The sequence below is a fragment of the Myotis yumanensis genome, unplaced genomic scaffold (assembly GCF_028538775.1).
Source record: "Myotis yumanensis isolate MYYU_CA2020_CCGP unplaced genomic scaffold, mMyoYum1.0.hap1 SCAF_15, whole genome shotgun sequence".
In the NCBI taxonomy this organism is placed as follows: domain Eukaryota; kingdom Metazoa; phylum Chordata; class Mammalia; order Chiroptera; family Vespertilionidae; genus Myotis; species Myotis yumanensis.
In genome coordinates, this window is record NW_027223766.1 from 25201333 (window position 1) to 25273421 (window position 72089).

At 40.3% G+C, this 72089-nt stretch overlaps 1 protein-coding gene and 1 pseudogene across 1 annotated transcript; both read left to right on the forward strand.

Moving 5' to 3' along the window:
- The first annotated feature begins 15416 nt into the window (after positions 1 to 15416).
- On the forward strand, positions 15417 to 16056 carry LOC138993492 (ferritin, heavy subunit-like; annotated as a pseudogene).
- A 5048-nt stretch (positions 16057 to 21104) lies between these two features.
- Positions 21105 to 49168, forward strand: BPNT2 (3'(2'), 5'-bisphosphate nucleotidase 2). Its single transcript, XM_070392774.1, has 5 exons — positions 21105 to 21720; positions 33081 to 33243; positions 34964 to 35059; positions 41556 to 41717; positions 43242 to 49168. The coding sequence occupies exons 1-5, from the start codon at positions 21334 to 21336 to the stop codon at positions 43511 to 43513; spliced, it is 1080 nt and encodes a 359-aa protein (XP_070248875.1). The 5' UTR covers positions 21105 to 21333; the 3' UTR covers positions 43514 to 49168.
- The last annotated feature ends 22921 nt before the right edge of the window (positions 49169 to 72089 follow it).

Genomic DNA, 72089 nt, shown 5'->3' on the forward strand with positions numbered 1-72089 from the left:
TGTACCTACCACCTGCATTGATGTTAGAATTAAATTCTATATTAGGCACTTAGCACAGGGCTGATTATACAGGAAGTCTTTAATTAAAAGCTATCATTATTGTAAGGTTGCCCATGTCTTTCTGACTTGAAATTATTAGAAAAGATGAATCAAGGGGGTGGGCAACTACTCCTTTTGTTTTTCCCTGTAAAGCTTCATCGACTTCCATGCCTGCTTTGTATTGATATTTGAAAAGTGACAAACCCCATAGACTAGTAGATACCCAAGTATTAAGTGCAAACTTTCAGTTTCCTCTTTCAGTTTAACTGGTCTTCACTATTATTTGCAACTTCTACAATGTGTAGCGACTTCCATGAGCCAGTAGGACTGTAGAGCTATCTAAATATATTGCATTTGTTTAGTCTGATAATAAGTTGGAACTAAGACGCCTATCTTTTAGGTTTAGTGATACCTTCTATATCTCACAGTCCAGTCTGGAAAGATATTTTCTCTACTTTTCATAGAGGAATTTGATATAGACTCAAGCTGACCAATGAATAACCAAAAAAATGGCCTATATTTTTCTAACCCTCACATGTGCCATGCCCGTCAGCAGATCCCTACACTTCCCCCATTGGCCTTGGGACCAAATGGCAATGGAGAGTCATTCACAAGCAAGACAGGCTGACTCTCACCTCCAAAGCTGCATATGTTAGAAAAAAATCTGTAAAATTAGTTTTGATTTGTATTAGAAAATGTTTCCCTTTCAGTATAAAGTCTCATGCCTGTATAGCTAGGTCATGAATAAGCTTTTCCTTCCTTGATACTTCAAATCTAACTCATTCACACACAGCATGGTTTCAGTGAGAAAATGTAAGTCACACTGAATTATCTGTTCGACTATTTTAGCAAGCGTTTCTCTTGTGGTTACTGAGTCCTTGAAATGTAGTTAATGCAACTGGGGAAATGGATTTTGAATTTTATTTCATTTTAGTTCATTTAAATTTTTATTTAAAAACAAAAGCTGTGTAAAATAGTCTCCTCATACACACAATTTTACCTGTTTTGGTAAAACTATCTTTTACAACCATTGTAACTTGTGAAACATCATCATCTTAGTGTAGAGTGCATATTGGGCATATTTGTCATTTCTAGTCATTGTCAAAGGATTATTTCACTTTGAATGATTTTTTTCAAACTGAAATCATTTCATAACATTGATGTAACATTGTAATGTGTGTATTTGAACCTTGTATATGTGGAGCATAAGTTACAATATACCTATGTAAATGAAAATTTGTAATTAAATAGACATATTTACTATTTTAATTATAACATAATTAAACTATTTTTCTAATTTATCACTTAACCCACCTGAGTTCTTTGGGATGCAAAGGACTGTGCCTTTTTCTGTTCTGTATTTCTAGTGCCTAGTAGTACACACAGCACAGAATAGGTGATCATTCAGTGTATGTTGATTGAATAACTGAGGGCCCATCATGCACATTTTCCCTCTTATGCCTTCCTCTGGCTTGACATGCCATATTGCAGTACCACTCGAATGTCTGGATGTGTTTTTATGCAATATATGGCATATCCAGTGGTGTTGTTTTTTAAAGGCTTTAATAAGACAATGCTTGAAAGGAATTCTTCCTACTTTCTCAGTATGGGTCTCATAACAGAAAATTCAAATATTCAGAATACTACCTATAAAAAGATTAGAAAAGGGGTTGGGTTAAATTTCAGGAGTTATGCATTCTATATCTTTTCTCAAATCAGAGGCTCAAAACAACATACACTTTATTTGTCATGATTAGAGGCAGTTTGAGAGGTCAGACAGATGCAGGGTTCAAATCCTGTCTCCTCTTCCCGATAGTGTAATCGCAGGTGAACTACTTAGTCTCTCCAAGCCTCAGTTTGCTCAACGGTAAAATGGAAAGGGTGTTATCCTGAAGTCACTGTGGGGATAAGGAAGCATTCAAAACAGCATAATGCGGGTAAGGTAAAGCCTCAATGTACCTTAGCAATTTTATGATGAATGTTATGGATAATGAGCAAACTGTATCAACTAGAATATTTGATGGTGAGCATTAAAAATAGATTCTGATTAAGACCAAAAGATGGGGGGAGGAGTGGAATAACTAAACAAAAGTGAAAAATGAAACTATAAAAAAAAAATTAGAAAGCAGGGCAGTTCTGGAAACCTTCATTTCATGAATTAAAAGCAATCTCTTCAAGGTGCCATTCTTAGAATAATTCAGCTCTTAATAATGTTTTCCCACCCTGTGCTTTAGATTAGATATAGAAATTTTAAATTCCTAAAAGAGAGAGTCTGACTGACCTGGCATAGGTTTTTGGCCAGCCTGTTGGCATGAGGGATGGAGGTGTCTGGACTGCGGCACCTTGATTGACAGTTCCTCCAAGGACATTTTCAAAGGGGTGTGGCTTATTCTTCAAAATAAAATTGGAGTGCTGTTATCAAAAGAAGTAATGCTTTGCAAATAAAAACAGCAGATGTCCTCTAGTTTTATTATGCCATAAATTACACAGGCAACCAAAGGACCTGGACGCATGCCTATTAGCATAACCAATGGACACAGACACTGGGGCGGTGGGGGCTTGCCCAGGGTGGGAATGGCTGAGGTGGGGGGGGGGGGGGAGGGGGAGAGTCAATTGGGGAAAAAGAAGATTTATGTAAAACTTTAGACAAAAAAAAAAAAATTACACAGACTGCAGTATTGCATAAGGTATAGATAAGTTTCTGTTATCTAATTCTGAGACGGAAGTAAGATGGGTAAGAAAGCTGCCTGCCCAGGATGTGGCTCTGAGATAAGGATTCCTGGAATGGTTGAGCTGGGAGGAATGGTTTAACTTGAATTATGGTGGAAGGGGAACCAAGATCCTAGATGGGAAGATCTGGGCATTGATTTCTAAAGAATGTGAATGAAAAATAAAGAGATTGTGTGGACAGTAACCTCACAAGGGTGATCTGATCATAAATTCCTAACTGGGCAGGTCATGACCGGTAGTCACGCCCCAGGCATGTAACTTCTTTAGGAGAAGACGCATCTTTGCCTTAAATAAAGCCCGTCCATTGTTTCCATGCATCTAGATTAACACACCTTTGAAATGCCTCTTTTCAGACATCTCCTTCTAAAGCAGCGGTTCTCAACCTGTGGGTCTCGATCCCTTTAGGGGTCAAACGACCCTTTCACAGGGGTCGCCTAAGACCATCGGAAAACACATATACAATTACATATTGTTTTTGTGATTAATCACTATGCTTTAATTATGTTCAATTTTAACAATGAAATTGGGGGTCACCACAACATGAGGAACTGTATTAAAGGGTCGTGGCATTAGGAAGGTTGAGAACCACTGTTCTAAAGCATGACGCCCCCCTCAAGAGAGCACATAATCTTAACTCTTCTGTAATCCAGCAAGCACACTGGTGTTTCCTAAGAATTTCTAAAACACGCAATACCGGACTATTTAGTCAGGGGCACTGACCTCTTTTCCCTTTGATTGTCAAATAAAATAAAATAAAAATGACAACAGCCAACACAGCAATAGCTGTCTGATGTGGATGAATCAAAATTATACCTATTTTTTTTTTCAGAACATCAAAAAATACATTTTTTTGTATGCCACAGAATTTTAATAGTTTATGTGTGCCATGAGATGAAAGAGGTTGAAAATCGCTGCTGTAATCTAATCTTCACCTTGTTTTCCTCCCTCCTTCATGTAATCTTCCTTATGTTCCCTCCTTTATTCCAAATGCATAAAAGAAACTCCAAACTTATTCTTCTAAGCATTTTTTTTTCAGTCTTTTGAGATCTGGCTTCCAGGCATATTCTCTGTTTGACTCAAATAAATCTTTATAAAAATTCTCTACAGGTTTGGACATTCTTATATTGACAAGAACAATATCAAATACTAGTAAGACAATGAGGGAAAATTAGAGACTTTGAAAATAGAGAACAAGATAAATTGCTTTTGAAAGAGAGCATCCAGTTCAGAATTAAATCCATTACTAGGAATAAGGGGATATATTTCTTGTTTTTCTGGTTCCCAGAGCATTTCTAATGGCCAGAGATAGATGCTTTAAGGCATCACAAAAGGAGGTCCTGCAGGGCTAGACAGATATTAACTTCTCTGACTCCAAACAGAACTGTGCAAACACTTCACCAGGTAAAGCTGCTGTCCTTGTCTTTTCCAGATTCTTCACATCTTTCATAGTAAATTTCTCCATTAGCCTCAAACTAGTGTTTTCCAAATGCCACTCTGTAGACCAGTGCTGATCTGTGACAACATTTCACTGATTGACAGTAAAAAAAAAAAAAAGAGAGAGAGAAAGAGAGAGAGGGAGAGAGAGAGAGAGAGAGAAAGAAAAATTAAGATTTCTGCTGTAAGGTTTTTATAAAACTTGATTTATTCAATTTAAAGGGCTTTCTTTTATTCTAAAATTATGTTCTTATGTATTCTGGTGTTAAAATATTTTTTATTTTATAAAATAATGATGAAAATAGACGGCACAATAAATACTAACAGCTCTATATTGTATTGCTTCTCTCTTCCTCTTTTTTTTTCCCCTTCAATAATGTTGATCTACAAAATACAAAATCTGGCAACTATATTTCTAAATGCTTCTGGGTGTCTGACCATTGGCTTCCCCCATGGTCATGCATGGGGAAATGTTGCTTCCGACAGTACCATCGGTGGTGAAGGGTGTGAGCAGACCTAAATTCAAATCCTGGTTCTATATCCAGACAGGATTAGATCCATGGTATCTGGGCAAATAAGTATCAGTTTTTCACCATTAAGTATGACGTTAGCATCAGAATGAGCAGCAAGGGACCTGCAACCTAGAAAAACAGAAAAGGCAGAAATAACCGGAATGAAACAAGGGACTATGAGCCCAGAGAGATAGTTGAGGAAGCATACACAGGGCTCTAACAAGAAGGAGACCTTGACCACAAACCACGTGTAGCTCAAAAGTCTGCACAGGTTTCTCATAAAGACAATAACCAAATCCCAAACACAACAAGCCTGGGGCTGGCTGGAAGAGATAAATATAAACACTTGGCTGGGACAAAAGACAAGTTACAGTGGGCCAGGCACTTGTTCATTCATTTTTTCATTTAACAAGTAAAATGTAGAGCTGTTATGTGCCAGAAAATAGATTTTATGTGCTGAGGATACAACAGCACACAAAATAGATAGTTGCCCTGCCCATGAGGAATTTACGTTTTATTGAGAGTCAGATAATAAGCAAATGACAAATAACGCAACACATAATTTTAAGTAGAGATAAGTGCTAAAAAGAAAACTGAATAAGAACCAGGGAATGAAGATAATGGGGAGGAAACAAGCCACTTTTAATACGCTTATCATATTTGAGGGATAGCCTCTCTGGAGTAATTTGAGGTGCAGCCTGATTAAAGGGAAGATGCTGTGTGGAGGTCCCACAGAAGAGTGCTGCTGAGAGAACAGCACGTGCAGAGGTCCTGTGGTGGAACTGAGTGTGACGCACTCTAGAAATAGTAAGAAAGTGTGTGCTGAAAACAGACGGAGCAAGTGCTGAGTTTGGAGAGAGGTAGTGGGCAGGCCTTGGTTAGCAGTGGGGATTTTCTCACTGAGTTGTTTTCCTCCTTCATTCTTTCTTAAAATTAAAGCCCACCATTTCTTTTTCTTTAACAATTTTTTAAAATTTATTGGGGTGATATTAATTGTGACATTCACAAAACCATACAGGTTTCAAGTGTACAACTCAACAAAACATTGTCTGCACGCTGCATCATGCATCCATTGCCCAAAGCAAAGTCCATTTCTGTTCCCATTTTGTCCACCTCCACCTACCCCCATCCCCTTTCCCTCTGGCTATCATCACTCTGTTGTCTGTGTCTACACTAGAGGCCCAATGCATGAAATTCAAGCAAGGGGCTCGGCCCTCACAGCTTCGGTATCTGTGTCGGCCCTCACAGCCCTGGCTTTGTCTGGAAGGTTGCCCGGAAGGACATTCAGTCTAATTAGCATATGATGCTTTTATTATTATAGATATATGGTTTTTCACTTAATCCCTTCACCTTCTTTCATCCAGCTGTCAGTCTGTTCCATATGTCCATTCCTGTTTCTATTTTGTCTGCCAGTTTATTTTGTTCATTAGATTCCACATATAAGTGAAATCATGTGGTATTTGTCTTCCTCTGACTGGCACCATTTCTTAGTCACCACAGAATTTCACTCTCAGCCTAAGGACTCTTCATTGTTGTCACATGCAGCATAGCTACACCAGCAAATGATCAAAATCAGCATCAGTCACCCAGTGGGACTCTGAGCAACAAGTCCATTTAGCTCCCTCTGCACCCCACAGGGGTCCCCAAATGGTAGTGCTGATGCCCAGCATGACATAGCTAATGCTATGTTCAGGATGCAATTACAAAACCCCAAACCAGTCTAGCTAAACAAGTGGGCCAGAGGGGAGCATTCCAGAAACACACAATTCCCGTGGCCCATTTTATATTCTCAAGCGCATTCCTGTGAATTTAAAAAGGAAAAAAAAAAAAAAAGTGGGATTAGAAGTCCCAGAATCTTTCTGTTTAAACTTATGGGGAAAAAATTGATTTATATGCTCTCCTGGATATAAGATATATCTAGAAAAGTAAAGCAAAAACAAAATAACTTCTAGGCCAGGATAGGAACTCAGAATTTACATATCAAATGAAGAAAGTTGGGCCACAGTTATTTAACAAATAGCGTTAGATTTGAGTATGCAATTATGTTCTGCCTTCATTTTGGAATGTTTAGCTGAGGAGACCTGTGGATCTGACAAAATTTAGCCACCCGTTTTTGTATGTGTGGGTGTCAGAGCTCCTACTGGGCATAAGAGTATTTCAAGTTCTGGTACTTTTCTTTTGCTTTCTTATCCGAATAATAACAATTTACCAAGTGGTAGTAAATGCTAAAGTGATAGGTTGTTGTTTAGAAAATATAGGGTAGACATATAGATAAGTGAGAAGACAGGACTTGTGGAATCAGATTAACTTGAATCCATCACTTTCTAGTTTTGTGGTCTTCATTGTATTATTGTGTCTTTCAAATCCTTACTTTCCTCATCTGTAAAACTCGGACAAAAATACCCACCTTATGTTGTGAAGATTAGGGAGATAACAGGAAAAGCACTTGGAGCCTAACATGCAGCAAGGATTTCATCAATGGAGGTTGTTTTGTAACAATTATAGATTCACAGGAAGTCACCCAGTTTTCCTTAATGGCTTTATCTTGGGTAGTTTGATAGAATATTAACATCACTACAATGTATGGATATAGTCCTGTGTCATTTTATCATATCATATTATCATATCATCATATCATATCATCACCACCACAATCAAAATACAGAACAAGTACATCACTACAAAGATCTCCCTTATGCAATCCAGAAGTCGAACCCACCCTTTTTGCTCCCACATCTTTACTCTTTGACAACTACTACTAATCTGTTTTTTATCTCTATAATTTTGTCATGTTTTATATATAAATGAAATATTACAGTATTTCACCTTCTGCGATTGGCTTTTTTCACTCAACACAATGCCTTTAAAATCTATCCGAGTCATTGTATGTATCAATAGTTTGTTTCTTTTCATTCCTGAGCAGTGTTCTATGGTATGGATGGAACAGTTTGTTTAACCATTCATCACTTGAGGGTCATTTCGGTTGTTTCCACTTTGTGGCTGTGACAAATAAAGCTGTAGTTATAAACAATCCTGTGCAGGTTTTTGTCCGGATATAAATTTTTATTCCTCTGAAACAAATACTCAGAAGTGTGATTTCTGGTTTTGTGAACTATTTTAACAATTTCTCCTTATTGTTATAACTAGGAGCCACAGATTTGCAACTGTTACAATATGCAAGTGGTTGTCAAAAAACTCCATTAAAAAAACAAGTAGTGGAAGTTGAGTAAAATCCTTGAGTAGAACTTCAAAGTTATTTTAGTCAGGATAAGGAAGGCTGCTCTAACATACAGCCTCAAAATTTCTGTAGCTCAAAACAATAACAGTTTATTTCTTGCTCACTCGATATCCAGTGTGGGTCAGGCAGTGCTTCTAAGGGGCTCTTTTTCTATTCTGGGACTCCTTCTATGGTAGAGTTCCAGCATCTCTGCTTTCTTTGCTTTTAGCTGGACATATAGGAGAGGGGAGGAGTGGATATAAAAGATAACTCTAAATGTTTGAGGAGTCAGACCTACATATGGCTTATCTTGGTTTTGGCTGCATCCCATTGGCCAAAACCAGTCACATAGTCTCTACCTAACTGTGGAGGAGGTTAAGACATGTGGTCTTCCAAGAAGAGGTGATGCAGCATCTATCGGCTGGGCTTTGGATCGGTAGTGAACATGTCTGAACAGATGGAAAGAGAGAACACTCTGGGTTTGCTATCAAAGCATTGAAGGTTGAAGCACAAAACCTTGCTTGAGGACAACTCAGAAGTAATCCCCAAATCACTTCCTATGAAGATAATGCAGAGTTAAAGAAAAGGTAACAACTCTGTAATGTGCATCCCTATTTGGTAACTAGTGCCCGGTGCATGGATTCATGCACTGGTGGGGTCCCTCTGCCTGGCCTGTGCCCTCTCGCAATCCAGGACCCCTCGGGGGATGTTGGACTGCTGGTTTCGACCCATCCCTGCAGGCCAACATCCCTTAGGGATGTAGTAGTGCACAAAGCTGCAGGCAGCCGGGTGCTCCCGCTCATCCTGGCCCCACTGCATCTCCCTCTGCTGCTGGGTAGCACGCTGCCATGGAGGCGGAAGAGGCTCGTGCTGCAGCTGTGCTCACCAGCCACGAGCCCGGTGTCTGGTGCCCATCAGTCAGCTGAGCGGCACTCCCACTGTGGGAGCACACTGACCACGAGGGGCAGCTCCTGCATTGAGTGTTTTCCCCCTGGTGGTCAGTGCGCGTCATAGCGACCGGTCAAATGGTCATTTGGTTGTTTGGTCACTTAGGCTTTTATATATATAGAATAGATTATATTGTTAAAACAGTTCATCATGCTGCATATATTAAACTCTCCTGACCGGAAGTTAATAATCTGTGGGAAGTACAGAAGTCGTGAGGGGATGCAGAAAGAAGAGGTGAGAATGTGTCAAGATCAGTCTCACAGACCTCACCTGCCGGCTCTCAATGGCTACGCTCATTGTATATGCTATGGCCGGATTTCCATTAGGTTAAGCCAGGATCAACAAACCACAGTCTGCAGGTCACAGCCAGCCCTCTGCCTATTTTTGTATGGCCTGTGTGTACGTTTTATATATTTAAATGTTTGAAAAAATCAAAGGAAAGAATTATATTTTGTGACACTGGAAATTATGTGAAAATCAATTTCATCGTCCATAGATAAAGTTGTGTCTGAACACAATCATACTCCTTTGCTCATACATTGTCTTTGATTGCTTTCACACCACCATGACAGAGCTGAATAGTCACAACAAAGACTGTATGTAGGCCTACAAAGCCTAACATGTTTATTATCTGGTCCTAGTTTGCTAGTCTCAAGCATAAAACCATCTGGGCCTCATAGTTTTTCAACGGTTTTGAAAATATCAAGTTTATAGAAAGCTGTGCCCCTTTTAAAGCCAACATTGTTTAATGTCTTTTTCACATTGGAAAAGTAGCCTTGTTATTTTTTTTTAAATCCACTTTAAACAGAACTTCATCATTTATTTGTCACAAGAGCGGTTTTCTGAGAACTAACAGTCTTATTGCTGAGCCTGAAGGGATAATGGTCTTATCCCTGAAATCCATCAGCATTGAGTCTTCAGTCCAGAAAAAGAACTGCCACACGTCCAACTTTGAAGAGTCCTAAAATATTACATAACTGTAGCGTCGTTATATCATGTGACTGAACCCTTAACATGAAACGATTTTCCCCAGGCATAAAATGTTCAGGTTTTGACCTGCAGTTAGAAATCTCTAGCTTTTAAAACTCGCTTGCTTTCCCATTGAGCTCAAAAGAGTGTCAGCAAAAAACCAAAGTTTTCCCCCAAAAGAAAAAAGGAGTTCCCATTCCATTAGTGCTGTGAAATTCTTCATTTTAAAAAATAACCTACAGAGTCTCAGCTTTAACATCACAATTTGCAGAAATGAACAAAAAGCAGCTGGGTTATTTTGATATCCTAGGAAAAGCACGTGAATCTTTTCCTCTAGCACCTTAGAAACATCACCACATTTCCTGCCTCCTTAGCAACTTGCTGGATTTGTTTTTCTCTCCACATCTGATTTTGCATTTACATGTGTAGTTAATAAGAGCACTGGCTTGGAACTCAGACTGCCGACATCCAAATGCCTCTCTGGTACTTACACTGTGTGACTTTGGGTAACAACATGATGTTCTATAACTCGGTTTCCTTATCTGAAAAAATGGGGTCATATAATGCCAACTTCATAGGCTTGTTCTAAGAATTAAATGGGGTATGACTCGGAAAGTGCTTAACATACTGTCTGGCATGCAGAAAAATTTTTAATAATATTGTCTAGAATTAAGAATTGCTATTGTCTCGCTGGAGAATGGATAGACCAAAAAGAGTCTTTTGTTTTGATGCTGTAGCAAACACCATGCCACATGGCTGTAAATGTGGAAGTGGTGTCAGAGACAAATGGCAGTCTTTGTCAACAAATCCATCTGTCAGTGGGTTAAGCACATTCAAACAGAAAGAGCCTCTCTGTTTATCAAGGCACCAGGCAAAATATATTAATTACATGGACAGCAACATCACAGGTATTAACTTAAGTCAACATAAATAGTCGTTTTGCATTAAGCTCTCTTAAACTGCCAGGAAATCTTAGAATTTACCCAGTTCAACCACCTGCCTGATGAAGCCATTCTGCCCACACTCCTTCCCATGGTGAGGGAAACACTGTTCCTTGAAGCAATTCATTTCCTTTTGAGGCTCTTCCTTATATTCTTCTTTCAATATTTACTACCCAGTTTTGGGGACCTTCATCACCCTGGCCACATATCCTATTGTGTTTTAAGTACAACAAAACTCCTTTAAAAAACAAACAAACAAAAAAAAACAGCTCACCTTCCCTGGAATCTTCTCTCTGGTAAATACACAACCACATACATTCTTGAGGCTGTGTAGCTAGAGAGAGTATTCTAAATATGTCCGCAGACCCGCTCCTTATGTTTAAGAGTAAAATTCAAAGAAAAATGATTTGATCTCTTCACTGGGTTCTGTTTTGCAGTCCTAATCACATAATAACAATATTGAAAGGCAGCATGAGAAAGTGGAACTCTAGCCTGCAGAGCCTAGAGGATTTAAAATTGAATGTCTTGTTTATTTAGCTTTTCACACCTCTCAATGGAGTTGGAACAATATAGAACTGAGCGATTAAATAAATGTGCTTTCCTTTCCAACATCAGGTCAAGAATGGTGAAGGGTCTCGGGTTTTACTCTCCTTGCATGCTACCAAGTGAGCCTGCCACAGTGTCATGGCTGCTGCCAGGAGACACGAGACTCCTGGGTCCGAGACAAAGGAGCTTATTACCCTTATGCTTAATAAGCATAGCAAGTAGCCTGAGGTACATGTTCCTGTTGTTTCCATCTGCCCCCATGTCCACAGGGACAAGGTGGGATGGCACACGTGGGTGCTGAGGACTCAGTGGTTTGCATCACAGTTGAGAAACCCTGAGCTTAAATATCCCTCGATTTTTATAAAGGACTGCATACAAACTTACCCATTTTTTACCCTGTAGGGTGACATCTTCACTATACTGAGCAGCAAACAAACCTGCCCTCTGCTGCAGTGGAGTCACTATCTCTATTTTTCAGGCTGTTCTCTATCAACCTCCTTGAAAAGGGAATCTAAAACGAAAGCTGTTAGTGCCTCTGCTCTTCAGATGTATAAAGTAGAAGAGACCCATGGAGAATGGTCTCCTAGTAGACTGCAGGATTTCATTAGGGGGAATATGTAAGTTCTCTAGAACATTAAACTAATCAGTAAGTATTTATTGAATGAACAGTGTGTGTTCAGCATTTCTGTAGGTATATTGTGGGGGATGAGAAGTGCATGGTCTCCAGGTTCAAGAAGTTTAGAAGTTATCAGTGACTACTTGACCCAAAGCAATATGGAGCAATACAAGATAAGCTAAAGTTAAATTAGGAATACTTTATTCATTCACATACATAAATATTAAATTCTTAGTATAAACACTAAAATTTACTTAGCATGGACTGTATGACAGGCACTAATCAAGCCCTTTACACCTATATATTTTTAAAATATATTTTATTGATTTTTTACAGAGAGGAAGGGAGAGGGATAGAGAGTTAGAAACATCGATGAGAGAGAAACATCGATCGGCTGCCTCCTGTACACTCCCTACTGGGGATGTGCCCGCAACCAAGGTACATGCCCTTGACGGGAATCGAACCTGGGACCCTTGAGTCCGCAGGCCAACACTCTATCCACTGAGCCAAACCGGTTAGGGCTACACCTATATTTTTACTAACCACAAAACTTTATTGACGTGATTATATATATATATTCTTCTGAGAAATGTTTTGAGCCATCCACTTGATAGTTGCAAACACTTCAGAATCTGTTTCATTGGTATATATTGGCTTGTTTCGCAAGGAAAAATCATGAATCAAATCTAAAGTGATTCAATTAAATTGAGAGAGAGAGAGAGAGAGAATGTGTCACACCACAGAACAGACACTTGGCAGGAGCTGAAAGCCCAGGCCAGTGCTCTTGCTGCCTTCCTAAGGAGGGTTATGTTGCCCGTATCTAAGCATGAGGTGAGAATTATTCAGAACAGGAAATGATGTTCACCTAGCAGGTGTTTGTAGCTTTGTCATTGGGTATAAGGATGTTAAGATGATACTTGAGGGACTCTAATAGACGGGGCAATGGAAAACAACACCAGACTATTCTTCAAGTAGCTATGGCTTTTACCATGTGTATGGAATTCAAATGAAAGTAACCCTGCTACCCTGGCTGAAATGACTCGACCAGAGCCAAAGACACCCACATAATGTATGTGAGAACGACAGCATGACACAACTAACTTGGGGTGAAGCACTGCCAATACAAGTGACCCAACCAGAGCTCCTCGTGGTGGTGTGAACATGAGGCACGGAAGAAAAAGTGGGTCACGGGAGCTGCTTTGTACTCTACATGACTATGAGTCATTCTCAAAGTGCATTACGATCTGCTGGACATTACAATTGCAGAAACACTGAGGCACAGAATGACTCTAAGATGTGGAGTATGTTTCTGGGGTTTCTCACTCCTGCAGCTATTCTTAAATAAACCCTTTTCACCTAGAGAAATCTGTGTGTGTTTTCTCTTTTCTAACTATGAAAACCTCAAGGACAGGCAGGAGGCTCTCGGACTGAATGATGCTCATGGATAGACAGATGAGTATGAGACTTCGCTCTGCTAAGAGAATCGTGCCTCTGAAAGACCTTGTTGCATAATACAGAATCAGTAAGTTGATACTGCAAAACATATATTTTCTATTTGCTTTGCAACTAAGATGAAGAAATAAATTGGAAAAGTTGACTTTATGACTTAATTGATGATATGGGAATTGACGATATGGGGTCTGAGATTTCACCCTACTTGTAGCTAACACGGATGCTGGCAGAAGACACCAGACTCCCTGGCTCAGAGACAAAGCAGTTGTGGCATTCAGGAAGTCGGCATTTGCACTTGATTCTCAAGCCCCACTTCACACAGGCTGACACTAAAAATGTTGAGATTCCTACACACACAATGGGTTGCATTACAGAAGAGAAACCTTGAGCAAAGGGACCTCGAATCTTTTATAACTGGCAGTAAGCCTGACTGACATACAGGAAACTAATGTGTCCCTTGCTCTGGAGAGAGATACCATCTTTGTCGCTCAAGGATGTTTGTATAGCAAACATCCTTGAAAAGGGAGTCAGTGCCTCTATTGGAAAGACAAGCAGAAAAGGACTCACAGAGAACTCTCTCTCAAATGACCCATTAATAGAATAATGAAATCAATCTAGAGGGTTTAAAACATAAAAGAATATTCCGTGTAATAAGGGTAAGCATTGTGTAGTGAAACTTTTCTTATAGCTACATATAAAATCTTTAAAAAAATTTTTATTGGCAAACATTTGAGACACATTGGCTAAGATATTACTAAATATATTGAGTTCTTACATTCTGGGTGACATGACTTGCCTTACATAATACCCAAATCTGTGCAATAGCAATGTATGTTATGTTGGGGTTCTTCCATAGCATATAGTTAACCCTTGAACAATGTGGGAGTTATGGGTGCAGACCCTCCAAGCAGCCAAAAATCCACTTTGACTCTCCAAAAACTTTACTAATAGCCTACTGTTGACTGGAAGACTTACTGATAACATAAAACAATCTATTAACACTTATTTTGTATGTTATATGTATATAATAGAGTACTCTTATAATAGAGTAAGTTAGAGAAAAGAAAATGTTATTAAGAATATCATAAGGTCTGGCTGCCAGTTTTTTAAAAAAATTGTCACAACCCTCCCCCCCCAGTTTCCAATATATGTGCTGAAAAAAATGTATGTATAAATGGACCTGCACAGTTCAAACCTGTGTTGTTCAAGGGTCAACTATAAATTATGAACATAATTCCATAGACTATCATCTACTCATGATTGATAAACCCATTCAAATGCTATTCTTGGTAGATGAGAAAATTTTAGATACTGCACTGTATTTTTTAACTAAATGGAGTTTTAAGAATATGATTTTTACCTTAGGTTTCAGGTAGACAGTGTGCAAAATATGTAATATGAATTCACATGACTGAGAGAATAAAATGTGGAAAATTTTACATTACTAAGTGAATTGATGCTTTGTCAAGCATTGTATTTAATGAAAAGCACACACAAAAATGAACAAATATTTGACATCTTCACAGCTCCAAAGCAAATATTTATTTCTGATGACTTACATGTTTGTGAAACAAATGTTCTGAACAGACAAAATGAATGTTTGGTCTTTAATGTACCTTTAAATTCAATATTTTAAAAAATCCTTTACACAATAGACAAAATTTTATTAAAACTAGTTTGAAAAGTCCAGTTTAATAAATATTTACCGAGCTTGTACATGAAAAGGATCTGAGTTATGTCAGAGGATCGAAAGACATGTAAAATACCTACCTGACTGCATATTGTTCATGTAGTTTAGAGTGATTATAATTTCAAAGGGTAAAAGAATATACGTAGTTTTCTATTGCATGTGCCTACAACATTGCCTCTATTTAGTAAGTATCGCTATTATTGTTTCATAGATCAGGGCCACAGTAGAAGGTTCTAATGCTAACATAATCATTTTATATTAATTGAAAAAGTTACCTACTTAGTTGAGTATTTCTAAATCCTGGTGGAAAACAATTTTAAGAATGGATGTTTATGCCTGGTTTCCTCTAAAGCTGAGATCCCAGGTCTAGAACCTCCTCTCTGAAGAGTGTGGGGTTGCTATTATTCACGTAACATCTTATGAGCTGCCCATCAGTGATGCTTATTTATCTATGCCTGTTAATTACAATGAAGACATGGGAGCACCTCTTTCTGCTGCATTCTTCTAAGACCAAGCTCAGGTGAAGAGGCAACATACAAAGCAATTCCCAAGATATCTAAGAAAACCTGGGGTAAAATCTGCCTTCCAGTGACTAAGCAGCCTGAAATAGATAAGTGGGGAGCTGGCCTACTGCTCTGGAGTCTGCTCTGGAGTTGGAGAACAAGTTAACTGAGCTCCTGTTAGACCTGACCACCGTGGCTTCTGCCAATGATGAAACTGCTCTTTTTCGCTTCATGGGAAAGTACTTGGATAAACACTGGAGGAACGCAGGCTATCTGGAACACCAGCTTAGATATCATAAAGGATTAGAAAAGCTGGCCCAACACCAGCTTAGATATCATAAAGGATTAGAAAAGCTGGCCCAGCAGGAAGACCCATTTAAAAGGCCTCGTGAAGGCAACAAAGCAAGTCTTTCCATTGTAGTAGATCCCAAAATCAGCTCTTTAATCTTCTCCATTTGACAGAAAACTGCTTTCCTTCATTATTGTGTGTATAAATAAATCTGGTTGTGCATTATAAAAAATAAGAACGGATGTAGATCATGCATTAGAAATAGGCCATCCACAATCTTAATATATGAAAGCCACTGTCCCAGAATTGCTTATGCTGTCAAAAGATACAACTTTAATGACAGAACCAAGCACAGTATCACTGGTTTATATATAAAAAAAAGAATTATCATTTTTATAGGATTGAACATTTAAGGAAAGTCTACAAATAACACTCTTCTTGGAAGCTTAGTATTTAAACATGAAAAAAATGTCATCAGTTTATTGTTTTGTCTTGCTTTCTCAGAACGGTAGCAAACGCATTTTTACCTAGGGTCCAACTATCCTGAACCTCTAATTAATTATATTGTCCCCCTAAAAAGCACTTTAAAAAAAAGAAAAATACAAGGAAACTAACTGGTAGATTTCTCTTTCTCTCACCACACACACACACACACACACACACACACACACACCGTTTCTCCAAGGTAAATTTTGAGGTCAGGAGTCATTTAGACAAACCAAAATATCCTCATCATTTATGATGTTAATAATGTTTCACTAATAAGTATTATTTACTTCACATATAATGGAGAGCTTGAGGACAGATGGTATTTATAGAAAGGTCTCAAAATCCAGGCATTTAGGAGAGGTCCTTTGTTGGATATAATCAGGACTGGAGTGGGTCAGTTAATTGAGAAAGCACAACTAATGTGGGAAATTATAAAAAACAACAACTAGACATCTTAAACACTTAAAAGTTGTCCATACATTATCACTTGCTTATCTTTTAATATAAGATATAGACTTTTCTTTGTGTATATTCACTACTTGCAGTTCTTTTTCCCCCCTCATAAACACTATTGTCTATTTCCAGAACATTTCATCAGCTGGCAAAGAAGCTCTGGGCCCATTAGCAATCACTCCCCATTCCCTCCATCCACCAGCCTCTTGCAGGCACTAATCTACTTTCTGTATCTGTGGATTTACCTATTCTGGATGTTTAATATAAATGGAACTAGAGGCCCGGTGCATGAAATTTGTGCACTGGTGGGGGGTGAGGGTCCCTCAGCCTGGCCTGTGCCCTCTCGCAGTCTTGGAGCCCTCGGGGGATGTCTGACTGACAGTTTAGGTGGGGGGCCTAAGCTGTCAGTCAGACATCCTTAGCGCACTGCAGAGGTGGGCGAGGCTCCCGCCACATCCTCTGCCCTCACCAGCTGTGAGCCCAGCTCAGGGCTTCTGGCTGAGCGGCACTCTCCCTGTGGGAGCACACTGACCACCAGGGGGCAGCTCCTGCATTGAGTGTCTGCCCCCTGGTGGTCAGTGCGCATCATAGGGAGCCTTTGTTCCGCTGTTCGGTCGATTTGTGTATTAGCCTTTTATTATATAGGATTATATAACCTGTGACTTAAAAAATGTTTATTCCCATTCACCACCACCCTTGACAAACATCAGCTTGTTCTCTATATCAGCGGATCTGTATCTGTTTTATTCATTTATTTTGTTTTTCTAGCTTCTACTTATACTAGTAAGTGAGAACATATGGTATTTGTCCTTCTCTGTCTCACTTATTTAACTTAGCATAATGACCTCAAGGTCCATACATGTTGTCACAAATAGCAAGATTTCAATCTTTTTTATGGCTGAGTAATATCCTGTTGTGTGTATACCACATCTTATCTTTTATCCGTGCACTTATTTCAACCTTATGAGTAATGCATCATCTAGGATGATCACCTTAGGTGCTTATAAATTAAGCAATCTACTTTCAGCATCTGTTTAAACTTTTGATTCTTTTCTTCACAATCAACTACAGTTTTTGCTCCAAATCTAATTTAATGGCAATTTTTGTTTTTAAGCAACTCACCTATATCAAGTCATCCAAAGCTTTCAGCTTTATATTTATATTAACATTTGCTTGTTTTACATAATATTTAATTTATATGTATTTATAATAATAGCCACGATGTCAAAATGGGATTGAAAAACTAACTCAAGAAGTATATAAAGTTCTACTAGTGGGAGTGAAAGGGGGCAGGTGCCCCAAGAGCACTTAACCTTACTAGGTGTGACCACACAGGTGGTGGGGAGCAGTATTTAGCAAGCCGGTTAATTGGAAGGTGATTAAAGAAGTTCCTACTATAGCCCTGGTCAGTGTTTCTCAGTTGTTGGAGCATCGACCCTTGCACCAAAGGGTAGCAGGTTTGATTACTGGCCAAGGGCACATACCTGGGTTGTTGGTTTGATCCCTGGCCTCAGTCCAGGCGGTTCAGGAGACAACACATAGTCAGTCTCTCTCTCTCTCTCTCTCTCTCTCTCTCTCCTCACCTTCCTCACTTCCACTGTCTCTAAAAAAAATCAATGGGAAAAAACATCCTCAGGTGAGATTAACAACAAGTTTCTACTGTATGTCAATTTTTGTTGCTATTAGTATTTACACAGAAGAAATATTAGGTAGTCCACATCTTCCTCAACAACCAGAGAAAAGGTTATTTTTGGAAGACCAGTTTGCCTCAATGCACAAACCACAAATTAGCGAATTATTCTACATTTACTTTCATATAATTTTCATTCCTATAAACACATTTTTAAAGGTTCTAACAACTTGTTACTGGAAATGCAAGTTTCCTTCAAATTCTTATGAAGGTTTTAAGACAGCATTACTGTCCCCCATGTAATTAATTAATATTTTCCTTTTTGGCATGAAGTTGCTAACGATTACATGTTATCTTTCATCAGTTGTCACCTCTTGAAACTCTGACCTTTAAACTCGCTCTCATTCTTTTCACATGCCTTGACATCTTCTCCCTCAATTCTTAAATCCCGTTCTCATAGCAAAAACGCTCCAGTGCTCTTAGTATCTCTCTAGTTGTCTCACTGATGCTTCGCACAGTGTCACGGTGACCACGACTTGATACTCCTTTCCAATATCCTTGGAAAACAATGTTCAGTTTATTTTTACAAACCTCAACCAGGTTTCCAATGATGCTTTGAATATTTTCATAACTACTTACCCAACTCATACGTTTTGTCGAGCTCATAGTGCAGTTTCAGGGCGTTCTGTTGAATTGACACCTTACATATTTTATGCCTTAATCTTTATATTTATCCTTGGATTTGGTGACCTTCACTTTCAGATTTCTACTGAGAGGAGCTTTGTCTAATTTTGGAGATGCTCCCAAAAGCTAACAAGGACAGTGCCAGTTCCTTTGTCTGGTGCTGCCAACACTCCAGGAACTGTTCTTTCATCGATTTGTATTTGTACTTGATTTTGTGCTGTGATTATTTTTAAGCTTGTTACAGATTGCTGGCAGGGAAACCAAGCGATCAATAGTCTTTGTTTATTGTATCTGTATATCCGTATGCAAATTATACAGATGCCCTGAACTCCAAGTGGTAAAGGTCAGGCTGTCTCTAATGACTTGCCTAGCAATGGATGTTCGGAATCCAAACTTGCAGTTTCTAAGTTCCTTAATATTAAAGCCCACTTAAAACCAATGACTTTTGGCTTTGAACAGTAAAATAGGCTGCATTTTCAGTTCATTTTATGTAAATATTCTAACATTTAAGAATGATACTGCACATCTTAATATTCACTTTTGAGATGGATGGTAAACTTATAAATACAATTATAACACTAATTAAAATGTAAATATCCACTATTCTTGCTAAGATCAGCAGCATAGTAGAAGGCAGTTATTTCTATTAAATGCTTCTATAAGTACATTTGGAGGGCTTATGTTGACTCAAAGATTGTATATTCTATCTTGACTGACCATCCTGGGACGAACTTTATATCAAGCGGACTTGCTCAGGCAATTTCTCTGCCCCCTCAACCTCTGGGAGGAAAGTATAAATACATGTCCTTGAAAGTGAGAGAAGGATGAAGTATTTTTTCATTATGAAAGCCCGGGAACAAAGTATGTTTTTCAGCTACATATAGCAGCCATTTTCAACCAGTGTGCTGCAGGAGGCACACTGGCGTGTCACAAGAATTTCTAAAAGATTTCTAAACTATTTAGTCAGGGGCACTAACCTCTTTTCCCTTAGATTGTCAAACAAACAAACAAACAAACAAACAAAAATGACAACAGCTAACACAACGCTGTCCGGTGTGAATGAATCTAAATTTTATCTTTTTTTTTTTCAGATCTGCAAAAAAATGTATATTTTGGTGTGCTGCAGAATTTTAGTGATTAGTTTATGTGTGCCATGAGATGAAAAAGGTTGAAAATCACTGGCACAGAGGATGGTTTATACTATCAGGTAGAGGTAAGGCATGATGTCTATATAGACCGATATAAACGCATAAGCATTTATTTTTTTATTTTTATTTATTTTTATTTTTTTTATTTTTATTTTTTTTTATTTTTTATTTTTCGCTAAAAGTATTACAAAGGGTATTACATAAGTGTCCTTTTTTCCCCCCCGCCCTTAACAAGCCCCTGCCCTCCCTTACCCCCCAGTGTCTTATGTCCATTAGTTATGGTTATATGGATGCATACAAGTCCTTCGGTTGATCTCTTACTCCCCTCCCTCCAGTCCCCCAACCCTCCCTGGTCTTCCCACTGCATAAGCATTTAGATGACAAGAGATGCTAACAGATAAAGAGTCAAGTAAAATGCCCCCTGTCACCGCTCACCTATTGCTATGCCTGCAAGAGTGCAGGGAGCAGATTAAAAAACACAAGCGCCGATGAAAAAACCCTGCAGATCTCTCTTAAAATGACTTATTTTCCTGTGTTCCTTTAGTTCAGCCATACACTGGCGTTCAAGGGGAGATTAAATGTTCACAGGGCAGTCAGTAGCCTTCCTTGCCTGGAAGGTAGCTTCCCATACCCAGGAGCGATTTGCAAACCCAAATCCTGCGCCCTCCCAAAGAAAGGAGGCAGCCAGTGCAACACCCCCCGGAGCAGAAGCACGTAGCCAGCCGGCCCGCCCCGCCCCTTACTCTCGCCCCGCCCCTTGGCGTAACCCGGATACACACCCACGCTACCCTTTCACCTCCCGGCAGTTGGCGAACGTGGATGTGAGACCCGGCTGCACCGTCCTGGCGAGTGGGGCGCGCGGGACGGCGAAGGGGCGCTCCGCGGCGCGGCTCAGCCTCTCCCGGGAAGGAGCGATGGGGCGCGCGGGCGCCGGGGAGCGGGCGCCGGTGTAGAGCGCGCGGTGCCCGGCCCGGGAGGGAGCGCGGCGGCTGCGCGGGGAGGCCGGTGAAGGCCGCCGCCCGGAGCGCCCGGCCTCCGGCGCCATGGCCCCCATGGGCATCCGCCTGTCCCCCCTGGGGGTGGCCGTGTTCTGCTTGCTGGGGCTCGGCGTGCTCTACCACCTCTACTCGGGCTTCCTGGCCGGCCGCTTCAGCCTCTTCGGCCTGGGCGGCGAGCCCGCGGGCGGCCCGGCGGGGCCCGTGGCCGCGGCCGACGGCGGCACCGTGGACCTGCGCGAGATGCTGGCCGTGTCGGTGCTGGCCGCCGTCCGCGGGGGCGACGAGGTGCGGCGCGTTCGCGAAAGCAACGTCCTGCACGAGAAGTCCAAGGGGAAGACGCGCGAGGGGGCCGACGACAAGATGACCAGCGGGGACGTGCTGTCCAACCGCAAGATGTTCTACCTGCTCAAGACCGCCTTCCCCAACGTGCAGGTGGGTGGGTGCCGCGAGCGCCGGGCGCGGGGGGCGCGGCGGGCCGGGAGCGTGGGAGCCCGGGAGCCCGGGAGCCCGGGAACGGGCCCCAGCACGTAGGCTCCTCCTCCCCCAGCCCCAGGTCGGGGGGCTCTCGCTCCCGTTGCACAGATGGGGATGGAGATGGAGACCCTGGACTGGAGATGCTTCAAGGTCACACAGTTCCTGGAAGAGCCGGGGGGATGGCAGGCCGTCTAAGGCCCAGGCCGTCTGGCCCCTTCCCGAGTGCGTGTGCGTGGTCGGCATTGTGCCTGGGATCCGGAGCTTTCACATCAAAGGGCTGAGCTTCCCTTCACGGCCTGCCTCGGGCTCCTCTGTGGAATGAAAGGGCTTGCACTAGAACCCCCACGGGCCTCCAGCCACCCCTGATTTCCTTGCTGGAAAGACGGTGACTCGATTAACACACGTTTTCTGGCCGACCTACCAGGCATCAACGGAAGGTCAGCAACCGTGGAGGAGGTGCCATGGCGCGCGGCCCTGGTGGGATGGCTACTTGGTCGTAGTGTCATCAGGATCCTCTGAATGGCACATATTCTGAGGGCCCTTGAAGGAACTTCTTGGCAGTATATTTCTCAGCAACTTCATTTCAACTGTCTATTCCCTTATTTACGCCAGAAAATAAGAATTGAAGAGCATTTGCTTTTTTGGGGGGTAGATTCCTAGTAAGGAATCTTTCTGGGAAGGCATTGCTGTATTAGGGAAATTCAGACATTTTTGGCTACTGGGAAGAAAAATTGTTTCCGGTGGAATGTAGTTAATTAGATCAACAATGAAATCTAACCCGGCGCTTCTTTGGGAGAGTTAGGAAAGTGCTGTCACTGTAGAATTACATAGCATGTGTGACCCTCGTTCTAGTCTGTCTTATTATTTCTGCGCTTTTCTTTCTTCCTCTTTCTGTCTTTTTTTCCTTTTCTTATTTATTTATTTATTTATTTTTTTGCAGCAAGTAACATTGGCTTTCATCATGAGCTGCTCAATACCAGATGTAATTCACACAGGAATTCTCAAACACAACGCACAACATTTTCAACTTTTCTTTGGCCCTGCCCTGCTTTATCACAGTTTATACTTGCCTGTGTTTGCATCTCTCTGGTTCCCTAGAGTTGGTAGAAGAAAGAGGAGTTTCAGAGAAGTTGACATAGTTGTAACAGTAGCAATAGTAACAATTTATTGAGTATATTCTAGGTGCCCAGATACTGGCTACACAGGACTTCATTTGATCCTCACAGCGACTTCAGAAGTAAATTTTATTTATGCCCACTTTACAGATGGGAAATCTGAAGCTCATGGCACTTTACTGCATAGTTTATATCATCAATCTAACTTCATTTTAGCTAGAGCTTTAGGAGGCTACTTAGAACAACTTACAGTGTGGTTTCTAGGGAAACAAAACTGTACAAGCTTAAAAGCAATAATAGTGAAATATGGTAAGCAGAGTTGAATTTTTTTAAGGTAAAGATAAAAATATTCTTAAATATTGAAAACATAAATCTGTTTGTGCATGTGTGTTCACATGCCAACTCCACCCCACTCCACTTCTGCCAAAGCTTTTGTCTTGGGTAACTTCCACAGGATTCTGAGTTTGCTTTCTCACTTATTAGCAAACACTAAGGGAACAGCTGCCAAGGATAGAGAGCTGCCTTTTATTAAACACTGAAGCTAAACTTTCGGAATTGTAGATGTTGAAGTCTCCTTGTCTTCTTGGGATTGTTTGAATGTTTGCATGTAGTCTTTGGTGTTCATTTTGGGTGGTGATTGGTGGAATAGAGGAGGTTATGTTCATTTCCAGTGGTTCTCAACCTTCTGGCCCTTTAAATACAGTTCCTCATGTTGTGACCCAACCATAAAATTATTTTCGTTGCTACTTCATAACTGTAATGTTGCTACTGTTATGAATCGTAATGTAAATATCTGATATGACCCTTGTGAAAGGGTCGTTTGACAGCCAAAGGGGTCTCGACCCACAGGTTGAGAACCGCTGATTATACAATGCCAAAATAGGATAGTGTCATGTTGAGCTATCTCCTTTTGTCACTATGTTGTTAGACTAGAGGCCAAATGTTGTAGCCAACTAAATAGGGACTCAGCCATAGATTCTTTTCTTTCTTCACTTCCTTCTCCCAACACGCAGAAGTACAGTCTTAAATGTCTGGTTGTTTTTGAAGCCTCACCTGCAATATTTTGGTAAGGAACTTAAATCAAATCCCGCTCAGTTTATTATGGAAAATCAATATCAAGAAGCCACAGATACTCTTTTCTTTTATACTGGTGCCTGTGCAAATGGAAAGAGGTCTCTTTTTTTCTCCCACGACTTTCCTAGAGTAAGATGCTTGAGCTTTCCAATATATTTTAAACATCTATGCTTTGTTCTCATACCTTTTCTAAAATCACTTTATTGATTTCGGAAAGGGAGAGAGAGAGATAGAAACATCAATGATGAGAGAAAATCACTGATTGGCTGCGTTCTGCACGCCCCCCACCCCCCACTGGGGTTGAGCCCACAACCTTGGCATGTGCTCTAGACCAGAATCAAATCTGTGACCCTTCAGTCCACCAGCCAACTGCTTTAGTCACTGAGGCAAACTGGCTAGGGTGAGCTTTCCTAATAAAGTTCACCCCTCAGAAAAACAATATAGCATGTCACTCTAGAGCAAGCATGTCAAACTCACAGCCCGTGGGCCCGTGCCTCGTTTTTTTGGCCCATGTTAGCCTTTTGAGTTTGACATGCTTGCTCTAGAGCAGCCATGGGCAAACTACGGCCCACGGGCCGGATCCGGCCTGTTTGAAATGGATAAAACTAAAAAAAAAAAAGACCGTACCCTTTTATGTAATGATGTTTACTTTGAATTTATATTAGTTCACACAAACACTCCATCCATGCTTTTGTTCCGGCCCTCCGGTCCAGTTTAAGAACCCATTGTGGCCCTCGAGTCAAAAAGTTTGCCCACCCCTTGGGATAGAGCAACAATTTTCAACCTTTTTCATCTCATGACACACGTAAACTAATTACTAAAATTATGCAGCACACCAAAATGTATATTTTTTGCAGATCTAACAAAAAAATAGGTATAATTTTGATTCATTCACACTGGACAGCTATCGTTGTGCTGGCTGTTGTCTTTTTTTATTTGACAGCCTAAGTCAGTGGTCGGCAAACTGTGGCTCGCGAGCCACATGCGGCTCTTTGGCCCCTTGAGTGTGGCCACGAAGTTTCAATCATATTGTACGTGCGCGCCCGCACGTGGTATTTTGTGCAAGAGCCACACTCAAGGGGCCGCATTTGCCGATCACTGGCCTAAGGGAAAGGGAAAAGAAGTCAGTGCCCCTGACTAAAGAGGTATTCCATGTTTTAAAAATTCTTGTGGCACACCAGTGTGCCTCCTGCAGCACACCAACTGAAAATCGTTGCTCTGGAGCAATAACTAAACTGGGGACAATTTTGCCTCTGGGGGACATTTGGCAGTGCCTGGAGATTTTTGGTTCTCACAACTGGAGGTAGAATGCTATTGACATCCTGTAGGTAAAGGGTAAACAGCCCACACTGCATAGAAAACACCCCCATAACAAGGAATTACCTGGCCTAATTTTTCAACTTGTGCCCACTTTGAGAAGCCCTGCTCAAGTTTGTCCTAAGAAAACTAAAGTTTGGCCTAGGATCCCTGGGTTTCTTTTTATATTTAACTTTTTTTCATGTTAGTGATCTTTGTTGAGCTCTCAGGGCAGCAGTTCTCTTCTTAAACACATTGGCAGTGCTTGGTTTCACTGTGTGAAAATAATAAATGCATCATTGGTATGACACAGCGTCTTATATCCTTGTGTATAATGATGAAAATGAAGGCTGAAGATTGCTGGAGTGGATTTGCAGAGAAACAGAACAGACAAATTTAGATTTATTTTTATGATTTAAAGTAAAGGAAATTCTTTTTAAAAAAATATATTTTGTATTGATTTCATAAAGGAAGGAAGATGGAGAGAGAGAGATAAATAGAAACATCAGTGATGGGAGAGAATCATTGATCGGCTGCCTCCCTCATGCCCCACACTGGGGATCGAGTTCGCAACCCGGGTATGTGCCCTGTCTGGGAATTGAACCGTGACCTTCTGGTTCCTTGGTCGACACTCAACCACTGAGCCACTCTGGCTGAGCTAAAGGGAATTCTTTATTTGAGGGGCTCCCGTCCTCATCTCGACTTGTTCAGAGTTTTGACAATGATTTGTTTTAAGATAAAGCATGATATTCCAGGCTGGTAGGAGCAGCTTGTATCTATGCCTTCCTGACCTCTAGAGTAGTAGTTAAATTCTTTCAACAGGAGTACCCACTAGAAAAGTTGAGAAGTTCTAGTATAGTGCAAAGAACACTTGCCTTTGACATCTTGTCCAGTCTCCAGCCTAGGCCAATTATTAAACTTGTCTTACAGTTTCCTCTCTTTTTTAAGGTAACTAGTAATCTATACTAATAAAAGGGTAATATGCTAATTAGGGCAGACATCTTCCAGACATCCATCTGGACAAAGCCACAGTGGCTGCGAGGCCCGGGGCTCACAACAGCCGTAGGCTCAGGCAGCCGTGAGCTCCGGTGGCTGCGAGGCCCAGGGCTCAAGCAGCCATGAGCCCTGGCAGCTGCAAGGCCCGGGACTCAGGCCTTGCAGCTGGCAGTGGCAGCAGCAGCAGGGTGATGGGGGTGGCGCCTTCCCCTGATCAGCCTAGTTGCCTCCCGCAGAGGGAGGCCAGACTGTGGTTAGGCCCACTTCCTGTGCTATCAGTAGGACATCCCCTGAGGGCTCCCGAACTGTGAGAGGGGGCAGGCCGGGCTGAGGGACCCCCCCAGTGCACAGATTTTCGTGCACCGGGCCTCTAGTGTGATAATCAGCGCAGCAATAAACATTGCAGACAGAGAAAAAAAAATTCATTGGGATAGGCCCAATAGAGGATTTTACTGTAGTAAAATCAAGTAGCCTGATGAGCCTGTATCAGAAGCACATGGAAGAAAGGTAGGCAGGAGCTGTATCTCAACGAAGTTTGGACCAGATCTTTAATTCAATCCTATAAAAGATTTACCTGACTCTTCTTGAAGTTTACAATGTGCCATACTTTTTTTTGGCTTTTGGCACTTGGAGTGGGTGAGACCAGTCAGGAGACTTTTAAAATAGGCTGTGTGGGAGATGAGGACCAGAACCTGGGCAATGGGAAAGTTATACTTAGCTTGTTTTACTAGATGACATTTATTTAGTCCTCAGTAACTGGCAAGCACTGAATTAAGTTTCTTATTGCCTCTATTTATTTACTTGACAAAAACAAGAGGTGAGTACTATTACCTCCATTTTGCAGATAAATTGAGACTTGGAGAGGCTAAATAATTTGCCAAAGGATATACAGCTAGAAAATAATCTTAGGTTCACAGAGATTCACTTCATGAACTGAGAATCATCTCAGGTCTGTCTGATTCTATAGATAAGGTACTCTAAGAGGTATAACTAAAGTGTACTCTTAAACTACAGTTTTGAATGATTGGAAGGGCTCAGGGTAGATGCTTGAAGAATAGTGGAGGTGGTAGACCACTGAGGAGGCTTTTTCAAGTGAGAGATGATACATTTTGAATTGGAGTTATGATTGTAGAGAAGTTAGATGTGGAAGGATATGAGGCAAATTTTAGCGATGTGTCAAAAATGACTCTTATTTCTGGTTTTGCTGATGGTGAAAGGGAGTCAGGGATGATAAGTACTAGAGGGCAGATTAAGTGTTATCTTAGACTTAAATTAGAGGTGCCTTGTATGTTCAAGGGAACATGTTAAGGAGATAGTTAATACATATGGGTCTGAAGCTCTTGATATTTCTGAATTAGAAATACAAATTTGTGAGTCATAAATGTGATATTGATTAAAACCAGCTGTGGACAGGATTGCTTAATGAAAGAATATTGTGTGAAAGGGAAAGATGAGTCCTACAACCAAGGATAACAAAGACTGAAAATAATCCTACATAATAAAAGCCTAATATGCTAAGTGTCCAGTCGTCTAGTCGTCCGTTCAACCAATCAAAGCTTAATATGCTAATGATATGCTAAGCTCACCAGGGGTCAGACAGTCAACTGGTCGACCAGTCGCTATGAGGTGCACTGATCACTAGGGGCAGACACTCCAAACAGTAGGTTAGCTTGCTGCTGGGGTCCGGCCAATCAGGACTGAGTGAGACAGGCTGGACATGCCCTGGAGCCTTCCTGCGGTCCTTCCCTGGCTGACCAACCTCCTGCATCCCTCCCCAGCCCTGATTGTGCAGGTAGTGGGATCTCTCGGCCTGGTCTGCACCCTCTTGCAATCCGGCACACCTTGGGGGATGTGGGAGAGCCGGGTTTGGCCTGACCCCGCTCAACACAGGAGCTGCCCCCTGGTGGTCAGTGCACTCCCACAGGGGGAGCACTGCTCAGCCAGAAGCCTGGCTCATGGCTGGCTAGTCGAGCGGTGATGGTGGGAGCCTCTCCTGCCTCCACAGCAGTCAGACATCCCCTGAGGGCTCCCGGGTAGTGAGAGGGCGCAAGCCAGGCTGAGGGATCTCCCCAAACTGAGTGCACAAATTTCATGTACTGGACCTCTAGTTATTTAATAATAGTAGCAGCCAACTTTTATTAAATGCTTACTCTGTGTTAAGCACTGTACTATTTTATCTTTTCTATTTCATTAAGTCATACAAAGAACCCTGTAGGGAGATATGTTTGTCATCCATTTTTAGCACTTGGTAACTGCAGCTCAGAAAGATTAGTTGACTAGGCTAGGTAAGTCACATTCCCAATAAATTGAGGAGTTGGAATTCTGATGATAAAACACATCCTATCCTATACAATAAAAGCCTAATATGGAAATCAACCGGACAGCAGAACGACCATTGGAATGACCGGTAGCTATGATGCACACTGACCATCAGGGGGCAGACACTTAAAGCAGGAGCTGTCCCCAGCCCGCAGGCCCCAGGCCAGCCAAGGCGGGTGCCAGTGGGGGCCCCCAATCACCCCGCTGGTCGCCCCGCAGCAGGAGGTGACCAGTGGCGGTGGTGGCAGGGGGGTGGGGCCGGCCTGTGAGTGGGCTGGCATACTCCCTTCCTCCTCTCCTCCCCCCATCACCCTGCAGGTCGCCCCACAGAGGGAGGTGACTGGTGGCGGGGCCGGTGAGCAGGCAGCACCAGGCTGGCCAAGGCGGGTGCCAGTGGGGGCCTCCCTTCCCCCCCATCCCCTCTATCGCCCCGCCAGTTGCCCCACAGATCGGCCAGGTCTAGGGACCCTATCCATGCATGAATTTCGTGCATCGGGCCTCTAGGACTCTTAATAATGGTTCTGAACGTAGGTCAGTGGTGAACTTTGTGAGAGTTTGCTTGATGGCTCCATGGGGAAGGAAGCAAATTGAAGAAGATGGGAGATAGTGAGTAAAGACAAGTCTTCAAGAAATTGTGCTTCTAAGGAACTTGGCTAGGGTGTTATGTGGGACTAAGAGGAGGTTCTGTGAAGTTTTTTGTTGTTGTTGTTGTTGTTGTATGTTGTTTTTATGATGTGTCACTGGAGCCTGTTTAATTATTTATAGGGATATAGTAGAGGACTAGTAGTTTATAGAAAAAGGCTTCTGAAAAGGGAAGAGAGTAAGATAGAGCAGTGTTTATCCATTTAGAAAATAGTTATTGAATTCCTACTGTGTCATAGGTACAGCTTGAGACAATATATTCAAAAATTTATTAATATTTAATGATTTATGTAAATGGTACCTTCTTAAGGTATTAACCAAAAGCCTCTTTAACCCCAAAGTAACTGAATTGTCATGTAAATAGCATTAATTGTGTTTTGGATTCTTGATTTCTTATTCAATTCCCAGTTAAGGGCTAGGATGAGATAGGCAGTAGAGGTGAGGAAGGAAGAGTAGATTGAGTAGAATGGTTGTGGAGAAGAAATGAAACTACATTAATGAAGGACAATGTTGTCAATCAAGAAGTATTTAGCACCTATTAAGGCACTGGTTTATATAAGAAAGTGGAGATGGGACTACAGTAATGAAGGAACTGTGCCTTTGAACACACGGATCTTATGTTCTAGTAGGTCAAGATAGATAGTTAACATGGTAACAAGTAAGTGACTTATGCTGATAAGGGCTTTGAAGAAATAAAAGTAAGAACATGTGGGAAGAGTGATTGGGGGATCATGCTTTGGCCATGGGTAGTTGGGGTAGGCCACTCTGAGGCACTATCATTTGACCTGAGAGCTGAATGATAAGAAGCAGACCATCATGCAGAGATTTGGTGAAAGAGAATATGAGCAAAAGAGTGCAAGTACAAACAAAGGCCTTGAGGCTAAGGGACAAGTAAGTCTGGGATGTAGTAAATAAGAGTGCAAATAGAGAAAGGTTACAGATCATCCAGGCCTTGCCTTGTAGATGATAAGCAGTCTGGATTTTGTCTCTGTGTAATGAGAAATTATTGGAAGGTTTAAGTAGGGGGTAATAAAATCAGTCACGCCGAAACCGGTTTGGCTCAGTGGATAGAGCGTCGGCCTGCGGACTGAAGGGTCCCAGGTTCGATTCCGGTCAAGGGCATGTACCTTGGTTGCGGGCACATCCCCAGTGGGGGGCGTGCAGGAGGCAGCTGATCGATGTTTCTCTCTCATCAATGTTTCTAACTCTCTATCTCTCTCCCTTCCTCTCTGTAAAAAATCAATAAAATATATTTTTTAAAAAATCAGTCTCATTTAGGAAGATGGCAGGTTGCTGGGTTGAGAAGGAAAGCTCCATAAAAGCAGTGATTTTTGTCTCTTTTGTTCATTATTATATCCCAGTACCCAAAACAATTTAGCTTGTGTAGTCATTAAATAGTGGATGAATGAATGAATGAATCCGAGAATACACTGTAGGAGGCAAGAGCAATCAAAGGCTATTCTAGGAATCCAAATATGGGATAGATGGGGGTTTAAACCAGAATTTTTTTAGTATATTATACATGGTTTATTCTGTGGTTTTTGCATGGTGATACAAAATACTGTAGAGTGATGTTTGCGAAATGGCAGGAATTCTCTACTGACATTCCCTCACAGAACATAGGTTTTGGCGGTTACTCATGAACAAGAGTACCTTTCTGGGAGTCTGAGAGTCCAGCAGAAAACTTACAGCACACCCTGAGGCAAAAAAAAGAAAAGAAAACCCACAGCAAGAATAGATGCATTAATGTTTTTGCTAATCTTGGGTACATTTATTTCTAGGTATTTTATTTCTGTTGTTAGTGTAAATGTTAAATACTTTTAATATTTCTTGCTAGTATATAAAAATGCAGTTGATTGATAATGATTCACCTTGTATCTAGCAACTTAATTATTTTCTATAATATTGCCACAATTTTTTTGAATTTTTTCAGTAATCAGATATCAGTTACATATTTTGCTGCTTCTTTTCTTTTTCTTTTTTTCTTTTTTTTTATATATTTTATTGATTTTTTACAGAGAGGAAGGGAGAGAGAGATAGAGAGTTAGAAACATCGATGAGAGAGAAACATCGATCAGCTGCCTCCTGCACATCTCCTACTGGGGAGGTGCCTGCAACCCAGGTACATGCCCTTGTCCGGAATCGAACCCGGGACCTTTCAGTCCGCAGGCCGACGCTCTATCCACTGAGCCAAACCGGTTTCGGCTGCTGCTTCTTTTCTAATCCTTGTTCTCTCCCATGCCCTCACCCTCCTTTAGCTTTCTATAATGGCTAGGACTCTCTGCACATTATTAATAGTGGTTGTGATGGAGGACAACTAACTGTGTCCTTCCTGCAGGGTCCTTCAACATCTGGCTTCCATTACTGTCTGACCTCAGACCTCATCTTTAGCTCCTTTCTTAGCTCACTTGCTCTAGCCGTGCTTGCCTCCTTGCTGTACTCTGAATGTACCAGGCACACGCTCACCTCAGGCTGTTGTATTTTTATTCCATGCGCTGGAGTGTGTGGTAGGCTCACTTCCTTTAGATTTTCACTCTAATACCACCTTTTCAGTGTTGCCTTTCTTAGCTACCTTGTCTTTTAAAAACAAACTAACAACATCATTGCAGCATATTTTACGTATCATATAATTTGCTCATTTCAAATGTCCAATTCAGTAGTTTTTGATGAATAGGCCAAATTGTGCAACCATTGTCATTAATCAGTTTTAGGAAAATTTCATCACCCTAAAAATATCCCTGTGCCCATTTACTGCTACCTGTTCTACTCTCTGCCCCAGGCAACCACTAATCTATCTCCATAGATCTGCCTGTCCTAGACATTTCACATAAATGGAATCATCCAGTATTTAGTTTCTTCTGTCTTATTTTTCATTTAGTATAATGTTTTAGGGTTTCTCCATGCTATGGTATGAATCAGTACCTCATTTCTTTTTATGGCTGAATAATGTTCTATGGTATGGATGTACCATATTTTGCTCATCCATTCATCCGTTGATGGACATTTGGTAGTTTCCATTTTGGGGCCATAATGAATAATCCTAGCCACCCTATCTTAAAGAACAACCCTTTTCTACTCTCCTACTCACACGTCCTGTTTTTCCCTATTTTATTTTCTCTAGCATGCCACATGCCTTATTTATTTATTTTGTATATTGTTTATCTCCTTCAATAGAATGTAAGCTCCACAACGACAGACGTTTGTCTCACATGGATCAACATCATGCATGTCTGGTATATAGTAAGAATCAGTAAACATTTGCTAAACCAACAAAGGAAAAAGTGAGTGGATGAATTGGATGTTTACTATACACTGTATTAAAAATATTTTATGATTTATTTGGCTTGGAGTTTCAAGGATATTACTATTTTTAACCTCTTCGATGGCAATTTAGGCTATATCAGGGTACTTTCCAGAGATTGCTGATAGCTGTGGGCTTTCACCCTGTGACTTTGCTCATACACTGTTAGTGTTATAAACACTGACTCTGTAGTAATGGTCTAGGCATGGCATCACATTCAGCATAAACACATTGATCTACTCTGGAAAGGGAGCTTGTCAGAAAGCACAGTATCCGCTTGTTTCTTTGAGGCTTACTTTATATTTCTCTATATTTGGAGTCTTTGTCTTTCTTTGACAACAAGGTAAGTTTGAATATTGGATTGGAAAGTACTTAAAGACAAAATATTGTTGTAATTTCTCTTACAATATAGTTTCATTTTGTAATGAAATGTCTTGAAATAAAAAAAAAATATTGATTTACCTACTTTAAATTTATGTGATTTTTATCTGAAAGGTTTTTCTCTTTTGTGCTTTCCTAGGTAGTGATTTTTTTCTTACTCTAAAAAATGTTTAACTTATCTCTTTTTGATGCAGATAAATACAGAAGAACATGTGGATGCAACCGATCAGGAGGTTATCTTATGGGATCGTAAAATTCCTGAGGACATCCTGAAGGAAATAGCCACCCCCAAGGAGGTACCAGCAGAAAGTGTTACTGTCTGGATCGACCCACTTGATGCTACACAGGAGTATACGGGTAATTTTAAAATTAAAATTGATCTCAAACTTTAGATTGTTGTTATATATCAGAAAATCAGAATGTGAGCAGGTATTATGTACATGGTAGTAGATATTTTTCCAATCTCAGACAGCTTTTCCATTAGATTTTAAGACAGAGAGCTGGGTTAATGTAGTGTCATATAACCCATTTGCACTGGATCTGTTATTCTCAATGCCTCCTCCCCCAACCAATTTATGCCATATTCTTTTTTTATATAAATGTATATATTATTATTTATTAAAAATTAATTTCAGAGAGAAAGAGAGAGGGAGGAAGACAGAAACATCAGTGATGAGAGAGAATCATTGATTGACTGCCTCCTGCACACCCCCTGTTGGAGATTGATCCTGCAACCCAGACATGTGCCCTGACTGGGAATTGAACTGTGACCTCCTAAATCAAAGGTTGATGCTGAACCATTGAGCCACACTGGCTTATTGGTGATGTGGCTCATTGTGTCACTGATTCTTCAGTGAAAGGGAGTTTTATCAGTTACAACAAATGGTTCCTATTTGGCACTTACTTATTGAGGTGCTTGCTTATATATTGAGTTATGTGTTGTTTAGATATTTATTTATATAGTCAGAATACAATATTTACCTGTGATAGTGGGAATTTTGATTTTATTGCATATACCTCTATTGTTAAAATTCAAAATAGTAAACCCTAGTCACCCAGAGAGCAAATAATTAGCAAAATAGAATTACCACCCTACCCCTATTTTCATTCTTTTTACCTAGTGTTAGTTCAGATTTCATTTCTATGGATCCTTTCCTATGCCTTGCTTCTTACAGAGGTATCTAATGCTTGCCTTTTCTCTGTTCTCTTGGTACATATGTTAAAGTTGGTTGCTTATATATTTGTCTTCCTTCTAGGTGGTAAGTTCTCTGAATGTGGGGGCTTCTGCTTTGTCACCTTGATATTCTAGAGCTTAAGCACTGAACTTGACCCTTAATAGACACTCAATAAATAACTATTTCGAGAATAGGGAGAATACACTATATTGTATATCTAATAATAACTGAAATTATAAAACAATATTGTGCATAAAATGTTTTTCTGAAACTGAGATTGGTTTGATCATATAATAGTGATAATATGTAGTGAGCTCATCCCTTGTGCAGAGATGGTTATTTTTTAAATTTAATACTAAAATTAAAAATAATTTTAATATTTAAAGATGAGTACTTAATTAGTGTCTGTACTTTACAGATGAGGAAACTGAATTTAAATAATATGCTCAAAGAAATACAGCTAATAAAATGGTAATCTGGGGGAATAACCCAGGTAATTTGCTTATAAAACCAAAACTCAACTACTTCCTTAAACTGGCTCTTACTTCTAGACCAGGGGTGGGCAAACTTTTTGACTCGAGGGCCACAATGGGTTCTTAAACTGGACCGGAGGGCCGGAACAAAAGCATGGATGGAGTGTTTGTGTGAACTAATATAAATTCAAAGTAAACATCATTACATAAAAGGGTACGTCTTCTTTTTTTTTTTAGTTTTATTCATTTCAGACGGGCCAGATCCGGGCCGTAGTTTGCCTACGGCTGTAGACTCTTTGAGGGGATTGTTGACTGTGAAAGACATTTTATAAAATGTACATACATTTTTAATGAAGTAAACTAACATTCTATCCTGAATTTATATGTTACTTTAACAATTGTGTTTGTTTGTTTGTTTATTTCTTACAGAGGATCTTCGAAAGTATGTCACTACTATGGTTTGTGTGGCTGTATATGGTAAACCTGTCCTAGGAGTAATACATAAGCCTTTTTCTGAATATACAGGTAAGAAATATGTTAGAGCACGAGTTAATGTTATTATATCATTTGTCTATATCAGTGGTTCTCAACCTTCCTAATGCCGCGACCCTTTCATACAGTTCCTCATGTTGTGGTGACCCCCAACCATAAAATTATTTTCATTGCTACTTCATAACTGTAATTTTGCTACTGTTATGAATCGTAATGTAAATATCTGATATGCAAGATGTATTTTCATTGTTACAAATTGAACATAATTAAAGCATAGTGATTAATCACAAAAACAATATGTAATTATATATGTGTTTTCCGATGGTCTTAGGCGACCCCTGTGAAAGGGTCATTCGACCCCCAAACGGTTCGAGACCCACAGGTTGAGAACCGCTGGTCTATAGTATTTACCATCCTGTCAGAATCTCACCTGTAGCTCAGTAATTATTAGAGTCAATCCACCCCCCCCCACCACCACACCCCTTCACTGGCTACAGTAAGGATTTTATTGTTGGTCCTCAGAATACATGACAAAGCAGGGCTGTCTAAACTTTCTTTAGAGTATAGACAATGTGTAATGAAGATGAGAGATTCTTAGTGTATTGAGGAATACAGCTATATGGATGCCCCAGTAGCTGAGGTCCAGGGCTCTTACACGTTGGATTCTGTGTGGATTCTGAGATCCACCCTGAAGTGGTCTTAACAAAATCTGTTGTCATATCAGGAAATGAGCTTGATCCTGTGGTGGTTAAGGGCATATTATGGTGCTTAAGGGCATTGCCAACCTCAACACATAAAAAATGGATGGTGTCACTGTGAAAATCTCAATAGCAGTACTAATACACTTAATATAGTATGTGAGTGAGGGATACAATTACAATTCCCATTTAGAGATGAGAAAAATGAGACTGAGAAAATTGATACATTCCTCAAGCTCATCCAGCTAAATTAGAGGAGGAATCAACCCAGGAATTTTGTGCAAATCAGTATAGCACATCACTTTTATAATTATAATTCCATGAATACTAACATTTGTATAGTATTTAGTAGTTTGTAGTATACTTAAAGCTATCTCGGTTCAACTTTTTGATAACTATGTGATAAGGAAAAACGTTATTGTCATTTATAGATGGAAAAGGGGCTTACCAGCTCTTACAGTGAAAACCATACATTTATCAATGTTACTGTAAGAGCTAGCTACTCTTTTTGACTATCTCACATTTGTTTAGTGTTTTCAGTTTATAAAATGTATTGACATAAAATCACTTCAGCCTTAAAATAACTCTGGAAGGAATGTAAAATAGGAATTACAGTGACAGTGATGTTTTTAATAAAAAAGAAAATAGGTATATTAAAGTTCAGGACAGGGCTTAAGTCTTTGAAGCCCTCATTCTTCTGACAATGTCCCTTATTGCCTCTTCTATAGCAGGATTTCCTTTAGCTGCATATAAAGTAAATCTGATTACAGTGGTTAAACAAATACAAGCTTTATTTTCTCACCTAATAAGACGGCCAAAGAGTAGGGATTGTTTAGTGGCTTTATAATGCTGTTAAGCTGACTTTTCTGTTTTTGCTTTTTTCTTAGAAGATGGCTTTTTATTTTATACTCAAAGTTTGGTGCTTCCAGTTTCCATGGGTCTATGCTAGGCAGGAAAAAAGAGGAAAGAAGATACACAAAAGATCTATTCTAGCCATTCTTTTTATTAACTTGGCCCTCTCCTTCATCTCATTGGCCCGATGTCACATGGCACCCTTAGCTACAAGCTGAGCCTGCTACTTCAAAGGGAATTAGAACTGTAATAAAGGGAATGCAGAGGAAATTGATGTCAGATAAGCAAATAGATTCACATTCTTTGGGCCCTAGATTCCACATCTGTTCATTTTAGGGGGGAAAATTGGGATAGGAAACTGCCCATTGAAAAAAAAATCTTTATAAAAAGATGTATTTCTCCCCATAGGCTTATTTAACGCCTTAGAATAAAAAAGCCCAAAATCTCTAACTTATAGGAATAAGTTGTGTTCCAAAAAACTCTTTGTGAGTTACTAATGAAATGCCCTGTTCTTCTGTGATACAGCTTTCTTGCCCAGCATACTGGAACATAAGGTGCTTGCTAGTCAGCAGATACCCAGAATAATCCATAGTCCTTAATTAGGTGTAGGTTGACCTACTATTCCTGGATCAAAGGTTTGTTTGGTGTGCCTTATTCTTGGACTGTTATTTTCAGATCCAGACTGTATATTGATGTTTGCAGAATACCAACTGTCAAATAGTGTGTTTACCAGAATTTAGCAACACGACTATAATAAATGGGAGGTAGATATTATTGGCGGCAGTTTTTTCAAAGCTGACGAAAATTCTTACCAGATTTAATTAGAATTAATTCATTGAATTTGAAATTCTTAGAAGCAAGAGATACTTGAGTAGTATTTTAATAAAGTAATGTATAAATGTATAAGTGTAGTATATCCATGCGGTGAAAATTGTAGCTATTAAAAATAAGTTGTAGCCCTGGCCAGTGTGGCTCAGTTCAATTCCTGATCAGACACATGTTATTTTTGTTGGACTTTTTAAAAGCATATCTTACAGAGAGAATAAACACATTCTGTAAGCTGTTATTATACCTTTTCACCATTACCTCATCATCAATCATTAGTATTTAAGTACCTACTGTGTTTTTTAAGGTGATTGAACTAATTTTGTTCATAGAAGTGTTATGACAATGTATTGAATTTATGTAACACGAAATATATTTTTAAAAATACTAAATTAGTAATTTTTATCTAAAATTATTCTTGTATGCCCTAGCTGGTTTGGCTCAGCGGATAGAGTGTTGGCCTGTGAACCGAAAGGTTCCAGGTTCGATTCCAGTCAAGGGCACATACCTCGGTTGCAGGCTCCTCCCTGGCGGGGGCCCTGGTCAGGGCATGTGCAGGAGGCAACCAATCGATGTGTTTCTCCCACATCAATATTTCTGTCTGTCTTTCCCGCTCTCTTCCACTCTCTCTAAAATAAGTGGAAAAATATCCTCAGGTGAGGATTAAAGAATAAATAAATAAAATAATTCTGGTACTATCCACTGATATAATGCTATCTTAATTCTCTTATACAATACTGACCTCTAGAGATACAACATTGTAAATTCACTTCTTAGTAAAATCATATTTTTGGATCATTTAAAAAAAATTTAGAGGATTTTTCTTTTTTCTTCTCTGTCTTTTTAAATTTTTTCTTTTAAAAAAATTTTATTAAGAATAATTTCAAATATAAAATTGTAACAAATTTTTATATACAGTAGTCTCCTCTTATTGCAGTTTTATTTTCTGTGGTTCAGTTACCTGAGATCAACCACGGTCTAAAAATATTAAATGGAGAGTTCCAGAAATAAACAATTCATAAATTTTAAATTGCTCTCCCTTCTGGGTAGTGTGATGAACTCTCATGTTGTCCTGCTCTGTCCCACCCAGGATGTGAGTCATATTAAACTTTTCATTTTATGATCTATTAAAAATAAAAATGGGATCTTCTAACTTTTTTCTACATATAATAGCTAGAATTTTTCTATAAGGGAAATTTCTCCATCAACTGAAGTTATTAATTTGTCTTGAAATATTGTTCTTACAAGATAAGCGTGTAACTCTTTTCCTATACCAGTTTTCAGTTAAGGAGTTAGGGTGAAAACTCCCTGCAGTGAGAACAAATGTTATTTTCAGGTGGGGAAAGAGCAGGCTTTCTCCTTTTCTTATATATACTTAGGATCTCATGGATTTTTATATATTCAGTGTGATTCAAACTAGAATTATTGTTTCTTAGGTTAAATTTGTTTTTTTACACCTTAATATTATATGGTCCCTTTCTTTAGGAATTATCTGTTGGTTCTCTCCTGTGAGCAACAATTAAGTCAGCTTATTTTAGCCTTCTTCTTGACCACCCACCATTCATATCTTTTTTTTTTTATGCTTATCTTTCTACACTATTATTTAACTCTTCAGATTTAAATGGTATCTTTTGAGCCTCCCCAAGCAACTCTGAGATAACATTTACATATCTTTATTCTTCCATCTTTTTCTTATCTTTGGTTTCCTCTTAAATTCATTAAATTTATTGATTGCACCCATCTTACACCCTTTTTTCTTGGATAATGTAGACATTGTTGAACTGCTGTGGTATTTGTGTGGGCACATGTTGATTCTTGTTGGCAAAAAGGCTGGTAATTGATTTTCTTTCCCTTGGAAGGGGCTTGGTCTTTTTTGCCTGGAATGCCAAAGAGCTCTATCTTTGTAGTCTAATAATAGAGCAATGCTCTATCTCTGATTCAGATTTGGCATTCTGGTCAGATGTCTACATAGTATGTCTCTCAATGTGGACAATTAGGTCTTTTATTTCAGGAACATTGAATCATAATTTTAAAGATTAGTTCTCTTTCATTATTTTGTTTTTCTTTCTCAGGAACTCCTAATGTATATTTGTTTTCTTTCACTGACTTCTGTATCTGTCACTTTATCATTCTTTTTATTTGTTTAATTTTTTTGCTTGTCTCATTGCTTGCTATGCTTTTGGACAAGTCAATTGTCCTTTGTGTATTCTGATTTAGTGTGGAGTCTTCAGTGATTTTGTCTTTTATTTTTCTTGTGTTATGAGTTCCCATTTTATGTCTTTCTATTGTTTGTTCATCTTTTCTTGAGTTTTTGTTTGTTTCATAGCAAACAAAAACATTTTTAAAATGTTTTATTGATTTTTTAGAGAGAGAAGAAGGGAGAAGAATAGAGAGATAGAAACATTGTTGAGAGAGAAACATCAATTGGCTGCCTCCTGCATGCTCCCTACTGGGGATCCAGCCCCCAACCCCAGCATGTGCCCTGACTGGGGATCAAACCAGTGACCTCTTGGTTCATGGGTTGATGCTCAACCATTGAGCCACCCCAGCCGGGCTCTTTTTAATGTTGTTGCTTATTTATTTTTAATAATGTTGGAATGCTGTATTATAGTTTTTCTCTGCTTTGTATAAATTTTCAAGTAGCCTGAAATGTTTTAATCTTTATCCTCTGCTTTCTAATATTTTTCAATGGACATTGTGGTTTTACATTTTTTTCATATTTGGCCAGCTACTGTGGAATCATTTGGAGGCTGGCAATTCTCAGTTCAGGAGCTCTTTTCTGTTAGCATGAGGAAGGCATTATCTTTATTGTCAGGCATCTCTTCTGTTTTCTTCTTTCTTGTTCAATCCCATCTTGTTTCAACCCCTTCTTTCTCTTTAGTTTTATTTGCTGTCTTCCAAAGTATCTCTCTTTTCGAGAAATATCCTAAAATATGTTGTACAGCATCACTTTTGGTTTCATATCTTCTCTAAGCCTCTTCTTCTCATTGCTCTATTACCAAGTTTCAGGACTTTTTCCTTCTGGGAATAAATCCTGGCTGACTTTCTGTCACCACTGAGGTCCTCTGACCTCTTGGCACTTCGTGAAGCTCCTGCATGTTCCCCACACGGGTCAGTTGCAGCTCTGATTCAGCTATCTCCGGTATTTATTCCCCTTATTATGAATTTGGGTTGATAGCTATCCTCTCTCTGCTACTTATAGGCATTGATTAAGGGAGTTTGTATTTACTCTCCTTGTTGCTATGTGGGTTTTTAGAAAGAAGTGTGAGAAGAGTCCATGAGACTGTCATCATCCTTGGGGAACTCAGAAACCCAGACTTTCTTAATTTTTTTGATTTTTCTTTTTCTGCAGCCAGGAATATGTAGTAATGCAGCTGCTTTCATTGCTAGCCATGGTCGACTGTATTTTATACCATAGTGAGTGACCAATAGAACAACAATCTAATTGGGATAATTCTGAGTAAGTTTTGTTTTCTTGTATAGTTTAGTAGACAGTGAAGAAGACTTCTAAACCAAGAAAAACATTTTGAGCCATCTCTGGAGTCTCCCCTTCTTTTTAAAAACTTCTGTTCTTTTTTGAAATCTAGTACTTTTTTTATACTGTTTGACAAAGCAGATACGTAAACCTAACTCACCTCTTTAATAATTTTAGAATTTAAATTATCCAGGGTAATTAGTTGTGCTTATGTCATAGGTTGTCAGGGGTTGGGTTCCCCAGGAATGAGACTTTGAGAGGAGGTTGGCATGCAGAATGTTCACTAGGGGCGGCTTGGGCTTACATTTGCGAAGGGAGGAAGGGAGCTGGCTTAGATGCAAGGAGCAGTTGAGTTGCAGTGCGATCCAGTGAAGAAGTCTCAGCTGCCACCCCACTGGGAGCTCTGGAGCTTAGGAGTTCTTAAACCAAGTGTGTGTTGTTATCTCTGGCTGGGCAGGATTATATGGCCTTTTTTTAGCTTTGTCTTAATACATGCCTATTTTAATGTAAAAAAATAATAAACATAGTACTCTGTCCTCAGGAAAAAAAAATAAAGCTTCTGTTTTAGAAAAAAATATAAGTAACTGTGGAAGAGAATTTTTTTCAGTCTCTCTCGGTACTTTGAATTGAGGATTTTAAAACTCCAGTGCTGTTAATGGATATTATATTTGCTTTTCAGCTTGGGCAATGGTAGATGGTGGGTCGAATGTGAAAGCCCGCTCTTCCTACAATGAGAAGACCCCAAGGATTGTTGTATCTCGCTCCCATTCAGGAATGGTCAAACAGGTTGCTCTTCAGACTTTTGGAAACCAGACTACAATTATCCCGGCTGGTGGTGCTGGTATGTTTCTGCTCCCCTTGGATGCCTGTAAAGTGTTCCCAGCATGGTCCAGACTATGTCAGAAGAAAGATTTGGTTGCCACATGCTTGGGAAGAAAATGAGAGTAGACAGTGTACTTTCAAGACAGGCCTGGTCTCCTGCTTGGTTATTTCTAGGGTGGGATTTCAGTCGTACATGCTTCAGTGATAGAGACATATCTCCCAATAGGAACACAATTTCACAATAGTGATTTCTGTTCCTCAAGTAACAAAAGCAACTTCCTGTCAGTGATGTACTGTAATGGTTGTTTTATGTATGATCTGATTTCAAAATAGTTCTCCTGTTAGTTTAACTCAGGGAGAGGAGAAGAAAAGATCCAAGCACATTGTGATGCTTCATGTGGTAGAAGGATGCCAGAAATCATCTAAGTGTTGTTACAGTGGCTCATCTCTGGATCATTTTTAACAACCCTGAACGCTTTAGCTTGCATGTCTGGGATGAGCCAGAGTCTAGGGCCCACCCAGCTAGCTTAATGCATGTTCTACATTATTGCCCGTATTATAGGTGAGGGGTCAACTGTCTTTTTCTGGAAGTTAGTACATATTTTAGGCCCTGTGAGCTGTATATGGTCTAGATTGCATGCTGGTTTTTGTTTTGTTTTTTTAAACTACCCTTTCAAAATATAAAAATCACTTATAGCTTGAGGTCTGTATAAAAATAGGCCATTGCCTGGATTTGGCTCATAGGCCATTTGCCCACCCTTGTTTTAAATACTGTTTAGTATAATGAAAGTCTTTTAATTCAAATAAATACCAAATAATTGTCAGAAACATTTGTGTTTGAAAACCTTTTCAACACAGTACTAAAGGGGAAATAATGCTTATTAACTTCTAAGCCTGTAGTTTTAGTTTGTTAGTTATATATTTCTGCTTTTCTTGATATGACTTTATTCTTTTCTTATAGGCTCTCTGTTAGGTTGGTTAAGAAAAGTAACAGCCAAATACTCAGTAGAAATGGGATAAACCAGGTTCTAGACCCAGTTTCTTCTACAGTTGTCTTATTATTTTATTTTTAAACTCTGCCTCATTACAAAGAGGACATAAGATAGCAGTGTTATTTTGTATTCTCCTCTTTCAAATTTAGCCTTTCTAGGTATTCAGGTGAAACCTATGGGTGTTTAGTTTGAGCATAATATTCCATAGAAAATGATATGTACTGAATGTATTATTTCATAGAAATCAACCACAAAGTAGGTGAACATTTAAAAATTTTAGACATATATTTGGTTATACTTGAGAATAACTTAGGTTACTTTGCAGTATATTTTTTGTTCATTTGGGTTTAATATCTATACTGTTACTTTGTTTAAAAAAAAAACAAAAACCCAAACACCTATTTTGAAATAATTTTAGACTTGGCAGTTGCAAAGGTAGTACAGAGAGCTCCTGCACACCCTGTGCTGTTGTTTTTCACAGTGCGCTCAAAAAAGTAAGCTACTTTTCTTAAATCTTTCCAACAGTAACCTAAATTCTGTTTATTTTTTAGGTTATAAAGTTTTAGCGCTCTTGGATGTGCCTGATAAGAATCAAGAAAAAGCTGATGTATACATTCATGTGACATACATCAAAAAGTGGGATATATGTGCTGGCAATGCCATCTTAAAAGCCCTCGGGGGACATATGACTACCCTGAGTGGTGAAGAAATCAGTTACACTGGTTCCGACGGCATTGACGGTGGGCTCCTGGCTAGCATCCGAATGAACCACCAAGCTCTGGTCAAAAAACTCCCAGATCTAGAGAAGACGGGACATAAATAAGCAAAGTTGATTATAGCTGACAGCTCTTCCATTTGGAGGCTTCAAATGATCGGTGGAGACTATGCATGGTTAAGGCCATCCCGAACTTTTTAAAGTATTTATGAAGCATCAGAGACTTATTTTCCCTGTAATAGGATACAAGATCAGGGGAGATGGGTTGCTTCATGTCTCAAGTATTGTCTTTATTTTTGAGACTATTTTCGTACAGTTGTCATACACAAGGCGTGCAGGTGTGTGTGTGTGTGTGTGTGTGTGTGTGTGTGTGTGTGTGTATGCGCGTGTGAATTAAAATCTATAGCTGAGTCTTCATTGTTATGAGTCACCATTTTCACACAACATCATGAATCTTCACTGTTGGTACTTTCATGTAAAATTGGGCTGAAGAAAGGATTGATTTCCTATAGATGTTTAATATTACCTTTTACTTATATCATTAAAAACAGTATGTTGGGGTTTTTACCCTTAATTCAGATGGAAAGCACAAGAAGCCACGTGTTCATTAATATGCAACAAATGTTCTATTTATCTGTTCTGGAATATTTCTTATGGGTTAAATAGAATAAGCTTAAATTGTTTTTTTCTTTGAAATTTTAATAACAGGTTCACCAGCAGGTAGAGAATATAGATACGTGGTGGTTGCTTGTAACTTTGTGTGTGTGCTTTGTTTCTACAAAGAAAAATGTGTTTGTACCCAGGGGTTCAGCTTTCCTGGCGTCTTGCTGTTGATTCTCATTTGCCCTGTAGACAGTGCATGATTTCATTCATTCCCTCTTGACTACCATTTTAGTCTTTTACGTGTAAGGTTTGGATTAAGATTTCAGGGATAGCATTAGCATTTTAGTGTATTTTTTCATTAGGGACAAAATATGCTATAAGGCACTACAAAAATGTAAACAATTCTATTAATTGAAAGTTATTTGACACTATATGAATTGAGCTAGCTTTCATTATTTTCAAAAGCTTTAAGTACTTTTTAAAAAATTTGACAGGTTTGTATATTGGGATTCTTTTACTGAGAATGAGTTATGGCTGCTCTGACCATTAATAAATGGCTCTAACCTTACCAAACTCTCAAAGTCGTAAATTTTGAGATATTTTGTGGTTTTCCTTCAGATTAAAATAATGAAGGTTGACGTTAATATTTGAAGCATTATTTTTCTATTCAGCATGTGAAATCTGGTTGGAAGAGAGGTTGTGGCATATTCACTGTATCACTAATTGGAACCTGCTTTGTGAAATATCATTGGGATGTCTGATTTCTCTCATTGTGATGTCTGAAAACTTCATATATGCAAACAATACCATTATTTCACATGACTTTGCTGTCCTTGTGTTCCATAACACACTGATCAAGAGAGGGATTTCTCATGATTTCCTCCCTCCCTCCCTCCCTCCCTCCTTCTTCCCTCCCTTCTTCTTTCTTTCTTCCTCTTTTATAACCTTAAAGCAACCTTCCTTTTATTTCCTATCTTGGAGATAAAATTGACCAGAGTGGACATCCTCACTTGTGGAATGTGCATACAACTTTAGGTTTGGTTATTACATTGTCCAAAGCTCTAATTCCTCGTTAGGAAATTGAATTTAGTATGTTGCACATGTTTCAACCCAATCTCTACCAACTGGTCACGAATCTGGGCCTCAGTAGATAGGTTTTTGTTCAGTGTAATTTATTCAAGAATTTTTGTAGTTGGAACACTTGATATTTAAACAGGACTTAGGAATGCTGAACAAAATATTGAAGATCTCATATTTTTACTTAGTAGCTGTGAGATGAATCCTTTTTTCTCAGGAGAGATGGCAAAGGCATATGCTATTTCCAGAGTATCATGGTATAAAAGCATCTGTGTCATTGTAATTTGTCATACTTAGGGAAATAAGACTAGCATAGTAGAAATGGAATTGGAGTTTGTTTTTCCACAATATTATGTGGAAACTTTCTGATTTAATGGAAATGGGAATAGTTAATATTAGCAAGCATGATTGCTTGGTTTTATTTTTAATTACATTAATCTGCGTGTAAATAATGACTATGAAGGACTTGTGTGCAAAAATTAAGATATTGACTGTCAATTAAATGTATTATTTTTATAATTCGTTGGGTACAATCTAGTTACTAATGCTTTTTTTAAGTGCTTTTATTGAAAGTTTGTCTAATTTTGTTGTGTCTAAAAGTCAGTATACATTACAGAACTAATATTGATAAAGAGCAGTATTGATATTTATGTGAGACAATAGTATGCCAGAACATACCAAACACCTTCATGAGTGAGTCATGTAATATCTCCCAGGATTATATAAATTATTTCTAAAATGTAGCAAAAACTAGAGTTTACTTTTAGTGACACTCACCTTCCTATCTCCTGGTCTTCCCTGTCCCTCATTGCTCTTATTTAGAAGATAATTTTCCCTTAAAATTGAGTTTCACACATCACAGTCAGTAAGAAGCAGTGGCATTAATAACCTCAGTAGCCATCTCCCCTTCCTCTGCCTCTTCATTCCTACCTCATCCCCTATCTCCCTAGCCCCTTAATGTTCTCCTTTTGTTTCTGCTCTTCTTTCTTGATCAATACACTCTTCCCAAACCTTATCAAGGAATTCTTTCATAGACCTATTTCTCTCAAGATTAACTGCTGAAATCTTACAGTAGAACTGAGACTCCAGTAAAGATTCCAGTGAGAGATCAATCCTGGTGAAATCCTAGCTGACCATTACTTTTCAGACTCCTGATAAAGGAAAATCACAGAGCTTTATGCTGTCAAATCTAATCCATGCTTCAGTTTTCACAAAGCAAACCTTCCAACCCACCCTTCAAAGAATGAATATGCAGGAAATAAAAGAGTTTGGGTATATACTAGTAAGCCTGTTTGAGAAAACTTGCTTTTTCTATTAGTTTTCATACTTGAATCCTTATTTCAGTTGAGATTACAAGGGCCTACAAGATAGGTCATCTATGTCCTTGGTATTCAATTGTCCCTTTCCCCCAAAGTTTAGTTTTTATTAATATTAAAATGAATTGCTTAAAGCTGTGTAGTGAAATGAAATAAGCATTTTGATTTATGTGTTTAAGTAACAATTGTGCAAACTTCCAGTTTGCTGGGTGCTCCCTTTCAAGATTGTGTAAACTGGGGCAGAGGAAGTGGGGGAGGGGCAGTGTTAGGAAACTGTTGGTGAGAGGAAGGATACTCAGGGAAGGGTAGCAGGGGGAGGATGCAAAGCAAACATCTGCTCTGACCCCTGTGATCAGGAACTCTGCCCTTGCGTCAGGCCCTTGCCTCAGATGTTTAGTTCAAATATTGGGTTTCACTCAGACTTTCAAGGTGACACCATCCCTGGTGGCCCAAGCATAAAAGAAAGCAGGAGTGCCAACCTATTCCTCAGAAAAGAAAATATCCAGCTTGCCTCTCCTTGATAACACCTTGAAATGGCCTTATGGATAACATTCAAGCAAGTTAAACACAGGAAACTGTTCGGATAATCCTAACTTAAGCTCCTTACCTTGGTTATGTGCTGTTTGCCCCTGGATCGAAACAATGATTTTTCATTTTAGATCTTGGTTGAATTTCAGACATATTTAATTATTTTTAGTGTGTGCCTATAAAAAGTCTGTCTTGTAACTTTCATGAAATAAACCTAATCTATGGTTTCATTTTAACCTAAAAAAAGTTGTGCCTTAACAATAGGGCATTGTATGTTAATAAGGGAAAACAATCTTTTTAACAGATGGGGAAAATAGGAACCTTTTGCCATTAAAATTTAAGTTATTTTCATGTTTTTAATATTAGAGTTGGGGAAAACTCATTAAAATTACTTTTGCTTAATCTAGCATTTACAACTAAAGTACATTTTTATAATTGGCGTCTATCTTGATGTATATAGATTTGAAATGATACTTTATCCTTTGGTTTTTAGTTTCAGTTAATGTAAGGCCAGGATAGATTACATTCTTTTACATTTTTACTGTTAACTCATTTTAGTGGGCTATATAGTATCTGTTCTAGTCCTGAGTCACTTTGGTTAAAAAAAATATTCTTTGTGCCACATCAGTAATTTATTAATATTAAAAAATATGTTGTGTTATATACCAGAATAGTTCCTAGGTAGAGGAGTGTTCTGGTTACCAGTTACTATGAGGGCAAGAAGAATTAAACTTTCTACTTCAAAAGGAGGTTTTGGTTTTATGAGATGCTGGTTTTGTAAGTTGTTGATTATTTCCTTAAAGCCTGGCAGCTGTTTGCGTTGTAATTTTCCATTGGTAAATGCTTACAGGAAAGCTTTTTCTTTTGCTTAATAATTTTTAAAGTTTGATGGTGAATTAGTTCTGTGAGAAAATGAGACAGTTTTCCTTTGAGATAATATAAGCCAAACTTTCAGAAGGATGATGAATAATTAAAACATCTTGTTATATATTGTGTTTGTAAGGGTTCCAAAAGTGTTATAATAAGGTAATTGGTGTAATTGCAGAAGCTGATGTTTGATTATTATAATGTTCCGTTAAAATTCTCTTTGAGGTATATGTTACATGCATAGTAAATTATTATTCAAGAAAGATCCTGTATTTTTTTAAATAGGAAATATAGCATACCAAGTCATCATTAGATCAGGTAGCCTACAAAGACTTCATCTTTCCCTGAGATGAAGCCCTCTTCTTCATTTATGTTGAGTTAAGAAGGGAATGTTTATGGAATTTAATTTATGTGCAAAATGTGGACTTTAATTTCCATCTACCCTGATGTCCACCGTTGGCAGTAGTCAAAGCTAGCTTTACAGTCTAATGGGAGAAACCATAATGAACCGGTGCTGCCGTTGTTTTTTTTCCCATTTGATGGTGTTACTCAAGCTACTAGATACATATACATACACAAGGGGTTGAGTTTACACTAAAACTATGAAATGGCAGTCTATATCCCTGCCTCTTCAAACTTTTTTTTCTTTTATCCTCACTTTCTGTCAATCTCTTGTTGATGAGAGTGGTTAAAAATATATATACTTTTGAATACCCTTCCCCTCACACATTTAAAGCTGCAGAGGAACTAGACCACTTCCTGTTGCCAAGACATGCATAGGCACCAGTTTTCTGTACTTGGCATGCTGTGCCCTGCCTCACCCACACCACCAAATTTAAGGGCAGGGGTCCCAATTTCAGACGTTAATCTCTACAATGAAGTAAAACTATCCACCTCCCTGTTTTTAGAGCAGTTTTTTTTTTGGTGGGGGGGCGGGTATTATTGTTATTGTTCCTCATAACACTAATTTGTACATGTGCTGTTGTAAACTTTTAAAAACAGGGATTATATATTTTGGTGAATTTTCTGTTTCCACTTCAACCCCGACAGCTGGCCCAATGTCTTGAACAAATTAGGTGCTTACTGTATGCTGAACTAAATTGAATAAAGGGTTACGACTAGCATTAGCATTTCTTATGCCTCAGTGTGTACTAGTAAGCTGGTTGCTTGTTTTGTTTCCTCTGCAAATATTTATGATTGTAACCCCACACACTAAGTTATTTTTTAAAGTTGTGCTTCAGTTACTACCCCTTGGCCAATTAGCTCTAGAAAATGTGATTGCCTCCAATGAAATGATTATTCCAAACTCTGCCCCTGGATATACATTGCCAAACAAATTTTAATTTTCCAAATAAATTGGTCATGTCTGATACAGTGTGTCTCATCTTTTTTTTTTAACTATGCTAAAATTTATACAACAAATTTACCTTTTTAACCATTTTTAAGTGTACAATTCATGAGGCATCAAATGCATTCACAGTGTTGTATAACTGTCACCACTATCCATTTGAAGAAGCTGTTTATCATTCCAAACTGGAGCCGTTAATCAGTCACTCTCCATCCTCCCTCCCAGCCCCTAGTAACTCCTGCCTTCTGTCTCTGAATGCATCTACTTTTGAACTCAGTTATGTGGGATTCTCTGTTCTCTCTCACCATGTTCACAGAAGTCATCTGTTTGAGAATGGGTGTATGTGACAAACATAGCTATAACAAGGTTATAACTTGGATCATTTTTAAAGTATAGGGAGGATAGAAAAAAAAAGACAAGGACACATTTGTAGGATGGTGGTAATAGAAAAAGTACAATGAGAGAGATATCTAAGACTTGTTTCAATCTTGTAGAAACTAAGAAGAGGTCATCTAGCTCCTTTCAGATGTTTTAGTTTTTAATTTGGTTTCTTCTGAGGATAAATAAAGCAAACCAGAGTGAAGACCTTTCATTCTGCCACTGGCGTAGTGCAAGTTTCTATTTACGTCTACTGATGGCTGCTTTTCGTTACATTATTTCAAGCTCATTAGCTACGCTTTTTAAATATAAGTTAACATTCTTTCAAATTCTACATAATTTTTCTGAAATTTTGCTTGTTACATTTCCTGAGTACTTCTTGAAAAATTATTTGTCAGCTTTGCAGATTAGCATTTCCCACTTAACAAAGTTGATTATAAAAATGACAGGGTGACATTCCATATTATATTAGTCTTAAGTGTACAATATAATGTTTTTACATTCTTAATAAATCAACAATATATGTTTATTATAGAAAATTATTGGTCAGCCAAATAGTAGAATCCCACACACATAAACACAGTGAACACACGTGTTGTAAGTCTGGGAGGTTCCAAGGCCACTCTCAGATTCAATAGTTCCCTAGGAGGACTCAGAACCCAGTAGAGCTGTTGTCCTCATGGTTATTGTTCATTACAACAACATGATACAGATAAGATGAACAATAGGAAAAGGCACAAAGGGCAGGGCCAGGAGGGTTCCAGTGGAGTCCTGTAAACCATGCTTAGTTCTCTCATCAGTCATGTGAACAACATGCACGGAGGATTGCCAGCCAGGGAAGCTCATCCAAGCTTTGGTGTGCAGGATTCTTTCTGGGGTTGGTCATGTAAGGACCACTTCATGGCTGGCCTTAGTCTCCAATGCCTGTGGAGGTCTGGTGATACCCTGTGACCTAAAGGCCTCAGCATAAATCACATTGTTAACAAAGATCATCCAGTATGGCCCATGGCCCCCTAGTTCTTTATGTGTCTACCACCTGTTGATTTCAAGAAATAAGCCTCTTGAGCAATGGTTCTTAAGAACTATCATAAAATTATGAGGAAGTAAAGCATGGTCTAAAAATATGGTAGTCTCTTTACTATTCTTTTTTTCTTTGAGACAATGAATGATTAGGACATTTATAAATAATCAAATTTTATGATCACTGTTTTGAGAATTAATTTTACTTTTGAGATTAAATACATATAGCCTAATCAAAATGTCAGGATTACTATGATGCACATATTTTAAACTATGTTCCCATTGGAATGTAAAATATTTTATACTCTAGACTTGTTTCCTGAAGATGAACCTCCTCTATTTTTATAATTTGCATGAATTTGAGTAGTATAAGTGTTTCCAGCCAGAAAAAAATAAATACATTTTTGCCCAGAAAGAATACCATTTTTCATCTTCAGTACACTCAGAGACAATGTTTAATGACTCCAGTAGTTTAAATATTGAAGTCTTAGAAAAAAGAACATCTCTGAATAGTCATGAAGGTCCCAAGGCTACTTCTTAGAAAAGACTTCCTGGCTTACATGGACAGAGAGGTTAATACCGCCTGAATGCACTGGACACAAGAAAAGATGTTGAAGACAGCAAATGCTAAAGCAAAAGTCAACAAAAATGTCAAGACAGCGACTTCTGGGCAGCAGGACAGAGAATAGCACCTGCCAACCACTGGTGACAGCAGCCAAGTGTGCGTGGCCTTTGCCTTCCACTCACTGTCCCTCCCCCTCTGAGCACTGGCTCTGCTCCACAATGTTCACAGGAAGAGCACCATCTATATATTTATCTGCAACAAAACCTAGTTTGGGACTTTATGAAAACAATAGCTTTCCAAGGACTGCTTCCCTACCCTATAAATCAAGAACTTCACAAGTTTTAGGTAAGGTAAGTTAATCATGTCAGCGACCACAAAGGCTATTTGGTGGGATTCTAATTGTAACTTATTATTCCATCTCTCAAATAACTATTCAAACAAATACAAACCTTGGTGGCAGATAAAGCGGCCCAGAGAGATTTTTCTTCTTTGGGGAGGCAGTATCTGCAGTGGTGAACACAGGCCTTAGACTCAGATGGGGTAAACTCAGGTCTGGTTGAGTGGCCTTGGACAAATAAGTTATTCTGTATATGCTGACCTGAAGAGCAGTGACACCGAGGAGGCAGTGTGGTGTGAAATAAAGACAATGAGGATGACAATGAAATATTCTGCTTGTACGATCAGCCCTGGCAAAGCTCAGAACCACAGCGCCAGGTGGACTGTGAGCGGTGAGCTAAGGTGCCTATGCGCAGCAGTGGCTGGAGGGTCTTTACTGAAGGTTCCACAGTATATTTGGGGTATTGTTCCTGGCTGTGTATCCTTCAACTCTGATTCTCTGCCTGTGCTGAGATTCTGGGAGCTTCCCATTATTCTTTTCTTTTTTAAAAAAAATATATATTTGTATTGATTTCAGAGAGGGAAAGAGAGAGAGAGAAACATCAGTGATACGACAGAATCACTGATCGGCTGCCTCCTGCATGCCCCACACTGGGGATCAAGCCTGCAACCCGGGCATGTGCCCTTGACCGGAATCGAACAATGGACCCTTCAGTCCGAAGGCCGATGCTCAATTTACTGAGCCAAACCAGCTAGGACACTATAGTATTCTTTAATGATTTTTGGGGGGGTTGAAACATGCTAAGGTGTGTTTATTTGTGGCTAAGAACCCTATCAAACACTTCCTCGACCATTGCTAACCTGTTTTTCAGGGACTCTGTGGCCCCAACAAAGAGGCCAGCTCAGACATTAATTGCTAAAGGGCTTCCTGTCTTTCAGGTTATACCCTGGCACCTTGGGCAAAGCACTTAAGTTCAAAGAGAAACAGCTACATTATAGTAAGAGGTAACCTACACACAAGTCTCTTGACAGAGCAAGAGATAACACGTTACAGTCACACTGAACTAGAGAACATGTATACTTTCTTCAGATGATCAGAAATACCCACTGGTGATGTTTGCAGGCACATAAGGTTGGGGGTAGGGGTACAGCTATGCTAGGTGAGTGTTAAACAACAGGATGGCAGCTCTTTGATCTGGAGAACCAGAAGCTACTATATTGAGAACTGCTATGAGCCAGGCACTTTTCTAAGCACCGGGCATTCTCCATCTCATTTAAGTTTCTCCACAGTCCTCAGAAGCAGTATCATACACGCATTGTGTAGATAAGAAAATTAAGGCCTAGAGAAATTAAGGTCAAAGTCATATAGCAGGTAGGTTTGGAACCATGACACAGAAAGGCAGGAAAGATGAGGGAGAGAGATAAAGTACCTGCTGTTCTTTTAAGCTCAAGCTAAGAATAGGAATATGTTTATTAAATAAAGGTTCAAATAAGCCTGCAAGGCAGACATGCCTTCACCCCTTACCTGAAAGAAAAGGGATGTGTGAGAGAAGTGGGGCTTCCCTCGTGAGTCCGTGAGGAGAACATGTTCCCTGCAGTTTAGTTTGTTCTTCCAGTTATAGGGACTACGGATTCCACAGCGTTGTCCGCAGCTGTTCATAAACAACTGCCAAAGCCCAAACTCCTCCTAAGTGAGCAGCAACGTTCCAGTGCGAGGCTGGCTGAGCTTCATTTCCTCCTACAATATTGTTTGATTTGGCAGGCCTCGGGTACCCTGCACGTTCTTGTATCCTCTCAGGCATCAACCTGTGCACATCCACAGGCCGTGTAGAAACAGGTGGGAAGTACTGCTTCATTTGTGGCAAGTGCTTTTCTTGCTTCAGAAGTTGGCTGTGTTTGAGCAGTGGTTTGCAAAGTATAGCATCAGGGTCACCTGGGAACTTAGATATGCAAACTCTCAGGCCCTGCCCCAGAACTACTGACTCACAAGCCATAGGATGAGGTCCACCATCTGTGTTCAAACACATTTTCCAGCTGATGCTGATGTTTGCTCATGTTTGAGAACATTGGAGTCGAGGTTAAATATAAATCCCTAAATTTTAGTTTTTAATTTTTAATATAACAGTTTCATTGAGATAAAATCCATAAGCCATACCAAATCACCCATGATAAAGTATACCCTACAAGGGGTTTCAGTATGTCTACAGAATTATGCAACCATCACCACAATCACATTTAAAGCGCTACCATCACCCCCAAAGAAACCTGTGCCCATTAGCAGCCCCTCCCCGCTTTTCCTTCAGCTCCCAGGCCTCTGAGTCTAGGCAATCACTAACCAATTTGGTGTCTGCAGATGTGCCTACTCTGAACATTGCATATTAATTAGATAATTCAATACGTAGTCTTTTGTGACCAGCTTTTTTTTCACTTAGCATAATGTTGCAAGAGTCATCCTTGTTGTAGATGTATCAGTAATTCATCCTTTTTATGGCTGAATAGTATTCCATTTTATGGATATACCACATTTTATTTAACCATTCCTTAGTTGATGCACATTTAGATTCTAATTTGGTTTTATTAAATCCGTGGTACAAGCTTCCTGCCAACTTGTGTTAAACATCTACATGTGAAAATTTTGTATTTACACACATTAGTAATTCTGAATTGTTAATTAGCGCCAAGTGTATCATGAGCACTTATGAAGGTTCTAATTGTATAGGCTTCCCCTAACCCTAATAGATTTGGGGTTTGTAAGACTATTCTTAAAGCTATTATTACTGCCACCAAATCAGAAATAAATGGAGCATGTGGGATTTCATAGGATGGCTGTTTATGAGTTCCTCACTGCATCTGTTAGCAGGGGCAGCCTCATGGGTGCTGGGGGCTGAGCTCTGAGTCCTGGTTCCAGTGCTTAGGTGAACAGTGCACATGAGACTTTTCTGGGTATCGTGACTCCTGGCCCTTCCTTATGAATCAGAAGTTCCTTAGAGAGCGTGGCACCAAATGTTTAACTCAAATAAAGAAATAACATTGTCCCTAACCCTTCTCTGTGGCATGTCAACAAGGGGATTTAAAGCTTATGGGGTTGAGAAATATATGTGCCTTACAGGTGGAAAGGCAATTCTGACCTAAGACATATACATTAGAGAGGGATACCAGGTGTCAGGGACAAAGGACACAGAGGACTTGCATCTCAACAATGATGGCCACTGTAGGAAACCTATATAAAACCATGTGAATAGTCTGTCTCCACAGGCTGAGACTATCCAACAAAGGAGGTCATGAAAATCTCTCTTCAACAGAAAAAATATTCATTTCTAAGCAACAGATAATCAGAGGCACCTCCAAGAACTTATTGGTTATGGATGTGAAACTCAACTCAATGTAGTTCTGCATGTTGGAGATTTATGATCTTAGAAATCACTGATGTAGAAGTTGAGGATATTAAATAATCAAAATCATCATTGAAATTTTAAAAATGCTTTCATTGTTCTTATAAATAACCAATAAATTTTATACCCTAATAAAAAATGAGGAGCTAGAGAATTCATTTAAAAATTGCTTTTAAAATTTGAGTATTTTGTCCTAGCTGGTTTGGCTCAGTGGATAGAACATCAGCGTGCAGACTGAAGAGTCCCAGGTTTGATTCCGGTCAAGGGCACATGCCTGGGTTGCAGGCTCCATCCCCAGTGGGGGTGTGCAGGAGGCAGCTGATCAATGATTCCCATCATTGATGTTTCAATCTCTCTCTCTTTTCCTTCCTTTCTCTGAAATCAATAAAAATATATTAAAAAATAATAATAAAATTTGAGTATTTTGAAATCACAGAAAGAATTTTAAACACTTCTGCTCTTTATTAACTTCTAGGACTATTCTCTTCCCTCCCCTTTAACTCTTTTGGTTGGATCTTATCAGGAATATTATTGCATAATTTCCCCTCCAAAAAAATTCAACATGAATTCAAGTTTTCCTAAGGGAGGAATGACCCTGTGAGTGCCAGCTACCCCCTAATATTTCAAAGATCGCATTTGATTTTTTTGACACTTCCAAAAGGTTTAATGTCTTGTTGAACAGTTAGTTTGAAGCTTGGAGCAAATGGAGAGCAACCATGACTCAGTGAATTCAGTGCTGGAGGCCAGCACTTCATGGTCTCTGTTTACCCTCTAGACCAGTGGTTCTCAACCTTCTGGCCCTTTAAATACAGCTCCTCATGTGGTGACCCAACCATAAAATTATTTTCGTTGCTACTTCATAACTGAATGTTGCTACTGTTATGAATCATAATGTAAATATCTGATATGCAGGATGGTCTTAGGTGACCCCTGTGAAAGGGTCGTTCGACCGCCAAAGGGGTCGCGACCCACAGGTTCAGAACCGCTGCTCTAGACAGTCTAGAACTCCTGTCCCTTTCTCCCAGCCAGCCTGTTTGCCAGCCAATCCTGCCTCGGGATTACGATGAGAACATCAGGCAAGAAGGACGCCCTCTTGTTGGACAGAGAGCAGAGTGGTTTCTTTCCTAAGCCAGATTTCTGATCGTGGAGCAAGATTTCCACGGCTCTGGTGGGAATTCTCCCCAGATATGTCCTGGGTCAGATCTTATTTCACAGTAGGAATGCAAACGGCACACTGGCGAAAGTTTTTCTTTCTGTGTCCAGTGAGTTTAGTTCTCTAGCTGGATTAAGATCTTTGGTTACATCAAATCTCCGGTTGGCAGCAGCCCAGACCTAATTTTTCAAAGAGAACATTGTCGTGAGAAATATTTTTTAAAGTGGCTGTAATTTTGCCTAAAGCAGCTGTCGGCAGGGAAGCAGTGGGGTGGCATGGGGCCGCAGTGAAATGGTCTTTCTCAAAAACACTTTATTCTCTGGAGAAGTGATAAAACATTCTTCAGTGTGTCAAACAGTTGTTTTGGACTGCAAGCCAAATACGTCTTGGAAACCTCAGCAGCTTAAGTATCCCAACAAAAGGAAACATGCAAAATTGTAAGGTCTGTCAGACAACAAGATGATACAACCGCTAACAGTAAGAGCCGAACTGCCAGGGTGATAGGTCACCCTCAGCCCTGGACCCCTGGAGAGCGACACGGTGGATCCGCTAACCCGGTGGCTGTGTTTAGTTGAATGGTTCAGGAATAGTCCTTCATTATAGAGCCCTGTCAGGGGCAGGAGTTAGGGCCCTCCAGAGACAAGGGTATTTCCTATGGAAGTTCACCACCAAGGCTCTGGGGTAGCGGTGTCTGGATTTCAGTACCCCTGTCTCTCATTAGCAGCATGGTCTTGGGCAAGGTAATCAGTGAGAAAGGGACATAAACACAGTACCAAATAGTGCTATTTTAAATAAGGAAAATCACACAGCACTAAAAGATGAGGTTAAATGATGTCATCTCTCTCCCTCCCCTCTCTCTCTCCCTTGGCTCTCTGTCTGCCTGTGTGTTGTCTTCATTCTCTCCTATGGACCGTCTTTCTCCACAAGATGGGTATATGGTTCTCAGCGAGCCCAGATCCACGTTCCTCTAGCAGAGCCCACCAGCATGGAAAAGCTTTCCATACTAACTCCACAGAAAAGTCCTGGAAAGGGACAAGACAGGGCCTGTTGAAGAAGGAAGGTTAGACAGAGGAAACGTAGCTACTAAAACCCATTCAACAAGGATTTATCTGTGAGAATGAGGTGAGCCCCTAGTCAAGGGCAGCAGACAACCATCCCCTCCTCAGGCTTCTCACTTGTTCTTTCCTGATGGAAGGCTCAGGTCTCAACACCTCCGTTCTGCAGCCACAGATTTCCTTCTTGGTTCCTGCGACCACACAGGATACTTTCTGGGCACCTGGCTCTTCTGTGCAGTATTGGGCTGGGGAGGGACAGGAAATCCAGATTGGACTGCATCTCTGTTTTTATGCTCAGAATTTATATCTCTGTCAAGTTCCCTGGTCCTTCTTCTTCCATAGATTTCCCAGAGTCAAGGCTAAGCCATTATCACTCTGTTAGTCCAAGTAGCAGATGGCTGTGCCCTAATGGCCAGTAGGAACCTGTGTGGAGGGACGTGGACAAGGCAGATCGCAATGGGAAACAGTGATCACTGAGTGTGATGAGTACTGGGTGCCAAGGGCCCAGGTCCCAGGCTTTCTTTCTTATTCCTAGTAGTTGGCACCATTCTGGCAAGAGGAGACGTGAGGCACCAAGCCCTCTAGTGGGCTGTCAATATGGCAGATATGACACTCAGATGAGCTATTAGGGAAGATTGGGGTGGTAAAACACCTGACTTGTCCCATCTAATAATTTGGGCAATTCTTAATCTAATAGGCAAAGTTTAAGCACAAAAGGGCCCTGAGCACTGGGTAACAGACTAGGGCAGAAAGGCCCTGGAGTCAGCACCAGCCCTCCTGTGGGAAGACTTGAGTTCATGGTGAAGATCTGAGGGAATAGACATGATATTTTGGATAAGAGCCACCCACAGAGTTAACTCCTTGAGTAGTTAAGACATTTAAAGAGTTTTCTGTGCTTTCACAGTACTGTCATTTAGAAGTGATTTTTAAAAGTAATGGTCTACATCAGTGATGGCAAACCTTTTGAGCTCGGCATGTCAGCATTTTGAAAAACCCTAACTTAACTCTGGTGCCTGGTGCCGTGTCACATATAGAAATTTTTGATATTTGCAACCATAGTAAAACAAAGATTTATATTTTTGATATTTATTTTATATATATGAATGCCATTTAACCAAGAAAAATCAACCAAAAAAATGAGTTCGTGTGTCATCTCTGACATGCGTGTCATAGGTTCGCCATCACTGGTCTACATCCTAAAATTTTTCTATTATAATGAGCAAATAAAAATGCATGTTTAAAAACCTGGTTATGAATTGTTTATTTACTATCCTTATTTCTGCATTAGCAATTTCTAAAATCATAAAGTCAAGTTTCCCATCTATAAGCAAAACTTCCAGGGAGGTACCCCTTATTCTCTGTTGCTTACAAATAAATATTTTATTTAGTTCCATGAACTCAGCCAGCTATGACCATTCTTCCCCCAAGTACCGGTTGGCCTGAATTTTGCCCACACTTGTCTGAGTAAAGTGAGTGAAATTGTACCTGCATTAGTTTGCTTGGGTTGCCCTAACAAAATCCCACAGATGCAGTGTCTTCAATGATAGAAATTGATTGTTTCACAGTTCTGGAGGCCAGAGGTCCCAAGTCAAAGTCTAAGTTGGGTTGCTTCTTCCTGAGGGCTGTGAGGGAGACTCTGTCCCAGGCATCACTCCCACTTTCTGGAGTTCGCTGGCATCTTTGGCAAACTGTGGCTTCAGCCTGATCTCTGCCTTCATCTTGCCATGGTGTTCTCCTTGTGTGTTTGAATTTCCCCGATTTATAAGGACATAAATCATACTGGAGTAGGGCCCACCCAGTGTGACCTTACCGTAGTTAACTACACCTGTAATCACCTCATTTCAAAATAAGGTTACATTATGAGATACTGGGGAGTAGGACTTCAATGCAGAAATTTTTAGGGGAGACAATATAACTCATAGTAATATTCCTAGGAAGAAACAGGATAAGGATAAGAATGGAGAGACTAGGAAGAAACACTTTTAAATCCATGGATATAACAATTTAAGTGCAATTAAAGAGTTGTTTTAATTATTGTGTTTTGTTTGTTTTTTAAGGGCTAACATATTGCAGAGCATTTGACATTTGATTTTTTGAAAAAGTTCAAGTTTTCAATTAGTGTTTAAATGCTTTGAGATTCCTAATTTGGTTAAGTCATCTACTTTGGTGTATTTTTAATGAAAATAGTATGACATATTTAGATGAATTAATTTAAAAATAAGAAGTGAATATTAGAAAAACAGCATTGAGTGTTCCATAGAAGAATGCCCTGCAGGTATTAATAAATATGTTAATAGGAGGCTGCAGTAAAATCCTGATATAGAGTATCATTGAATCCTCAAATGTCCTTGTCCATTTTCCAGGTCTGTCAGTACAAATAAGAGCCACCCTATGGAATTCTGTGTCCCAGGCTGAGTATAGATGGCAGGAGGTGGGCCTGAGAGGTGGGATATAAAGGACTTTGAATGCTAAGCTAACACCAATTTTCAAACATATTTTTTAAAAAATACTTTTATTGATTTCAGAGAGGAAGGGAGAGGGAGAGACAGAAACATCAATGATGACAGAGAATCATTGATAGGCTGCCTCCCGCATGCCCCCTATTGGGGATCAAGCCTGCAACCTGGGCATGCGCTCTGACCAGGAATTGAACGGTGACCTTCTGGTTCATAGGTCAATGCTCAAACACTGAACCACGCTAGCTGGGCTTCAATCATCTTTTAACTGCTGAATCTTTTGTGTAGATAATATATTACACATAAAACTGAATCCATAAAACAGATTAAAATGAACATTCTCTATTGTTATTGGGGCAGTGTGTTTTTGAATGTCATTCTTATACCCCTTGCCTCAGAAACACCTGGAAATAATAGGTAAGAAGCAGATTTGTGGGCCTGTGGTAAACTTCCTGATTCAGAGGTTGAGCATTGGGGCTCAGGAATCTGCATTTTAACAAACATCTAAGAATATGTCATACATACACGGAAGTTTGAGAATTGCTTCTTTAGCCTAATATATGTTCTGGCACAAATTTGCCTTAGTGCATGTTAGACTCAGAATCTGGGTTCAAATCCTGCTTTTCCCACTTTGTAGCTCCTTGATTTGGGCACAGTGCTCATTTCGCTATACCCCAGTTACATGACCTTCCATGTTCTTGCAAGTGTCCAATTAAACAATGCACATAACGCCCTCAGGACAGGCCCCGCAGTGCCACGGCTCACTAGGTGTCCATTGCCATTCATCACCATTACCAGTGCTGCTTCCTGCCACTGCCATTCTCCCGATGGCGGACCTCAGTGGGACAGCTCAGGACAGTTCGTCATCACTGCCATATAATGAGTGCCTGCCTCTCCTCCCCGTGGAAGTGTCCGCACTGTCCCTGGGAAACCGATCACAACGCTCTCCATCCCGTTGGATGCTCCCCTTGTCACTTTAAGTGTGGGGCTCACATTTCCATCATGGTTGTTTCCTCTGACCACCAGAACTCATTCCCAGTTGGTGGGTCTTGGTTGTTTCAGTTCTTCCAGTGGTTCTCAACCTTCTGGCCCTTTAAATACAGTTCCTCATGTGGTGACCCAACCATAAAATTATTTTCGTTGCTACTTCATACCTATAATGTTGCTACTGTTATGAATCGTAATGTAAATATCTGATATGCAGGATGGTCTTAGGCGACCCCTGTGAAAGGGTCGTTCGACTGCCAAAGGGGTGGCGACCCACAGGTTGAGAACCGCTGTATGGTTCTCAGACATGAAAGTGCATGTGAATCATCTGGGGATTTTTAAAAAATGCAGCCTCTGTGTCTGTAAAGTCTGGGATGAGGCTGAGACGACACCTTTCCAACAAGCCCACAGGGACGCCCCCGCTGTGGGCCCAGGAAGCACAGTCGGAGCAGCGAGGCTCAGGAAAGTGGGGCATCTCGGCCTGGTTCTCCCCGGATCTCCCGCATTAAGTGTGGTTCCTGCCACATCTCTGGTTAGATCACCAGAGACCTGGCTGCCTGCCCTCAGGCTCAGCGGCTCAGGACAAGGCTCCTATGTACGTGGTGCTGTCCCTACTCCCAGGACTTCTACACTCCCGTGTTCTGTGTGCCACCAACACCATTTTCTGGTGAATAGGGACTTTATTTATATGATATCATTTTAACCATTATTGCTGTTATTTTATAAAATAGAAGACCTGGAGAGATATATGAACTTATGGTTGACTTCCTCTTGCGTGTTACGTTAACTAAAAAGAAATCTTAGTGTTCTTGGATTTTACAGTTATAGAAGGCTGTTGTAACTGACTTTATTTTAACCCTCACCAGATGATATGTTTTTTATTGATTTTAGAGATTTCATTGACTTTAAGAAGGGGGGAGAAAGAGAGAGAGAGAAACATTGATGTGAGAGAGAAACATTGATGGGTTGCCTCCCATACATTCCCTGACTGAGATCAAACCTGCCACCTAGGTATGTGCCCTGACTGGGAACCAAACCTGCAACCTTTTTGGTGTACAGTACGATGCTCCAACCAACTGAGCAGCCCAGCTGGGGCCTAACTTTTGGAATTTAGAAGAAAAATAAAAAGAAAAATTTTCTAAAATAGCTATTGGTGTTTTTGCTTCTCTAGCCTTTTTCTTCAGAAATGAAAGTCATGATATGGGTAATTTAAGAAAAATAAATAACCCTCTTGATTGCCTTGCTTCCTGCTTTTGTTTTGACTGTAAACCTGGTTTCTATAGAGGGAAATATCAAACTGCACCACAAGGGGGAAGCAAAGCATCACTCTTCCCCTCAACTAGCAAGCCATGCTTTGAGTTTAGGGTGGAATTTCAAAACCTTGAAAATAACAGAAATTATTTTCCTAATAATAAGCCTGTCCTGCTGGTTGAAATTCCACAGGTATAATCTTCTAACTTGAAAGTTTGTTTGAAGAATCATGTTTTAGGTAAACTCTATTATAAGGGAAACAGCTCACTTCTTGTAATTGTGTCTAACCCCACCAGCCCCTCAGGTAGGCAGGTCAGAGGATGTAGGGCATATTAATTTAATTCCAGGCCAGGATAGCACTTTGACCACAGCATCCGGCAAAATGCAGAGGCAGGGGGGAAAAAGACAAAAGATCTCTGAGGAAAGAAAACTGATTTGGATGGGTGCTGTGTCTAATGAGCTAAAACACAGGCAATCCTGAAGAATCACTTAAACACACACACACACACAAAGAACTTTGAGAAATTATTTCAGAAACCATTTAAATATTTTTCGAGCTAATATCTAGACTACCAGCTATTTCAGGAGGTGATAGGTTTTATTTTTATTTGTCTTATTTGTTACTGTGAGCTTATTCTTTGGACATGCTTCTATTTTGTCTCCATGCAAACTAACAAAATCTTGTTCATCCGGAGGAAAAATGAGGCAAAAAGAGTGATCATTTCAGGTTTCATACATCATACATGCATGCAGGTTCGGTATTCTGTCATTCATTCAGCTGTGGCCTCATGTCACACAGAAATGGCTAAATTCTAAAGGGAGACAGGAGCTCTTGCATCCCATTCCTCTTCTTCTTTAAGGCTGAAGGTTGAACACAAAGGAGAGTTTTAACAGCAAATCCTGGTCATTGAATCCCTGTGCTGATGTCCTTCCTCAATGGATTCATGTGTTAGCTCATGCAAGAGTCACCAGGCCGGCTGACCGGGCCTCAGGAAGTGGGGCTGGGCAAGGCACTCGCAGTGTCAGCCCTGTAATGTGGGTGAAACTGTGATGAGAGAGCAATCCCAGAGACAAAGTTCCAAGGTGACAGGCAGCCAGAGGGTGCTAGAGCGTGTGATTGCCAGCAAGCAAACTCACTGACTTCCTCAATTCCATTACGTTGTCATGAGCCCTGGCTTGGCTTCCGAGTTCCAGAACCACATATGCAAACTGCCTACCTGAGAACTCCACGAGGACACTGTGGCGGCTTCCTGCTCACTCCCCACCCCAGTGAAAGGCGTTACCATAGTCATCCTGGGTTCTTCCTTTTCCTCATTCTCGCCTGTAAGTAACCAGCAACATCTTCTGTTTCTCCTTTAAAATGTATTGTGAACCGATTAATCTCTCTCCATCTCCATTATCACCATCTGGGTCCAACAACAATCCTCTTCACCTGCAGAACTGCACACACCCTCTTATGACCGTCCTTTCTGGCTGCCCCTAACCCAGGCCATTCTCCACCCAGAGCTATGGGGCGCGGCTACAGTGTTTGGACAGGTTCAAGCCTTGGACTGAGGAGAGGGCACAGTCCTCTCATTGCCACGTGCAAGTCCCAGCTTGGAGGGCAGAGCCTTCTTAGCACAATTGTAGCCAACAGCTATAGTTATAAGCTTGAACCTGTGGTTCGAACACGTGGTCCCACGAGCCTGAGTGATAGAGTTCAGGTGCATGTAGTTGAGTGGGACTGAAACCTATGAGAATGTTGTAAACATCTTGACCACGCCCTTACTTTGCCTCGTGGCATCTGCTATAAGTTAAAGACACGGCTTGTGGGCGCTGGCGCTGTCCATCAGAGGGGCAGCATCCCACCGAGACCCAGCTTTCATTCTCTTGTCTGTCTTTTCTAAGCCTTTCACCGCCCCCACTCAGGGTCACTGAACCAGGCTGAGCTGGCATGAGTACAACATGGCCGTGCCGGCTCCCCACACAGAACTATGAGTGATCCTTGGAAATAGAAATTGTATCAGATTTAGGACCTCCTTAAACCCCTTTAATTTAAGCCCATTACTCTTCTGATCCAAATGCCTCCCCTTGGCCTCTAGTGACCATCCACCGGTCCTGCAGGATTTGCCTGGGACTCCTCTGGTTTTTACTACTCAAACTCCTATGTTGCAGCAAATCCTTCATCCCCCACAATCCAGGGCAGCCAGTCTCCCAAAGCCCTGATGGGTTCATCTCCTACCCACTTCTCCAACCACATCCCATTCCACTTTTCTCCGTACTCATGCGGGTTGAGCCACACTGACTTGTATTGTCTAGCGGCAAACTGAACTCTTCTTGCCCTCAGCCTCTGCCCTGCTCTTTCCTGTGTGACTGCTCTTCCTTTGACCTTCACATGCTGGCTTCGCCACAGCCCTCAGGCCATGTCCCCAGGATCCTTCTTCGTGGATCTCCTGCTCTTACCTTCTACCAAACAAGCTGATCTTATTATCCAGGTAATTGTTTTATGCAATTTCCCTATTAGAAGATATGCTTTTAAGATTAGAAGCATAATCTAATGCTTTTTTGTTCACCATGGTGCCTAGAACTGTGCCCAACACATAATTGTTGTTAGTTAATATTTGTTGGATGAATTTTACATGTGAACACCTCAGGTATCTTTTAAAAATATATATTTTTTATTGATTTTAGAGAGGAAAGGAGAGGGAGAGAGAAATAGAAACATCAATGATGAGAAAGAATCATGCCCGCAACCCGGGCATGTGCCCTTGACTGGAATTGAACCCGGAACCCTTCAGTCCACAGGCCAACACTCTATCCACTGAGCCAAACCAGCCAGAGCCTTAGGTATCTTTTTGTTAGTTCTAGTTGAATTTTTCTACTCATCTTACTCTACATTTTCAACTTTCTCTTCTCAGCTTAGGTCAGTGGCACTAAAACTTTGACGTCCTGAGGTTCATTAAATAACTCATTTGTGAGTCTCATCTGCAGAGATCTGATCCCCAGGGGAGCAATAAAGCCCAAGACTGCACTTTAGCCACCAGCCCCACCACTCACACCAGGGGGGTGGCCTGTAGGCCACATTTTGAACTGTGCTGTGTTCCACCTTTTGTAAAACTCCCTTCTGTGCCTGCTCTCCCATTCCAGGTTTATTTCCCACTTAATAGCCACCCCTGCATGCCATCCAATTCTCAAATTCTCCTCATTCAAATTTATTTTAACAAACACCCTCTTCTTATTGGGAACACAAGGACAAAAGACATATGTTTTTACCTCAATTATTTCTAGCATTTCTATATATTTTCTAGGAACCAACTTAAATATCATGGTTCTATGAAGCCTTCCTTAAGTTCCTTCACAGAATTGTTTGATCTGCCAAATCAAATTTGATCTTCATTATTTTCACCACCAACAACCTATTTTCATATTTTAAAACAGGAAGCATGGATTTTGTCTGATTACAGGTCTATCTCTTCCAAGAGACTATGGCTTCCTTGAAGGCAAGGATCCCATGTTACCCATTTTTATTGTTTCTAATTTTAGCAAATAGTAGGAGATCAAAAAACACTTGTAGAGTGAATAGGTAAAAGAGTAAACAATGCATTCACTGATGAGCTTAGAGAGAGAACAGATAAGCAAGTAGCCACAATACCATGCAATAAATGATACATAGAGAAGCAATTAGCAATTAGTTGTGCCAGGTTGTCAGGAGGTTATGAAAAATTCAAAAAGAGAAGCTAATAGTTTATGAGAGTTTTCAGGTGAAACTGTTTGAGAACCAGATGGAGGAAGAAGAATGGGTATACCAGGAAGGGGAACAACAAGAGAAAAAGTTCAGAGTCATGATTTGCTGGAGAAACAGCAGATCCACCTGTGTGGTGTGGGTGCACTAGGCACAGGGCCTGCAGAAGGAAGGGGGAAGGCTGTGCAGGCAAAGGCCACTAAGTCCAAGGTAACTGTGAGCAATGGTGGAGGAGATGAAGGACAATGGCGTAATTAAATCTGCTTCATAGAGATAGCTAGTAGCAATGTAGAGGATTGAGTATCAAGGAGAGACTAGAGGCAGGAGGGCCAGTTAAAAGGCTTTTGTAAAAGACAGTAAATTAGGGCTGAAACTAGGTCAAGGGCAGGGATCATGGGGATGAGGAGTGTGGTAAGCAGAATCATCACCCCCAAAAAGGCTCTGTCCTGAGCCCCAGAACCTATGAGTGTGCTGCTTTACACACCAAAGGTTACTGCAGGTTGCTTATCAGTTGGCTTTCAGTTGGGGAGATTGCCGTGGGTCATCAGGGTGACCCAAAGATGGCAGTACGAGATGGACTCAGCCTCATGTCCTTGCTGGCTTTAAACAATGGTTCTCAACCTTCTGGCCCTTTAAATACAGTTCCTCATGTTGTGACCCAACCATAAAATTATTTTCGTTGCTACTTCATAACTGTAATGTTGCTACTGTTATGAATTGTAATGTAAATATCTGATATGCAGGATAGTCTTAGGCGACCCCTGTGAAGGGTCGTTCGACCACCAAAGGGGTCGCGACCCACAGGTTGAGAACCGCTGGCTTTGAAGGAGGGGGAAGGGACCATGAGCCTAGGAAAGCGGGTGACCTCAAAAGGTTGAACAAGTTAAGGAAACAGATTCTCCCCTAGCCTTGAGAAAGGAATCCTGACACCTTGATTTTAACCTAGGGATACATGTCAGACTTCTGAACTATGACACTGTAAGACAATAAGTGTGTTGTTTAAGCCATCAGGTTTTTGGTAATTTGTTACAGCAGTGACATAAAATTAAAACAAGAGGTTTATTTGAGAGACACACAGAGGTGGAATTGAAAGAAAAACACATTAAATGTTATTGTCTATTATTTTCTAGTCTTCAGTTCTATAGATAGAAGTTAATGAGATCATTTATTAGAGCAGTGGTTACGGGAAGAAATGCAAATATGTTTGTAGATGCTAAGGGAGACAGAGGCATGTAAGATTACTATAAAACTCCCATGATTTTGCTTACCACATCCCTCATTTCCATGATCACTGCCCCTGACCTAGTTTCAGCCCTAATTTACTGTCTTTTACAGTAACTGAAGCAGGGAAAGGAGGAGGAAGAGCAGGTTTGTGGGAAAAGAATGGGAGTTCAGTTTCTGACATATTATCATTGAGATGCCTTGGGACATCCAAGGAGAGCCAGAGCCACCCGGTAACCAGCTGCAAACATTGGGTAAGAGTTCAGAGGAGAAGTCGAAGCTATCAGAACACAACTAAGAGTGACGGGAGGTTCTTGCAAATTGGGATCTAATGAGGTCCCTCATGGAAATGCCATGAATGGGAAAAGAAAGCTGAGCCCAATCTTCGGGGCAAACCATGTTAAGGCGGACACCAAACAAAAGGAAGAAAGCAGAAAGAAACAAGTGCATCCAGACAAAATAAGGTCAGAGCAGGAAGGGAAATCTGGAGAGAGTGGTGTCATGGGATCCAAGAAAGGAGAAAAAGATCCATTGTGTCCAAGTGTTAGAAAGGCAGGTAGGATGAGGGCAGGGACATTGGTGTGACTCTGGTGCTGACTTAGAGCTTCAGGTAAGAGTGGCCTTGTTTGCAACTCTGCCTCTGTCACTAAAGTTGTATGACTTGAGGCCGTGACTCTGCTGGGTTCCTTCATCTGTAAAAAGCAACACTACATTACTTTCCCGGGGCTTTTATAACAAATTCCCACACACTATGTAGCTTAAGACAACATAGATCTATTCTCTCCCAGTTCTGGAGGCCAGAGGGCCAACATGATCCTGCTGATAGGCTTCACCGCCTGTTCCAGTTTCTGGTGGCTGCCGGCACGCCTTGTCTGGTGGCAGCATCCCTCTAGTCCAGTGGTTCTCAACCTTCCTAATGCCGTGACCCTTTAATACAGTTCCTCATGTTGTGGTGACCCCCAATTTCATTGTTACAAATTGAACATAATTAAAGCACCGTGATTCATCAAAAAAACAATATGTAATTATGTTGGGGGCCAGATGTAAGCTGGCAAGGTCCTTGCACCTGAAGGGACTAGCTAAGCTGGGACCCTTACCCACACAGTTTTCCCAGACTTGTTTGGATGGCGATTATCAGTAGAATGAGAGCAACCTTTGTAGAATGAGAACAGCCTTTCATAGCTTACCAAGAAATCTGTAACTATTTACTGAGATTTGCTGTACCGAGAATTTGTCCTTCTGCTGTGTCTCTCCCTTAGAGATCAAGAGGAACAAAGAATACATTCCTCTTGACAGACCTCCTATTCAGTGTCTCGTGTATATAAGGCTTTACGTGCTTAATAAATTTGCTTCAGTTCCTCAAGAGTTGTAGTCCTCCGGATCCCACTTTCCTGTCTTTCTTTCTTTTCTCAATTCCCACCTCCCTACCTCAGCCCGGCTCAACCTGTCAGGCCGGCCCTGACATAATTATATATGTGCTTTCCGATTGTCTTAGGCGACCCCTGTGAAAGGGTCGTTCGACCCCCAAAGGGGTCGCGACCCACAGGTTGAGAACCGCTGCTCTAATCTCTGTGCTCACGTTGCTTCCTCCTCTTCTGTGTGTAACCTTTCTCAGCCCCTCTCTTATAAGGACACTTGTCATTGGATTCGGGGCTCCCCATGTTAATCCAGGCTAGATGCCCCCTCTCAAAATCCTTAACTTAGTCACATGTTTTGGCCCTATAGAGTAATATTCACTCTGTTATCATGTCCAGTAAATATTCACAGTTTCTGAGGAGTAGGGCATGGACAGATTTTTGTGGGCTTTTTAAAAAGACTGTCACATGCCTCACTGTGGTTGGTGTGTCCCTGACCCGCACATAATGGGGCCCTTTGGAGAGCTGCATACTTTTCGTTTATTTACCTGATTTCTCTTATCTTCCTATGGCTTAGTCTGCAAATTCTTTGCCCAGTGAAGTTTGGTGACTATCGATGTCATAAGGGAAAACTTCTGATTTTAGAACAGTAAGAAAGTTTACTTAATTTCTTTGAAATACATTAATTACACCCTGTGAAGATGCTGGTGGTTAGGAAGGGGAACCCCTATGTCAGTAAATACTTGAATGAATAGATAATTTATGAGTGTATTCAGTGCTCCTGGGGCAAAATTTACATATAAAGTGGTTTTGTAAATTGCCTTAAAATAGTTTTGAGCCTTAAGCATTTTCCTTGCTTACATTTTTAGATTGCTTTGTAAGCTCTTAGTTCACAAAAAGTACAAAGGTACACTTTAGCCCTGGGAGCAGGAGTTATTTCAACACCCGATTGAAAGGAGTTTCAAAAACAAATGAGGTTTTCTGCTATAGTTACAAGAAGCCAGGTTGCATTTTTATGTGGATTTTTGTGCCATCTGAGACAGGCGCACCCCTTCCCCACTTTCAACCATCCCTTCCCTAATTTGGGTGCATTGAGAAGATTTACTGTTCTAGTTCGCCTTTCCTTTTGCTAATATTAAATATTTATCAAGGAAAAGAGAAGAAAAAGTCCAAGTCATCTAAGAGTCTGCAAGTGCTTCGTAGCACACACACCACTGTTAGTATTTGTTTAGGAGATGCGAGGACAACTGTCCACTAGCATTTTTTAAAATTTGACAAGTATAGAAACTGGATATTTCTGTCCACAAGTTCCCAATATTTGCGCTCTTTACTCTGTAGGAAATGAGAAAGGCAGAACTATAGTCTCTACATCCATCAAAGGCTAAGAAACAGTTTGACATCTCTTAAAGCTGTATGCTAGAGAAAGAACAATGGAACCCCCTTGCACAATTGTTTCAATACAAATTTTAATTAACTAAGTGTTCCTTTCAAAGGTTATTTTCAGAAGGAGAAGAAAGAAAAGCAAGATCTATCTGCAAAGAACTTATACCAAAGTAAATGAAGGGGCAAGTGACTGGTGAAAGCACATTGGAGGTGGCCTACACTTGTTGCAAAGGTGATACTTTCTGCCCCAGTAGCAAGAATACCGCATGGTGCATCGACGTACCTGCCTTCTCGGTATTGTGATATTTAGTCATATCACTTCCCAATTTAAAGTCCCAGGCTCCTAAGTCTGGCTTGTAATGCTGACCTGGACTTGGCTTACCTAACGAGCTTCTTGCCCCTTGCACTCTACAGCCCTGTCCTCTTTGAACGTGTCACTTAGATGGCTTTGTCCCATGTCTCTGCCATTCACCTCCTGGACCCCCACTCCAGCCTCTGCCTATCCTTGGCCAGGCTCTCAGTGTTTAGATATATTATTTCTTCTTTCTGGAATGAGTCCCTCACCACTCTTCAATTAGCTGGCTTCTTTATTAACACTCAGCTTAAGTGATCACATCCTATTAGATGCCTTCTCTGAATAATACCTCTTCTCTTAGGATTTAGTACCCTTTCTTTTGTGCTCAAATAGGACCTATCACCACCTATTATTTATTCTTCTGCCAATCTCATTTCTCTAATCTTCTTGAGGACACAGACTATTTTACTTATTAGCTGCTCAATAAATATTTTTTTGAATAAGGGAATAAAGAAAATGTTTGAGACTTGACATGTGGTTTTGATGAGATAGAAGACCATACAATTTGTGTCTACTAAGGAATGAGCTTTCTTATCTGGTTTAGTCAGTATGATTCATTCCAGGGCCTAAATATTGTCAGGGCAAACGGGTAACTTTTGTTATTTCTTTGTCACTGAATGTAATTTAGCTCAGGAGCTTCCATTTTTCTTGGATGGAAAAACATTTAATCTTGCCACCTCCAGGTAATTTTTTTAAAAAAATATATTTTATTGATTTTTCACAGAGAGGAAGAGAGAGGGATAGAGAGTTGGAAACATCGATGAGAGAGAAACATCGATCAGCTGCCTCCTGCACACCCCTTACTGGGGATGTGCCCACAACCAAGGTACATGCCCCTAGCCGGAATCGAACCTGGGACCTTTCAGTCCGCAGGCCGACACTCCATCCACTAGTCAAACCAGTTAGGGCACCTCTAGGTAATTTAGTCACTTCTGGTTTAAACTCACTCCTTCTTGGGCAAATACTTAGTTAAATCCAGTTTCTCCATTGCTTGCCCCCCAGCTCCTCTGTGTCTGCCCCCAGAGTTACGGAGGAGCCTTGGCCTCTGGGCTCATCCAGCTGCCTCAGTGGAAGTAACCCGCTGCCAATTCTCTCTACTCAGGCAACTGTGGGGACCTCTCCAGGGAGCGAGCTTGCTGGTGTCTGGACTTGGCCCCATTTCAGCTTGCAGTGTGTGCTGATTTTCCAAAGCTCAGCTGTGTCTTCTATCGGGACCCTAGCTGGACTTCCAACTGTAGTGTCCACTTCAGGGACCTTTGGCTTGAAAACAACTGTCTCTTTGGTGAGTTCTCTGGCTGTCAGCCCTCAGCCACCTTCCCTGGGAACATTTCCTTATGCAATGGGAGTCCAGGGGGAACCCAGGGAGCTGTGGATGGCTCTCTCCGGCTCTAGCTCCTTTCCCCACACCTCTCCCCTGAGATAAGGCAAGTGGAACCATTTAGCATAGTTCTGAGAATATAGCAGAATTGAATATAGAGCTAATCTGAACTGAGTGGCTGGGAAAGATTGTAATCCCCCTCCCCACTACTAAGGGCCAAGGCTGCCCAAGACCCAGCTGAGTGGGTATCCTTGGAGAAAAACACAAAACCACCTGAAAACAAGCAAGTTCTCAAGGCTAAAATTTGGCCTTATGTAAGATTATGAGAATGTGGATGTACCCATGGAATGCCAATGCCAGTATAATTTGATATAAGAGATCTGGTGAAGAGTTTGACCATATTATTAAAAGATTTAATATTTTCTATATCTGGTCCTACAATTCCACACATAAGAATATACCTTAAGGAAGTTTTTAAAAATAGTGTGTGTGTATAAAATAAAGTGTAAGGCTCTTTTCTAAGGACCACTTATAATAATAAAAGACTGAAAATATTCTGGGTATAGCACAATAATTAAATGGATTACTATTCAGATGTTAAGAAGAATAATGTTATAAAATAATATTTAATGTCATGGGGAGATGTGTGTGGCATATTTTCAAAAAATAAGAAAGCTAAAAATATTATGTATGGCCTGGCCAGTGTGGCTCAGTACTTGAGTGTCGACCTAAGAACTAGGAGGTCACGGTTTGAATCCTGGTCAGGGCACATGCCCTGGTTGCAGGCTTGATCCCTACTAGGGGCCAGGTAGGAGGTAGCCGATCAATGATTCTCTCTCAACATTGATGTTTTGATCTCTCTATCCCTCTCCCTTCCTCTCTGAAATCAATAAAAAAATTTTAAAATAAAAATATATTTTAAAAAATTTTATGTATACCCTGGTTGGTGTAGTTCAGTTAGTTGAATGTCATCCCATGCACTGAAAGGTTGCTGGCTCA

What these genes read in the sequence shown, in the direction of transcription:
- BPNT2 (XM_070392774.1), top strand. Translation starts at nt 21,334, where the DNA reads ATGGCCCCCATGGGCATCCGCCTGTCCCCCCTGGGGGTGGCCGTGTTC. An exon ending in GCCTTTTTCTGAATATACAG is followed by an intron (nt 35,060 to 41,555) that starts GTAAGAAATATG and finishes TTTGCTTTTCAG; the next exon opens with CTTGGGCAATGGTAGATGGT. An exon ending in TATCCCGGCTGGTGGTGCTG is followed by an intron (nt 41,718 to 43,241) that starts GTATGTTTCTGC and finishes TTTATTTTTTAG; the next exon opens with GTTATAAAGTTTTAGCGCTC.